Source organism: Festucalex cinctus, chromosome 3, assembly GCF_051991245.1.
Source record: "Festucalex cinctus isolate MCC-2025b chromosome 3, RoL_Fcin_1.0, whole genome shotgun sequence".
Lineage (NCBI taxonomy): Eukaryota > Metazoa > Chordata > Actinopteri > Syngnathiformes > Syngnathidae > Festucalex > Festucalex cinctus.
In genome coordinates this window covers 9459794-9520741 of record NC_135413.1, presented here as the reverse complement: position 1 = coordinate 9520741, position 60948 = coordinate 9459794, and the positions used below count along the sequence as shown (strand labels likewise).

The following is a 60948-nucleotide window of genomic DNA, read 5'->3' as shown; positions in this document are numbered from 1 at the left end:
TGGATCCTTTGTCTTGAAATGTAAACCACAATCTTCCCACCTGAGCGAAGGTCTGCGCTCTCCTATCGAATCCTGTTATCAGCCATGTTGTTTTGGCTTCACCGCCGGTGTGTTTGAGGCTCTCCGTGTTTACTGCGATGCCAATCTAAGCATCAGCACGACCGCAGCTTGAAGTGCTGTTGTCTCTGACAGTTTGTTTCTTTTGGAGATGTATCAGACAGGGAGGTCTCTCTACATTTGCTCTAAAGTGACCTTGAAGGCAACTCGTAAGGGGATACCCTTATAAAGGGGGAATGAGGTCGTAGCCTTTAACATGCCTGACTTAAGGAGTTACAGGCACGGGGAAAGTGATGCCAGTGGTGGTTCTTACAGCTCGTCCTTATTTGGAGCCCCAAATTTAAGACGAACCATGTATTACACCAAGGATGGACGTCATATACGCAATGAAAATATAAACGCAACACTTTTGTTTTTGTTTCCATTTGTTATAAGATGAACTCAAAGAGCTAAATCTTCTTCCACATACACAATATCACATTTTCTCTCGAATATTGCTCACAAATTAGTCTAAATCTGTGATCATGAGCACTTCTCCTTTTCCGAGATAATCCATTCCACCTCACAGGTGTCCCATATCAAGATGCTGATTAGACACCATGATGAGTGCACAGGTGTGCCTTCGAGTGCCCACAATAAAAGGCCACTATGAAAGGTGCAGTTTTGTTTTGTTTTATTGGGTCTGGGGTACTCAGAATCCTAACCAGATGTATGACAAAAATCTCATTTAAAATATGGATTCAAAAATGTGCAAAAGTACTTTAATATACTTTCATAATTTACCAATGCATGCATAAAATATCATTATCCTAACGGAACATCGAACAGATGGAAGCAAACAACAAAATAACGACATAACCTGACCCCCCCAAAAAAAAAAAGGTTAAAAGGGTGCTCTTGCATAAAAATTACCATTCAAGGACGACACATAACTGTTGAACAAGAAACCAATATTAAGTGCAATAATAATACTAATAATAATAATAATAATAATAATAATAATAATAATAATAATAATAATAATAATAAATTATATATTTTTTTAAAATCCCCAATTTTTTTTTAAATATTAACCAATGGGCCACTCAGAGTCCTTAGACAGAACAATGTGTGACTGCAGTTGATAGGCTATCTGATCAAGGCCATCAACTTGGAGAGAAATGCGCCTTCAAAAATGGGGAGCAATGCAGCACCGCAAATCAGTACTCATTAGACACAAATATCAGAAAAGTTTGAAAAGTTCTTAAAGTTTGAATTAGCTCGAGGGCACTTCAATCAGAGACTGTCAATGGACTGCATTTCCTTGATTGAGCATGAGGGTAATTAAAAAACAACAACTTTTAATTACTTTCAATATAATAGCCTGACATATTTCTAAATGGTCTTAATTCCAGTTTGGTGTAATGATGAGGCGGTGGATGACTGGTTAGCACATCCGCCTCCCAGTTCTGAGGACTTGGGTTCGAGTCCAGGCTCCGGCCTTCCTGGGTGGAGTTTGCATGTTCTCCCCATGCCTGCGTGGGTCTTCTCCGGGTACTCCGGTCTCCTCCCACATTCCAAAGACATGCATGGCAGGTTAATTGGGTGCTCCGAATTGCCCCTCGGTGTGCTTGTGTGTGTGGATGGTTGTTTGTCTCTGTGTGCCCTGCGATTGGCTGACGACCAGTCCAGGGTGTCCCCCGCCTACTGCCCAGAGCCAGCTATGATAGGCTCCAGCACCCCCCGTGACCCTTGTGAGGAATAACTTCACCCCGGAGCTGCAGCTGCGTACAGAAAATGGATGGATGGATGGATGGATGGATGGATGGATGGATGGATGGATGGATGGATGGATGGATGGAATGATGACTCAGCTGCAACCATAGTTGTCGTCATGCTTACCATTTCTTTAAAAAGCATACAAAAATGTCATTTCCATTTTGACCTATATTAAAAGTAATAGTTGAATAAAACAAAATGAAGCCAAAACAAACAGGAGGGTTTAGAACCCTTTTTTTTCTTTTTTCTTTTTTTTTAGAAAATATAAAAATACAAAGATTTCTCTTCCATTATTCAGGCCAAGGGCTTTACACTTCGAGTGTTAGCCGTTTCTGATTTTCACTGTCCACTTTTCTTTGAGCAATAAACTTGGAACAGGCCATTTTTGTGCAATGTCGGCCCATTCGACTGACAAAATGTCAAAATGCGAAGTGCTTCAAGAACAAAAGTGAAAGTTAAAAATTGCACTTGCAGTAATGAACTGCGAATGACCTAGTAAAAAGCTGTGTAGTGGACGTATTCCCCTCTGTTGCTAGTTCAAGTCATTGGGGGTAAGTTGAGTCTTCACGATAGTGTCTCGGCCAGAACACTGCTTGAAGGTAAGAACTTAACATGCATGTTTCTGAATGTGGGGGGAAGTACCTATAGAGATAACCCACGGGAAGAAGATGCACACAGGAAGCCCCCAGCCCAGAATATTTTGAACCCAAACCTCAAAACTGTTGGGCTGATGTGTGTATTAGTAATTGATGGCAACACAACAGCAGGAACTCATCAACAGCTGTTAAAATGACACATAATAGACATTTTGGGCCAATGGTACCGTGACTCATCCATTGCAGGCCATTTAGTTTTCTCAATGTCAAAGACAGCCGAAGAGAGTTTTATGTTCCTCCGCATCAGTAACTTTTCTTTTTCGCTCTCTTTCTGCAATGTGCTTATTTTAGCACAATGTTGGCCCGCTCAAGTAAGAACACTTCACCCCGGAGCTGCAGCCGCGTGACTCACTGCCGCATAGGTCAAAAAAAGCGTCTTTTTTTTCGCCGTTTGTTCCGCTAATTGCAGGAAGTGACACACGCGACTGACGCTGACTCCAGCGAAATGAGCGAGGGTAAGCACATGGCATGTTTAAACCCCCAACTTCGAAAAGTTCATCAACACTATTTTTAATAGTAATAAAGCATGCCTGGCTGAAGATTACACTAACAAACGCTATCTGCGGTGCAACGCAGCGATGGTGCGAGTCTAAATTTAGCCGCAACACTCTCAGTGGCCTCGGCCCCGTGACCCTTCCTGGGGGCAATCAACCCGCGTCTGGATAAACTTCCCTCAAATCTGTTCACAACAGAGCAAATGACGATTTTAATTGGCATGCTTTGTTTTGTTTTTTTCTTTTAACTGACAGAAAAAGGCAGACCTCAGTTAAGATTAAATCGCAAAAGAGCCACCAGCATTGAGGTCAGTGATTTGTAAAAACATCCTATAACTGCACGGTTCCTTCTTTGAAAAAAAAAAAAAAAAAAGTTACACAATAGCCTTGTGTATTAAAGTATTCCGTTTTAATATTATGTGTAGTTGTCAATACAAGGCTCGTGGTTGGCATTGCTTCTGACTAATCTTGCTGCTGTTCAAATTCACATCTACGTAATATATATATATATATATATATATATATATATATATATATATATATATATATATATATATATATATATATATATAATATAATGGAGAGTTGCCACAAACTTTGGTGATGTTATAAATATGGAACTATATACATAGAAATCCTGTATTTGGATTTCTTTGTAGCTCATATGCTGCTGCTGTCAATTTTATTGATGTAAAGCTGGAATTATCCAAACACTGGCATTTTGGCAATGTCCTATTTCCTTCTTCAGTTCTATATTAGAATTCACTATCTGGTAGCATTCACAATCAATGTTCACCATTTCAAGCACGGAGATCAATCACATTTGGGTGTTTAAAGATCAATTTGTGGCAAAGTTGTGACAAATCAATAGGCCAGCCTTCCCATCTCACCTTTGACCCTCATCTTCCTCCATTATCTTCCTCAGATCATTCCCGAAACTCAACAGGATTACTGATGTGACGCAAAACCAATAATCGTTGAAGACTGAGTAGAAAATGATGCTGATTAAAGTGGCCGTTTAACTCACCCATCTTGTGACACATGAAGTTGTTACATTAATATACTGTACTGGTAAGCAGTGAATATTTTTTATGTTTGAAATTACAAAAATATATCATACTGTTTGTTTACAAAAGGGAAAATTTGATCTTTGTGGCTAGTTTAAAATGTGGTACAAATTGAATGCCATATGGAAATCGATCTTTCTTTCTTTTTTTTTGGTGGGTTTCAGGCTGTACTTGTGTTAAGGGGAAACATGAGGTGTATCAGATCTATATATGTATTTCTATGTATTCAGCAGTGTTTAATACGGCGATAAAACAATGAGAGCTTGTCGACAGAAAACTCAACCCTAATTCATCAAGACAGTGTGGTTCAAAAGATTTTCTGTGTGCGCGCTTATGTTTGTACATGTTTTAGGTTACTGGATGTCTGTCAAATGATTCAGCCGTGCTCCAAGCTCACACAGCCAATTTGGCCATCAACATGTTCATTAAAAGTATGAGTTCTGACATCGACACACGCTGGATGAAGCATACCTGCAGGCATTTTTTTTTTCTTTTCATGTGTGTGCAGCCCACCGTGTATGAGGACCCTCAGGGAGAAATAATTTAGGATTGCCTTTCACTCACACAAGTTAACCCCTCTCATACACACGATGGAAATGCTCTAAAACACACTAAAGCATTTCAGTAACGTGCATGAGTGCTTTTCAGTAGTGTGTGTGTGAGGGTGTTTCAGAAGCATGGATGTGAGCATTTCAGTAATATGTAAGATTTTAGGGGGTGCTTTGTGAGAGAGAGAGAGAGCGAGAGAGAGAGTGTGAGAGAGAGAGAGAGAGAGAGAGAGAGAGAGAGAGAGAGAGAGAGAGAGAGAGAGAGAGGCAGAGAGAGCATTTCCAGTGATGAAGTGAGCGAATTTCAGTGGTGTGTATGAAAGCATTTCAGTAAGGTGTATGAGAGTGTTTCAGAAGTGCATATGGCAAGTAGTATGTGTGAGTGTTTCAGTTGCATAAAGATGAGCATTTCAGTATGTTTGACGGTGTTTTAGTGATGTGTGAGAGAGCAATTCCAGTCATGTAAATCAGAGCATTTCATTTGTGTGTGTGAAAGATCATTCCAGTAGTGAGTGTGAGAGCATTTCAGTGGTATTTATGAAAGTATTGCTTTAGTGTGTATGAAAATGATTCAGCAGTATGTACAGTATGAGAGCATTTCAGTAATGTGTGAGGTACAATTTCAGTTGTGTGTGAGAGATTTTCAGTAGTGTGTATGACAAGCCTGAATGAATGAAGCAACCCTGAATGATGTCCTGAGGGCCCCTCACAGCCATGAGTCACACGGGGGCGAATTAGCAGCGAGTGGCAGACAACACAAGGCTGACTGTTAGCAGATGTGAAATGAGGAAACGCAGGTTAGCTGGTTGTTTTCATGCTCACGCTCATGCCCTCGGGGCTGCTTCTCTTATCTCGCTATCTTTTGAACACACAGAGGACAGCCCAGCCCACTTGCAGTGTTGGGATGATGTTTGCCTTTGTTTTACTGTAAGTTATTGTCCAATGGCTTCCATTGGGCATTTAAGGTCAACAACCAGTCAGACTCTCTCATATTCTGCAGCGTGCTCAACCTTCTATTGTTTTTTTTTAACCCACTCTAGAAATAGAAAAAAAAAGAAATATATAACTTCAAGTCTTTTGGTCCCACTTATAAAAGTTTAGTTTAGTTTATTCATTTTTTCCTTTCGGACACATTACAGTTTACATCAATCACATCACATCATTTGCAACATTGACATCCGAAAGAAGGGCTGACGGGTAGAAGCCGAAGCTTATTCGAGACCCCTCCCCATCGACCCATGGGAATAGCAAAAAGGAAACGTTTGCTTCCATTGTTTTAAAGGGGTTAGCGTTAAAGCGTTAAGGGTGGTACAAGCATTTATATGATCAAGAGTCATGTAATATTTCCTGCATACAGTATTTAATTTATTTGAATTCATTTATCTCAGTAAACAAATTGATTTATTTTTAAATAAATGTAACATTTAACATTTGTGTATTTATTTTCCTGATTAATAGGTTATGATTAGATTAGTTATTAACCAGTCTGTTCTGAAGTCTGCCTTCATGATTTTGTTTATTCTTTTATCTTACTAAACGATTGGCTACTTAATTTACTGTAATACATGTAGCCCTTGAACACAAAAGTGTGCCCAGCCTTCATTTATATAAACAGATGACTAATGCATTGTTTTTCCTCCTTGCAAATTAATAATAAAACAAATAAAAATGACATGAAAAGCAAACGCTGTTAAAAGAATTAATTTGAGCACATCCAATTGCAGTGACGTCTTCCTTAGGGACCTGCAGTAAAATATCTGAGCGTTGCTTATAATATATGGGGTGACGTATTCAAAAGCACTTACTGTCCTCAATTCATTCTTCCATTTTCGAATTCCCAGTCTGAGGCGATTTCAAGTTTGCAAATGCATTTCCAGATCTTATTATTAACAGGCCCAAACAGAAATGACGGAAGCTTGATGGGACAAATAAACAGACAGCAAAACAATGGAAGCAAACGTTTCCTTTTCACTATACCATCCCATAAAGAGTGCATGTAAACGTGACCTATTTGTTTTTTTTTGTTTTTTTTCTAGAAATGATCATTTCAGTTCCCATCATGGTTTAGAGGGCAGCTGTATGTTGAGTGCGCTTTACAATGGCGATGCACGTGACGACTTGCTGCTGGTCGGGGGGCTGTGGGGGCAAAGGATGTGCCATTTAAACAGTTATGGCTGTGCAGGGATACACAAAGTCCACTAATTGTTCCTCCTATGTTCTGCCTTCTCGGTTCACGTTGACGCCCATAAACACAAGCACAAGGCGGACAAAAGGCTGAAATGTCGACATTTTATGCTTGTTTAAAAGTATGACATGAAAAAGCTATTCCCAAGGCAACTTTGTTCAATAGCGTAAAAGCTACATAGGTGATGGATGAGACTTTTATTTTTTTCTATTGGTTACTTTGATTGATGAAGCAAGCATCACAAGTGACACTTTGACGATCTGTCCACGAAAGTGAACTATGTCCGGATGAAAATCTTTTTTTTTTTTTTTTGACAAGGAGCTCGTATAACAACATTTTGTAACACACATGTGGAACAACAATATGGAACACAAATCTCACAAATCATACCCAATGTTGTCCGCATAGGAAATGCAAATACAGGGGTATGAGTTTAGTGTGTTCTGTGACCATGCTCATAACTCATAACGCTTGTATCTCTAATCTTCTTTCCTTATAGAGAAATTCATTTTTTTATTCAAATTCATTTCAATATATTGAAATGAATGGAAATGCCATTAATCCATTCCAACCTAAAAAAAATAAATAAAAACAATAAAAAAATAAAAAAATAATGATATATAATGGTACGCTTTTGCATCAATTCAATAGATTTTTTTTCCCTCAGTGTGTGCACCTTGTAACCAGGGGGCAGTATAATACAGAGCTGCTGATATACTGTACGTAGAGCAGTAGAGGCATTCTCAACTCCTCAGCTCATAATAATATTAGTTGTTCCTCACAGAGGATCAAGAATACATGCCTGTGAAGACTGTTATATTATTAGTAGTAGTGAGGAGCCAGATGAGGTGGCTGAGGTATCTTTTCAGGATGCCTTCTAGTCACCTCACTTGGGAGGAGGAGGAGGCCAGGAATCAACTCCCCACCCCCCGGGACCTTCTCTACCCCTTCTTCCAGTAGAGCTCTGTCTCATGTCGTGAATCACAAAAATATGCTCAGACTAATATGATGAATGCTGAAAAACAAAATGGAAATACAGTGTGACACAAGTTATGTCACAAAACATTTGTGTGTGTGTGTGTGGGGGGGGGGGGGGGGCGTTATGCGTGGGTGTGCACACATGTATGTGTGTGTGTTTGATTCGTGTTACCGTAACTGTCAGCACAACTCAATTACGAGCAGCAGTGTCAATCTCGCGCCTGGACAACAGGAAGCGTGTGTGTTTGTTTTAAACGACAGGATCTCCTAACACGGCGTATCTGTGTTTACTGCATCTGCGTCTTCTGTCATCACTAACCTCAACACACGCGCACACCCATACAAAAAAAAAAAAAAAAAAAAAAAAAAAAAAGGTTCATTAGCACAAGTCTATTTTCTTCTGTTGCACTCTTACACTTCATACGCTTCTTACAAACACCCCGACACCCTTTGCTTGTCACTTGGCTTGTTATAACCAATAAAAGTCCAGTGTTATCCCTAAATTACAAGATGGAGATTGATATTTTAGCTTCTTGTGCTAGCTGGCTAGCTGCCACAGGACATTTTATGGACCAAATTTTTTGATTTGGTTCTTCTGTGATGTGTATTTTAAGTCTATTCCATTTGTACGTTAGGCAATACAGCACTGAGTGAAACACAGTCCTAAGTTGTGTTCTCTTGCTAACTAGCAAGCTGACCATCTTTTTGTGATCAAAGCTCTTCGATATTGGATTTTTATGACGGCTGTCATCAAACTAAGTTCATGTGTTTGTAACGTTGGACAAGAAGAAAAAGTGAGTGAAGATAAACTGCTCTGATAGCCACACAGGTTACCTAGCTAGCTGCTAGCTGGTAGGCATATTGACCTACTTTTTTGTGAAGAAAATTCTCCGGGCCTCTTCGGGAACTACAAAAAGCCAAGTTTCTTAACCTTTATGCCAACCCGCCTTTACCTTTGTGCAGTAATGAAGAGATGAAAAGATGCTTCATTTTTAACACAGGAAAGGAAAGGGCAGTTTAAAATTAATTTGACTCCAATTTTCCTGACATCATCTCACAATATAGTAAATTGCTGATGTAAGTCAAGTGTGTTGCTTATGCTTTCAAATCTTTTTCTGTCTCACTCAATTTTATTCATCACGTTTTTGTATTTTAGAATATTTTGTGTTTACACCTGTTTTTTTGTTTTTTTTTCTCTTTTCTCTATGGTTTTAAACATGTACGTATAGGCAGGTAAATTGAGTTGACTGCTGTTTTTGCTTGCTCTTTTGTTGCTTTTATTCAATGTTTTGTTTTGGTGGTATATTTATGTGAATTGCACTTTTTTTCACGAGTGTAATTATAACAGTTCATATATTTATACGCTCATAATAATGTTTAAATTGCTACTGTACTAAAGGACTGAATTGTATGTGCTGCACAGGCGCAATGTTGAAACATCACGTTGCAATCCAACACACAAGTTGGTCATTTGCCAAAGTGCATCCTTGAAAAAATTTTCAATTCAAGAGCGGCGTAGTAGTAACGTTAGAAGGCGCAGCTAATAGTACAAGTACTGACGGAATTTCCTCCTGTTAGTTCCTGTAGTCAGTACTTCAAAATATAGGCAAGCTTGCACAGGACATTGTTGTAGTACTTGCACACCTACCAGTGGGAATTAAAAATAAATAAATTCCGCGTGAAAAAAACCTGAAGACTGTATTCTTGATGAGTGTATGTTTGCTGGTGTACTTTTTAAAAATTTATTAATAAAAATATTTAAAGTTGTTTTTTACAGTCTATACCCTGTGACTCTTTAGCATCTTCATGTAGTGATAATTGGGTTGCCGTAATAACGGACGAATAAATAAACCGGTACTAAGAGAAGCTGTAATTCCCTCAATAACCTCTAGGGGAACCCACATTTAATTTTGCTTATAGTTCAGGAGCAAAATAATGGCCAAAAATCCTATATCAAGTATTCATAATCTGAAGTTACTACAATATTTAATTATAGAGTCCTTTGCTTTAGCAAGATAATTAATAATCCACTCAGAAACACAGGTGATTGAAACGGGATGGAATTTTTTTCACGCATCCAGTTTCAATCACAGCCTAACCTAACTCTCAAATGGAAATAAAAATGCAAATAAGGTGAAAAGAAAGCATGCAACCTAATGAAACTAAGATAAAAAGTCATTTAAAAGGTGAATGGGACAAAAATGGAAGCATTTGACTTGTCACCCCTTTAAGTTTGGATCAAAACGTTGTGCCAGTGGTGTTGTCACATTGGCGATAGTCCAATTAAGTTGGGGCGGGCCTTTGAGGTTACACTGAAAATACATATTTTCAGAACCTCCTCAGAGGTGCTTCTAAAAACGCAGGCCGAGCAGGGCCGTGACATCACTGTTATCTATCTGATTGGCTGACAGAAGACCTGTCTTCTTTGTTCGTGTCCTGCGTGGAATGGAAATGAAGACGCAAAGAGACGCACCAGTGAAAGTGTGTGACTCATACGCACTTGTTTACTGTTGCCAGCGACTCCTTTCAGGAAGCAGCAGAAACATTAGTCACTTGAGCAAGGGTGAACTTGAGTGAGAAAAAATCCCAACCTACATCTTCATCTATCCATCCATCACTTTGATTTTGTAATCATGTGATGGGCGCTTAGCCTGCGACTTCATGGAAGATACGGGAACCATGGGTGGGATGTCTGGCGGACACAATAAGGTCATCTCCTATCTCGAGCTGTCATCAGTGGCGGTAGAGATGGCACTCAAGGCAACGTATTTGTGATATCCAGCACGCCCCCCACCAACCCCCCCAAAAACAACCTCACTTCTTATCAGGACTAGCGGAAAGACAAGCAGTAGCATAAACAGCTTTGGGAAGTTGATAGTACTTAAAGTGTGTTTTTTATTCAGTTGTGCCCCATATATTATGCAATGTATGTATTAAATGGAGATAAAATGGGAAGATGTGAGTACTTCATAGTGTTTATTCGGCATTTGGGGCAAGAATATTGTGCCCCAGAAATTCCACCTAAAATGTTATGAAATAATTCGTCAGTAATAAAACATTAAAATAGTGTTTTTATTATTATTGTTGCAAACCTAATTGCACCCACAAAGTATGTGCTTTGTATCATTAACCTAACAGGAAAACACATCGGCAGACTTTCCGCGCATGCAGCAATAACCTTGATTGTTTCCTTTATTTCTGGTGTTTTTTTGGGGGAAAAAAAGTAAAATGCATGTAGCCTATAGTATTTATTTATACAAAGTACACAATATGATATAACATGTGTGGATGCGAATGAAGCCTAAACATCGAATATGGTTAACTTTGGTAGGTGTTGTAGACATCTTGTTTAAAACAAATGACATTGTAAGAGGTTTAATATTTCTTCAGGTGCTTTCCTGCCATAGGACTCCTCCACTCATCCAAACCAGAAAGAAGTGCTTCGTCATATTTTGCCAAACGCGGAAGTCCGTTGACTATAGTCGCTATTAGTTGTAAACCATGTTTGTTTTTTATTTTTATTTTATTCCATATTTTGAAGTAAGCATTATTGTGCCCCAAAAATTCCACTAATCAATTTATGCAGTCTAATATGGGGCAAGAAATATTGTGCCCTAAAAATTCCATTAAGCATGTACTGTATGTCCGGAAGTTGTGAGTCCTATAAGGTGTTTTTATTCTTTCTTAATTTGGGGCAAAAAATACTGTACCTTATAAAGATTACTTGACTTGACTTGACTTGACTTGACTTGACTTGACTTGACTTGACTTCTAGAGATTGGCGAGTAGTAGTATCAGTATCGGGTGGTATTCAGGCACTGGTAATCATCACAACGCCCTCTTGGGGTCACTTTATGATCAGAAACTAGAAATTAGAAGAAAATTGCCATTTAATTTCATGCAATTTTATGGAAACAATTAAAGGTCTTTCTTTAAAATTATTATTTTTGTAAATTTATGCATCAAAAAGAGTGGGACTTGGTAACGGTATCAGTTACTACTCAAGAGTTGAGTCGTCATACTGGTATCGGTCTGAATAAAAGTGGTATCGAACATCTCTACCCACCCCACACATACTGTCATATCATTCAGAATGTTAGGAGTCCTTAGAGTGCTGATTTTTTTTAATTTGGGGCAATGATTTTGTGCCCCACATAATATACAATATTATAACTGTATTATAACTGTAAACCATGACAATACTGTTTCTTTGGGTTTTGTTTTGGGAGGTATGCATTATTATGCTCCACAAATTCCACAAACATGCATTCAGAGTACTAATTCTTTTTTTCTTTTGTAATTTGGGGCAAAAATTATAGTTCCCCACATATTCCACCTTATATGTATTCATACAAAATGGAAAATTGTGAGTGCTTGGAATGCTTATTTATCATTTGGAGTTGTAATAATTTGGAGCACAACTTATTGTGTTCCAGTAAATCCATCCATCAAGTATGTACAGTATTTATTACATCAGTTGGGAAATTGTTGTTTTCAAAAATGATTTTTATGTGATGATGGGGACTGCTGTTTATTTATTTACATATTTACTGCAATGTGGCTTTCCGACAAAGGATTAAGAAGGCTGAAATAAGAAGTAATGGGGGGGGGCGAGAGAAGTGGAGGGAGGGGTGAGGAGGAGGCGGTGGTGGAGGAGGAGGAGGAGGAGGGGGAGGGATGAGGGAGCCGAGGAAGAAGTACTTGGAGGAGAGGAGACGCATCCTCATGCGCAGTGGTGGAAGCAACATCTCCCAGTGAGCGTCGGACTATTCTTGTACTTTTGGTCTCTTTTATCTCGCTCTGATTATCAGTGCTTATTTTTATGTGTGATTTACGATACGTGGATCGTGATGTGGATTTACAAGCTACTGCTGACTCTCTCCGTGCTGTCCTACTCAGGTAACTTTGACCATGGCTTGCTTTTTCTTGCATGCTGTGACGCAGGACTAAGTGAACTAACTCAATTATCCTCCAACCTGCCACGAACACTTTCGTTGCAAGTACCCAGTTAGATTTATTTATTATGAATTAAATTGCTATAGTCCTCCCTTAGCAAATGCTCCCGAGTAAGAGGAACGTCACGTGAGTGTAAGTACGTTAAATGCGTCTCTATGGACACACAAGAAGGCACTTGAGTGTGTGTTACAGCGGCGTAACCTAACTTCTGACTCCTCATGACCGCTTTTTGTCATTGATTTGCTTGCGTCATCATCACTGTGTTTGCGTGCGCTCGTGGGGGTGCGCGCGTGTATGTGTGTGCGTATAAGGCTCAGTTTAAGTGATATACGACTGTGCATAACACGAGCCTTTATATGTAAGTAATTAATTAGGGCTGTGAGTCATTGTGGGTTACCTTGTGTCACTCAGCAGAATGACACATATACGATCAGTTGTCATAGTAAAAACTTTCAAAAGCAAGCAACATTTTATGACTTTTAAAAATGTTTGTGTTATTATTGTCATCATTCATTTTAATCGTTAACCTAACTGCTTAATCTTCTTTTAATCATTTTTGCCTAATCATTTTTCTTGTTTTCTTTGTTAGTCAGTTCCAGCCTTCCTAGCAAAACACCAAAGTTAGCATGTTTTTTTTGTTTTTTCTTTTTCAAAATAGAAAAAAATTGTAGTCAACACGACTGTACTGTATAAGAACACATTTGCACCCCACATGACTTACAATGATGGGAAAACGCAAACACAAAACAACAACTGTAGCCTACTAACTGTATTGTCGCTCCTTGTTCTTCTGATGGGCTTAGTGGCGACTGGCGAAGGGCAAACCATCCTAATGGTACATTAATGCCACCAACTGATTTTCTTCTTTCACTTAAAGGAAACCAATGTGAATTGATGGTTGCCAGACGTTATGAAGTTTGCTGCTGCCATCTAGTGGAGGGGGTCTGCCCTAAAATAATCAGCCAATTATCTATAAAAAAAAAAAAAAAAAAAAAAAAGTCGAGGCACTCGTATCTCAGGGAACCACTGTATCTTGATGTAGTGCATTGTTACCCAAAATATATTCAATCAAGGTACACATTTCTCACTCGAAAAATTTCACAAAAATGTCAAATAAACAACTCTGGAAGAAAATAATAATACATTGCAAAATGATTAGTTCATGCCAACAGATGTTCATTGAGGTACAAAGAAACTTGTTTTTTTTAGTCAGTTTCTGTAAATGTCTCTATCATTGTGACATAAGCACAGCAATCAGTCCATGCTTGATTTGAGGTAGTCTTTTTTTTTTTTTTTTTTTTTTTTTTTTAATTGTTTAATCTAGCAATGTATTTCAATTAAACTGGTCTCCTCCCGGGCGGCACGGTGATCGAGTGGTTAGCACGTCCGCCTCCCAGTTTTGAGGACTCCGGTTCGAGTCCAGGCTCCGGCCTTCCGGGGTGGAGTTTGCATGTTCTCCCCGTGCCCGCGTGGGTCTTCTCCGGGTACTCCGGTCTCTATAGGTGTGCTTGTTAGTGGTTAGATGGTTGTCTCTATTTGCCCTGCGACTGGCAGCCCGAAGACAGTTGGAATAGTCTCCAGCACTCCCGCGACACTTGTGAGGTATACACACTCATGAGGATGGATGGATGGATGGATGGATGGATGGATGGATGGATGGATGCAGGGCTCTACACTAACTTTTCCACTACTAGCACTGGTACGAATAACATTTTTAGTTGGTCGCACACCACAGGATTTGGTCGCACTATTTTTTTGTGGATGTGCAGCATGACCTTTGGCAAACGCAACTCGATATAGCTGCAAAATATTTCATTGGAACACTAGGTTAGCCTGCAACAGCAGTGGCTATCAAAACAAGTCAATTTCGTAAAACGTAACTCATGTGAACATTATTTTGTTTAGCTCAGTAAAAGTCAGTACTTTTTTTTTTTTTTTCCTTCACCTGCTCCTCGGCCGATGTTCCCCTGCTCCTTTCATCTGTATCGTTTGATTTGTCAACTTCGGCTGATCCTCCTTTACCACCATCATTCTCCTCCTCATTCTCATTTGTTTTAGAAAATAATCAGCAAGAGACCGCTTAATTTTTTTCACTGCCGCTTTTCCATAAGCCCCGCATGGCAAGCTACCACACCACACCCGCCTCCATTGCTTTTCCGTTACAGGAGGCGGGAAGGGGACGGGATCGCTTGAACTCTCCAAGACAAACTTGCATTCCCCAATGTGTGCGGATGTGCCATAACATTTCACGAGTGGCAAGTCACCCCAACACTGAACCATATTTACAATTTCATATGGACAACCATGGATGAAATATTGCAATTCACGAATGGCTCGCGAGTCGCGAAGCTATTATAATCACATTGCAGCGGGTCATGTTTCACTCAAATACTTTTGGATTGTAGCGACAAGAGCGGCACGGTGGCGCGCTCTACTGCTACGGGAGAGCCAGAGAAGGACCCGATGACTTTCGAATGTACATTTTAAACATAGTGCAGAGGGAGCATTAATGCGCTCGCGCTGTGCGAGTTGTATTTTTCTTCACCAGCACACACTTGAAAGTTGCCCGCATTTGCGAGTGAAATGTCTGTCGAGCCCTGGGCTGGATGGATGGATGGATGATTGGATGGATGGATGGATGGATGGATGATTGGATGGATGTCCTTCAATTCAATTCTTCAATTCATGTGAAACTTTAATTCAGTTCTTCAATTCAAGTGAAAATGCAGTTTGGGAACAACCTTACCAAAATATGGAAAAATAAATAAATAAATCATTCCACATACAGTATGGGGTATATGCCACGGAAGAGGCGGGACTGTTTTTGCACATCAGCTTTGGTTCCGCCTCGGTTTGCGACATATGGACTGCATCCTAATACTTGTACTTCCGACTTTGTGCCCCTCGGTTGCACGTACGCAACCCGGACCGGAATAAAAGCTCATGTGCTAAATCACGGAATTCGGAAGTCCCGCCTCTTCCGTGACATATACCCCCCCCATACTATACTGTAACATGTTATGTGACATTTGGATGTGTCCTATCCACTTATGGTTCTGCTGCCTTGTCATGATGCATTCATGGTCAATTTTGGACACTGGCTGACCAAATGTTGTTGTAAAATTGAGTTGCCTCATATTAGCACCAGCTTACAATATGATGCACACCACTGCATTGTACAACTACAATATTACACTGATGCCAACTGAATACAACCAAAATTGAGCAATAGTCGTTCAAATATTGATGTTGATTCTCATTTATTGTACTTAATGCTATGACTAATTCATAATGTACATGATTTGTTTGTATCAGAGGAGAGAAGAAATGCACTGCAAGATTATCAGAGGACTGATGGTGTGCGGCTGGTAGTCACATCCCCCAGCCCCTCCCACCTGACTAAAAGCAGGAAGGTCACCATGGCCAAGTGTGCTCGAACCTGCAGCCGCAACAAAAAACTCCCTTTCACCTGCAGGTAATGTCTGTATTAAATATCAAGACTTCTTGTTTTTTTGTGCATTTGTTCTTAAGACATAAAAAAAAGAAAAGAAAAAAAGAAAAAAAATGCATTTACTCATGATAGTACAACACGTTCCAACCAAATTTTGATGAAGTGGCTTTGAGGCTGAATTTTAAGACTTTCAGGAGATTTAGATGATGTTTTCTCATGAGTCATTAAACTCCAACAAACAGCCAAACTCCACCCACATGCAATGAAAAAGGGCACAAATTATTTGTTACCAACTGAGAAAAAAACATCCACAAAAAAATAAAAAAATAAAATACTATTTGAAGGTACACTGGAAATTTCCAATTGACCCTAAAATAGCCCCTTCATACCAAAATGACAGACTGCCTGTGTCTTTCTGTGTACAGTTTATTGCGACTGATTTCCGAGTTTTACAGAGTCACCATTGTTGCAATGCACCATACACATATAATGATGAAAACTGCAACCTGCTGTCCTACTTTAGTGTCATCTCTATGTCTAGAATACTTTATTTAAATGTGGTAGTAATTAGAAAACACATTTTTACAAAATCTATTCTTTGAAGAGCCCTCAGAATGTCCAAAATGACCCTAAAGTGGCCGCTTTATAGCAAAATGAAAACCGTCTTGTGTATTTTCGTGCATGGCTTCTTGAGATGTTTTTTTTTTTTTTTTTTTTTTTTTTTTTAAATCTACTCATGATAAACAATCCCACCAAATGTCATGTTTCTAAGTGGCTAGCTTTGGGGGGCAAATTGATTTGCAACAGTACCGTTACATTTCACACACCTGCAAGACAGACTGAAAATAATTTGGCCTATGCTTAGTAATAATAAAACAATTTCAAGGGTGCCTTGAGTGAGTGCCTTCAGTTCTTCTCAGGTATTCACTCATGTTTCTCTCAAGTTAAGCGGGCTACTCTTAATTGTGTTGCATGATACAACAATGGTGATAATGGAGTGGAATGTTGCCTGTATGCTTCACTGTTCCTCTTTTTTCTCCTCTCACTACCTCATTTGTTTTTGTGTCTAGAGCGTTCCTCTATGATCACCAAAACAGGAAATGCCAGTGGCTGTCTTTTGACCGCAACTCGCCCGTCGCCCAGACGCAACACGACTTAAACGTCCAGCTATATCAGAAGAAAGGTGATTATCTCGTGCAATGTGTCAACATCATTTGCTATTGTTGGTTGAAATTGACGAAAAAAACAACAACTCAGAGGTATTTTTAGTCTTGTTAAGATGTCTTCCCTTGAGAGGTAAACAAGGGAAGGGCAAGGACCAATGTCGTTGTTTATTGTGTCGCAGCACATTAAGCTTCATTTTGTGTCATTACACGACCTTTTTTTGTGTAAACTGTGGAAACTCCTCCCGCCCCACAAAAAACTGAGTATGCCCAAACACATGTGGAAAGTCTTCACGCAAACACATTAGTCTCATTAAAGCAAGACCGTAAATATTCACTCTTTTTTTTTTTTTTTTTCCCAGACTATATTCGTGAGTGCATCACGGGTAGCGGTGAGAGCTACAGGGGTCGAAGGTCGGTGACAGTCAGTGGGATCCTGTGCCAGGCCTGGGCCTCCCCTATTCCTCATGAACACAAGTAAGAACCATATACTGTATATTTATATAGTTGTTTGTTTTGGCGTGTTAGTGACGCAATTAGTTAGTAGCTGTAGGCTATATGCGGTGCAAGCTCGTGTACATGATATAAGAGCGTAAGAGCTCCCGGGGTGCAATCCTTCATCAAAAAGCGCTCACATCACTTCTTGCTACAGGGTTTCTGTTTACCCACATGTGTGTGTGAACAGGATTGCATCTAGCATCCTAGGGTGAAGCAGAAGGTACCGCATCCCAGATAAGGCACATTTTTCTAGTTGGATGTCCTGTAAAAATAAAACAAGTACTTGAGATGTTCTATGTTATGATGAAACTCTTTAAAACCCTACTGAGTCATCAGGAGGGATTCTATGTGTGCATTCATTGTCAAAGCCAAGTTGCAGTGGAGGGAAAATACCTAAAATGACAAAACCAGGTACAAACGAGTCATCAATGAGTGTGTTGCATCTCGTCGTCCGACAAGTGGTTGCTATAGAAATCACATTTGACAATTGTCACCACTAGGATACAGAAGATAATGACTTTCTTGACTTTCTTGCACTTTCATGAGATTGTCGCGTTGGCATTTTCAGCTCAATAAGATTTTAACTGAGTCATGATTTCTCCCAAAATCGAAGCAAATGGCTTGAAAATTGTCACTGCAGATATCAGGACAAAACAAATGAAAAGTATAGCAATTTCCGAGTGCACATTCATCTGGCATGTTACCACGTATTTTTATGCCACTGTGCACGCTAGTTTGTTACACGGCAGTCATAACCTCAAAATCTCATATTCTGTAGTAAACCCAGTTTATATATTAACCAAGTGTATTGAAATGATGTAACAGAACACAGAAATGTTGTTTAATTTGCGGTAAAATCGACCTGCATACCTCACAATGACTCAATGCATGCTATTTTTCCTAGCTAGCCAATCAGCAAAGACTTTCTACTGACCTATCCAGATGGCATGTGGATACGTTTCTCTAAAGGCTGAGCTACGTTACCAGTTTAGAGATGGTCTTTCCGTCATCACTTGGAAAAAAACTGTTTGGCTCACCATGCGGCCCTCTAGAGGCCCGGGCAATGTGCGGTCCTGATGGAGAATTTATGAGTCACCATCATCATTGTCAATTGTTTACATTTCTTCCCGCTGCGACCTCATGGAACGCTATATTGTTTCGTTTGTATTCTCTTCAGTGGTGGGAAGTAACCAAATGCAAATTACTGTAATGTGGTTCTGTGGTTAAGTAGAAATGTTTCACGTATCTGTGCTTTACTTGAGCATTTATTTTTTCTGGCAACTTTTTACTTTTGCCCTCTACATTTGAAAACGAATACTTGTATCTCTATTTCCAATAACAAGATAGTTCAGCCTTGGCTCTATTGAAGGTTCGATTGATGTTGGCGGCTCTGAAAGTGTTTTTTTTTTTTTTTTTTTTGTGCCAGTCTAAAAAGCACCATCTTCTTGCTTTTGAAAATGTGCCTAATCTGAAGAAACAGACAAGTAAAGTTTATTTTTCTCTTGCTATTAATTTAGTCAGTTATTGCTCGTGTCTATATACAGTATTTTATTTTTTTACCCATGTCATTTTGGAAATGTATGTTATTTAGTGGGCTTCATGTGTTTTGTGTTGAATAATTTTAACAGCACTGTTTATGTAACATGACTCAATGACTGTGTACATGCTAGATGGATGAATGCTAAATGTTTGTGCTTTTGAGTTTAGGGGTGGCGTGGCTCAGGGGTAGAGTGTGGCTGTCTCCCATTCTTGAGGTTGTGGTTCAATGCCCGGCCACTGTGACCAGGTCGAAGTGGGCTTAAGCCAGATACTTAGTCCTTAAGTGCTTCTGATGCTGCGTTGTCAGTAGGTGAATGAGTAGTCAAAATGTAAAGTTCTTTGAGGACCTTCCGCTCACGATGACAGGCCGCTGTGACCTTGAGTGTGTTCGGTTTTGTTTGTTTTTCTTTTCCCAAAGTTCCCTCTCCACACGCTACCTGCAAACAGCTTGCAGATGTTCTCTGCACATGTGGTGCGTGTTTGCGTAACGGCTTCTCTGCTCCCGACAGATTCATGTCCAAGCGCTTCGGCAAGAAGGACCTGAGGGAGAACTACTGTCGAAACCCGGATAACTCCACCGTCGGACCGTGGTGCTTCACCACCGACCCGCGCCACAGACATCAGGAGTGTGGAATACCACAATGCTCCCAGGGTAGGCCACATGCAAAATCACACATTGCGGAGTTTGGGAGAGAGAGAACCTGTGAGGTCCAGCACAATATATGACAGTGTTTGGATTTGAAAGCCCTAATTTGAAAACCTAATCCTGTTTTGAAACCCCTCTGTAATCCCTTTAAACTCAATTTTTTTAACTTTTACCATGGTTTTAAACTATATTTTTGAATGCTAACCCTTGTTTGAAACCCTAATCCAAGCTTGAAAACCCCAATTTGAAACACTTACACTTTGTTTGATACATTAATTAAGCAAGTCTTAAACCCTCATTTGAACCTATAACCCCATCTTGAAACCCTACTTTTTTTCTAATCATTGTTTTAAATAATATTTTGAAAAGCTAATCCTTGTTTGAAACTCAAATCCAATCTTAAAACAGTAATGTAAACCCTAATTTATCTTAAAACCCTAGTTTTAAATCTTAAACATGACTTGAAGTTGTAATTCCATTTTAAAACCATAATCCTGGCTTGACTCTCTAACTTGAAAACATAACCTTGGCATGAATCTCTAATTTGAAACTCCTATTAGACCCCCTAATCATGGCTTGAAACCCTAACTTGAAACCCTCATTTCAAACGTTAACCCTTGTTTAAAATGCTAATGCAAGCTTGAAGCACGAATTAACAACACTAACTTGGTTTGAAACCTGACTTGTATGTCTAATTTGGAAACCCCAATACTGTGTTGAAACCCTAATTTGAAACTCTAACCAAGTTTTCATCAATCTTTTTGGATGTTGATTAATGTGAAGGGCTACCAGTTAGATATACACTTATAATGTCATTATATTTTTCATCCATCCATTGTCTGAAAATTAAAAAATAATTATATTCATTACTATGATTTTTCACAATAATTAAGAAACAGATAAATAATACACAATGCTTTTCCTTCTATACATCTCTGCCAATGTTTACATTTTAAAATGATCACTTTGGCAGCATGCCTAGGAAATCACGATGTTCCATCACTGTTGAGCTATAGTACAGTCCTGCCGTGCTACTGAGTTGGTGCTTACCCATGGGCACCACATTTAACCATTGTTTGGAACCCTAACCCTGGCTTGAAAACCTACTTTGATGGCAAACATGACTACCATGTGACCGGCAATGAAAACAAGTTTGACACCCCTGTTTAATGGGAAACATGCTCTCTTCAAAGGCACACAATTTACTTGTGAAAGTAACACACGCACGCCACAGACATCTGCCTCTAATCTGCACGCGCTGTGTTGTTGACATTCGACAGCATGTAGCAGTCAGTGTGTAACAAATAGGAGCTTTGCGTACATGGAAGGAATCGGCACCTTCATGGCTCTCTCACTTAATAAATGATTCAAAATGAGTGTGTGTATATATACAGTCAAATCTATGCCATAGAAACAAGAGGTGTTTTATTACAAAATGGTGCGTAATCTAGAAAATACTGTGGTGATCTAATATGTATGCAATTCAATGTTATTTAGTTTTCCTAGAGACCATAAATCGAAAAACTTTGAATTTTAAGCCAGACGGATAAGCCAGCAGATGAGGTAAAAGAGGTTAAAAAAAAAAAGGAAACAAAAAGATATCTGTAAAATATGTATATAAAAATAGTTAATTTTAAAAATGAAATAATTCCTTATCCGTGTATTTTTTTTATTATTTACTATTCAATGTTGATTTTAAGTATGCATATGTGTGACGGTTGTATAGTGGAGTGCTTACATTGTAATGGGGAGGACTACAGAGGACCCATGGACCACACTGAAAGTGGAAAGGAATGCCAACGCTGGGACCTGGAGGAGCCACACAAGCACCTGTACCACCCTGACAGGTAACAAACACTAGCATGAACACACACTTATTGTTAAATAAGATGAGTGGGAGTCTTAGATTCTCCCAAAGTCTCCAATAATGACAGAGAAATCTTTCCACTAGAGGGGGTCTGAACAGTCACTAAATACTGGACCACCAATAGAACTGTCCATCCATCCATTTTCTTGACCGCTTATTCCTCACAAGGGTCGCGGGGGCTGCTGGCGCCTATCTCAGCTGGCTCTGGGCAGTAGGCGGGGGACACCCTGGACTGGTTGCCAGCCAATCGCAGGGCACCAATAGAACTGTTTTTTTATATTTACTGATGATGTGACTGTTGACAAAAGCAGCAAGATTTTTTTTTTAAATGGTTTGGGAAATCGGGCAAATGCTGAAGAACTCACTGGACAGCGCTTCACAGTGCAGATAGACAATGACCTGAAACAAAATGTGAAAACAACCAAAGAGTTTTTGAAGATAAAGAATTGGAAAGTTACACAATGGCCAAGTCAGTCACTTGATCTGAATCGCCAGTGATGAAATCCAGAGTCTGTTGATGTTGTTGATGCTTTCCAAGTTTCAGGCTGTAATTGACTGCAAAGGATTTGCAACAAAGGATTAAAAGTTTGCTTTTGGTTCTGTTGCAATTCCTACACCGTTTCACCAGATTTGGATGTGGATACCCTCAAATTAAGGCTGAAAATCCATTTTGTTAACCCCAAAATATAAGAGTGTTAATGTCCCAATGTTTATGGACCTGACTCTTCATGGTGTAAGCATTTCCAAATCTGACTACACCTGTGAGGAACTCTCAGGGTCTTTGAAACTCTCCACTAATGCCAGAGAAAGATTTTCATTATCATGGTTTGAGTAGTCACTAAAACGCATGCTTAAATTGGTCAGCTTGATTGGCTTGCAGTCTGGACACTGAGATGTGAATGTCTCCAGCTCTGACTACGCCTGAAAGAGAGTCACCGAGTTTTTGAAAGTCTCCAATAAAACCATAAAATAAAACAAGTGAAATGAGGTGTCTGAATAATTACCAGATATACAGTTAAGTCAGTTTAAGTCTCCCACCCTCCAATAATTTCAAATATAACTCTTTTTTTTTTTTTTTTTTTTTTTTGCAAGAGGGCTCTGAGTTATCACTAAATATATCAACAAGTGCTAAGTTAGCAATACTTTAATCAGAAAATGTAGCTTAGATCAAATAAAAAAAAAAGTGTGTGGAAAAGTTGTAATTCTTTATCTAAAAGGCCTTTTATGAAGACACCCGGGCACTGTTTCAATTTGTGAACACAAATGCCTTAAGGTTATGTGCTTATGACGTACTAAGTGATTTAGAAGTCAGCCAGTGTGCTTACATCTCCCTGTTGAGACACGCTTTGTGTTTTTAGCAGTGATTTGCTGGGAAAACTTTTCATTCTAATTGCTCTAAATTCCTGGTAAGCCCGGCACAGATTTTTAATCTTAAACTTTTTCTTACGTTTTCCCCCCTGATTTTGTGTTATGCTGTGTGTGGTGTGGAGGAGGCAGGAGGAACAAAATTCAGACAAGTGAGTAATATCCAGGCAGGAACTTAATCATGTTTTTTTTTTTTTTTTTTCAAAGACTAACAAACCGTAAAAACACAGACAAAAGAGAAAAACAAATGAAATCATGTTTGTGTAAACCAGGTCATACATTGAGTGCACTAAAGCTAGCAGCAGGTCCCGCAGTCCGTGTGATTAATTGATTGATTAAGAAACGTGACTGAAAGTGATCCCACTGTATGTTTCATGGGAAAACTTCCACGCAAGCAAGACATTTGATATTAGTGCTTTCTCTCACTCTTACTTTTTCAATCATTCTTTGACACAGTGTTTTCTCTCAAGTCCAATGATGTCATGCTGTTACTGATGCATGTTTCCCATTAGGTATCCCGACAAGGGCCTCGATGATAACTACTGCAGGAATCCAGACGGCCGCCACAGGCCCTGGTGCTTCACCACGGACCCCAACACGAGCTGGGAGTACTGCAACGTCAAAGTTTGTGGTAATGCAATGTACACTTCACTTGTGTTTTAAGTACAATACATTTGATCTTAATCTTACAGAACTGCATATTTTTAAAGGTTGATTACAGCATTTTGTTTAAATTTAACTTATATTTGCAATTAATTTTAAATAAACCATTACAGTTGTTAATGTTCAAACTGGACATAATGTTACAGTGATTTACAATATCCCGACTAACATATGCCTCAATTTTTTATTATGTCTTTTAATGTTCCTCTTTATGGTGGTACTTGGTGTAAAAAGATTGAGATCACTGCACTGGAAGTAATCTATCTGCTTTTCATTGTGTGTGAGTGTTTGTTTTTAGTGTGATTTATAATTGGGCTAAATGGTAAATCAGGATTTGTTTATTATTATTATTCCAATGAATGAATCACCTTAGGGGGCATCAACATCCCTGAAAGCTCACTCATATTTTCAGTTTGTGTATCCTGGTGAAAATGTATGCAATTTTCACTCTGAAAACAGTTGGGCCATGGTTGATCAACCAACTTTGTCAATTTGACCCAACTTTCTGAGAAAAAATGTATCAGTTTGTACAAACGGTTGGATTAAAAAACAAAACATTTTGTATTAAAAAAAAAAAAAAAGTTTCTGAAACTAATGGGCCATTTTGTATACACAGTTGAATTTAACAAACAAACAAACAAACAAACAAAATTGGGCCGACTTGGCTCAATTTGACCCTACTTTCCGACTTTTTTTTTTTTTTGGGGGGGAATCATTTTGTATATTAAAACAATATATAAAATATCCCAAGAAATTGTGTTGTTTTGTACACAACAACTCAGAAAGTTTGGTCAAATTGACCAAATTGACCCAAATTAATTTTTTTTGACCCAACTGTTTTTAGAATGTAGTGGTCATGAACAGATCAAAGCTCATTTGTTAGTCTGGAGGGTTGGAATAAACTTTCACTTCCAGTTTGATCAACTGACATAAAATTGGGTAGATGTGTCTATCATGGCAGAATGCATGAAAAAGGACCCATTCTCAAAACTGAACTGGAAAGCGGCAATTTCGGTTTGAAGCACCCATTTTAGACAAAACTCCATTGTTCACACTTGGACAACCAACTCCCACTCGGAAATCAGGAATTTACCTAAATGATCCCTGGTTGTAAGTCGGTGTCCTAGCCAGATAGGTAACGGAAAATTGTGTATTGCCATCAAATGTGGAATTTGATTTTTGTGTATTCACCATGAAAGAGGGTAGGGTACGCGAGGGCCTTTTAGTTTGCTGCTTTAGCTGCAATGGAGATGTTATTGCGAGATGATAGAACACAATTACAAGGCCTAATATGACAGAGAGCATCAGCATTGTGGAAATACCAACGTGTCAAGCAACACCGTGGAGAACATCCAAGTTAAGAAATCCCTCTTAGCTGGTGACGTGCCTCAAATGTCAACAAATAAATCAAAACGCACACACGTGTCTCTTTTTGTTATGTCTTCACTAGTTTGAATCCACTGCTCTACCAGCCTGACATTTATTGTTGTATGTATGCTCATATCGCTTGCAACTTTAACTCCCTGTTAAAATGCACACACGCTATTTACTACATTACACCTCTGTGCAGTGAGAAAAAAAGCAGTTTGAGTGACAAACTAGCCTAGCTGTAATGCATATTGTACTTACGGTGCAACTTACTCAGTAACATAAATCATATAAATGCATCATCACCCTGACGTTCAGTATACCAGTGGTTCTCACACTTTTTACACCAAGTATCACCACAAAAGAGCACTTGCAGGCTTTCCAAGTACAATCAGAATAACAAGCTTTAAAAATACAGTTGTGTTGTAGGCCTCATAAAAACAAGGCAGGGGCTTTACTCCTAAAAACTTTATTTAATTTTATTGTAAGCAACAGTAACATTTTGCACAGTTTCAATATTAGTGCTGTATCTACAGAAACTGTACCATAAAAATGATTCAATTAAAGTCTATTGCACATAAAAGTTACATGAAAACAATCTAACAACCCGCTACATGTTTGAAAACACACTGTTCTAAAAGAGAAAATTCATGTGTATTGTCCTTAAAAGTTAAATCCAAGTTAAATACAAGTGAACTACACTTAACAAATATACCGTATTTGTTTGAAAAACAAGTTTAAGCTGCTATAACAATTGGCACAGCTTGAACATGTAATTCAGCGATACTTAAGAATCATTCAACAAATTCAAAACAAATTTAGTAGTCATGGAAAATAGTGACAATCAAATATAAATACAATTTATACTAAGAAGGGATTTGGTGGAGGAAAAAAATGCTTTGAGTATCTGTACAAAATAAAAGTGAAGTAAAATTACCCACATGACAGTAAGAAACACGAAGACACACTTGATTTGCTTTAGAGGGCTACAAAAAATGATGTGGAAGGCTGGACCTTGCTAACCTTACTCTCGCAAGATGAATTCTCGTGGTACTTGTGAGTTCAAGACATCTTGTACCGCTCCCATTGATTTCCGCCGACCAATCACAGAGCGACATTGTTTTTGGGGGCGGGATATTCAACAGTGACGAAACCATGAATCCGGAGCTATCAAACAAACCTAACATGGACAAATGGACGCTGCAATTAATTCTGTTCTCGCAGAATGAGTCACCGTTTCCTTGTTGAATGTTGAACAGCGAGAGGCACTTCGTGCAGGTTTCATGTCATTCCATGTGGGGGTGGGGCAGGGGAGGGGCTTTCCTAATGTGGGCTAAAGCATGCTTAGCACACATACCTGCCCTAGCAGAGTAAAAGTCACCCAGATGTTTACCGTCCAGGTTAGGGACCATCCACAATTCACATTTACAGAGTGACCTGGGTCAATGATGACTTGACTGGTAATTTGAGCCTTTGTAACACGCAACTTCCAGACGGTCCCTAACTTTAACTGCCACGGGCCGGCTGAATATGTCCTCTTTATCGAGCCAAACTTTCAACTTCACTTTCGGCTGGACACAAATGTTTGGCGAGACCCCGTCACTGCACTGCTTTTGAAGAAGTGCTTCTTCGCTTATAAGGCGTAATTCGAGCTTTGATGTCCGCCGTGGGACGCAATAATTCCTCTTGAGTCTCTTTGTAGTCATTTGCTGCCATGTTATTCTTTGTGTGTTTACTGCACGCGATACATCACAGTGATCATGTGACTGGCCGATACTGTACTTAATGCAAAAGTATTCATAAAAAGTAGTATAAAATCATAATCGCTCAACATCAATTGACAGTTTTATCAGGGAAATGTTGAAATTAATCATTTCGCAGAATAGCTGGTTAGTTTTTAATAAATCTTGTGTTGCTTTAATCAGCAGTGAGTCCTCTGTGAACTGAGTCTAGAGTGCAGTCATCAGCCTGCTTGGCACCACATTTACTAGGATGGCACTCGTCCATGTTAACCCACTATAGTGATTCAGTGGCCCTCGCCCCTTTAACCCCCTCATGCCACCCCCCTTAACCTCTCATGTCTCTCCCCTCCTCGCTTCCCCATAAAAAAATAAAAACTCATCTCCCGCCTCCTTACAGTCCCTGATATGGACGTTTGTTGGAAACAGAGCAAGTTTACGACCCAGTGAGTCTTAATGAAAACAAGGCAGCAAGAGTGAGGGAGCACAGTGTTCTTTTCGCTCAACATTTGAAATAACTTTTTTTTTTTTTTTTTTTTTTTTTTTTACAAATAAAAGTTGTTTTGAATTCATTCTTTAAAGGCCCTGTAATGTCATTAAGAAATTAATTAATTGGGGGGAATTTTACATATAGTGCAGGCCAAAAGTTTAGACACACCTCAATCAATTTGTCAATTGCTTTATTTTCATGATTATTTACATTGTATATTCTCACTGAATTCATCAAAACTAAGAATAAACACCAAACTTTTGGCTTGTACTGTACTTGGAGAAATCAGCTGGATCATTTATAATTCACACCAATGACACAAGCTAGTGTGCATGCTTCAGCCTGATGGTGGCAGTAGCGTGACACATATTGAGTTGATTATATCAAGAAGAAGCAGACAGAATTTTTTATTTTTTTTTTAATAACCAGTGTGCACACCTTGACCACCTGGTACCACATATAGGTATACAGGGTTGGTCACTCCTTGGTAAGCTGCAATAATAATCATTCTTCACAGAGGATAAAGAATATATGCCCCTGAGAATTGTTATATTACACTGGGGAACAATTTAGAAAAAAAACTGTTGAGTTAGAGTTTAAAACTAACATTGGCATGCTGATTCAAAACTGTAGTATTTTTATTTAATTTTTTTATAGAACGTCTGGGTTTTTTTTGTTTTTTTTTCTTCTCAGCTTTTCCTCCAGCTAAGCAAACTTCCACTGATTTAAGTTCTATTTCGTTATATGCTGGGGGGTTTTTTGTTTGTTTTTTTGTTTGCAAAACTTGTACCTATTCAATCTTAGTGTTACTACACATTTACTTCACGTTTTAAGAAAACTATATCTCCAAAACTTGACATGACTGAAAAAAAGTGAGATCAGTTTTGGATTCTGCACCCAAAAATTAGTTAAAAACAGCTGTCAGACGTAACTCAACAAAGATTATATTTCCCCAGTGTTATCTGTCAATTTGTGTTTCTCCGTGGTTTGCGTTCAAATATCCGTTACATTCAGGGAGAGCAGAATACGTGGAGGTATGTCACATTTTCGTCACGCTTTGATGTGCAGTTGATCGGAAAATTCATGGGCAGTAAACCCGATTTTCGTGATCTTAATAGAAGAGAATGTGTATCTCCTGGGATAGGGAAAATCCACAGATAAACTGCAGTTTTGTTTCAATGCACAGGTTAAAGCTGCGGAAAATGTTATGGCTTATAATTCCAATTTTATGATGCATACTAAATGACATATGTATTAACTATATTATAATGTTAAATCAGCGCTTATAGTGCAACGTTCGGTGATCGTGATAGTGCGAAACAGCTGCATTTGCTCTTTTGCTAAAAAGTGTGAGTGCCGGGGATTTTATGATGTCGGTGCAGGTGCAGAATAGCATACAGATCAGCACACAAAATGGCAGGAATATTATCTGGGGTGGGGAGGGGTGTCGGGGTGGGACCATTTTGGTGAATTATTGGAGTCATTTCATAATTTGTCTGCACACTTTGCCGCACCCTGGGAACGTTCTCTCCTCTTTAATTCTCACGCTCTCCCTCATTTTATCTCTCCATCTTGCCTTCAGATAAGCTTTTTTCTTTTTCTTTTTTTTTTTTTGCCAAGCGTGTCATTGCTTTTCTGTGCAAATTGCAGTCCAATTAGTCCAACAAATTGCTTTTTTTTAATGATCTCTTTGGTGTCCTATATGGCAACATATGATTTTAATTTTGTTTGTGACTTATTGGATTGATTTTTATTTTTTACATTTATCTTTATTTTTTATTGTACAGTATGTAGCATTTTATCACATAAAGAAACAACTCACGCATCACAAAATTTTGGAGCCTGCCTGCTACTTTTAAAGAATTGAAATCATAATTGAAAGGAAATGGAATTACATTTTAAATTAAGAAAAAAAAAGGTGATTTTCATTGTATGTAGAATTAAACAAATAGTATAATTAAAACTAAATTGAACTCAGAAAATAATAAAAAATAAAATGATTTATATGTAAAATATTACTTAAAGTACTGTGAATAAAAAAATGAAATAGGTGAAAGGATTTTAAAATGATCTAATTATTTTAAATATTTGTGGAGAAAAAAATCAGAAAAATAAAGAAATAATTACATTTTAAATATCTGTAAATAAGTACAGCACAGCTATATATTAAGTATTGAAGTACTGTAATAATAGAATGTGTATTCTGATTCTTGAAGATTGGTGAAATTAAAAATATAGAATAATAAAAACATACACATTAACACATTTTAATAAATTATATATATATTGGATATGAATAGAATCTATATAAAATAGTCTCTTATTTTCAACAATCTGTGCAATTAAATTATGATTAAATATTAAAATATGTTCAAACTGAAAAGAAAACAACTTAATCTATATTTAAATTAGCTGATCTGACTACTGAAGATCTAAAAGATAAAATACACACACATTTTTTTTTTTAACAAAATCAGATTACCAAAGGTCTTAGTACAGAGTTAATCATTAACAAATAAAATAAAATAAAATAAATGAAATAGGGTGTACTCTTGAGTTACCTCACCTTGAAAGAATAATTTCTGTCTAGCTTTCCCTCCCTTCCTTCATGCTGTGTTTTGCCTCTGCAGAATCGCCTCCCAAAAGAACCGCGGTGGAAACCAGTGAGTGTTACCAGGACAAAGGAGAAGCTTACAGGGGGACGGTGGACATGACCCCCACCGGCCTCACCTGCCAACGCTGGGACTCGCAGTACCCCCACAACCACTCTTTCATCCCGCAAGCCTACCCTTGCAAGTGAGTCATCCGTCCACGCATCCAACCATCCATCCATCCATCCATCCATCCATCCATCCATCCATTGCTCACTCACTCAATCACCATGATACATACAGTGAATCCAAAAAAAGTCTTCATAACCGTGCTCAAATCGCAGTTTTTATGATATTAAACATACACCAAGATTTCAAATCTTTTGTCACCACTGATGTGACTTAGAGCATGTAAACCTCAATCTTCTTTTTAGGGGAGAAGTAAAAAAGAACAACTGAGATGATGTGGTTGCACAAGTGTGCACACCCTCTTCTCTTCCAAGTGGGGATGTGGCTGTTTCAGAATTAACCAACCATTCAAACTCACGTTGAATGGAACCACAGACCTGCCACAATTTTAAGTGCCTCTGATGAACCTATAATAAAGTTCTCTTGTCCTTTTTTTTGCTTACTTCTTTACTTTAGTAATTAATTATGTTTACAGATACTCAGTTACATAGTTACAAGTGCAGCTACTTAGTTACAATTGTTCAGTTACATTTAGCTTGTTACAGGCAGAGTCATGTAGTTACAGTTACATATACCATTACGTAATTAGTTAAAGGGTTACAGTTTGTCTCTGAGTTCCATTTATAATTACTTAGTTACAGTTACATACTAGTCAATTATAGTTACATTCTTTGTAACAAACTGGGAATTTGTAAATCTTCAGAATTTGCAAATTACATTTAATCCCAAATTTAATTTGAGTCAGCACACACCTGCTAGCATTTAAAGTTGCCTCTGATTACCCAAATAAAGTTCAGATGTTCTAGTTATCTAGTAGGCTTTTTCTGATCACTAGCCATGGTCCACAGAGATCTTCTGCAGCATCAGAGGGATGTCGTTGTTCAAATGCATCAGTCAGGATAAGGTAAAAAAAAGAATTTCCAAATTTCTATTAGATGCACCATGGAATACAGATAATATGCATTACAATGACATTTTTAAGAACTAGATATCCCTCCAAAATTGATGAAAAGAATGGAACAAAAGTAGTCATGGAGGTTGCCATAAGGCCGACAGCAACATCGAAGCAGTTGTGGGAGTTTCTGGCAAGTAGTGGCTATTTAGCGCACGTGACAGCAATCTCCTATTTGCAAGATGGAAGGTTGTTAGCAGTTGTGCAACCACATCATATTAGTTGTTTATTCTTCTTCTTCCCATCTCAAAAACATTTTTTCCAGTAGAGTTGTACAGGGCCACATTTTCTAGGTGTGCCTTACCTTTATTATATCACAAAAACCTCGCATAGAAACAGGGGTGTGCAGACATTTTATAGCCACTGTACATTTCTTGTTGCTTTCCAGGGATTTGAGAGAAAACTACTGCCGGAATCCAGATGGCCAAGAATTCCCATGGTGCTTTACGACAGACCCGAGAGTCCGCACCATGTTGTGCACCAACATCCCTCTGTGCGGCTCCCAAAACAAGCCCGGTGAGAGACTGGCTTTGCACTCCAAAATAGTAGCGGCTGGATTCCTTTTCTCACAATAAGAGTTGTGCTTTACCCGACTTGCAGTGCAAACCACACACACTCGATTATAGATGTATTTTCACCCCGTCCCTGTGGAGAACTATAGGACTGTGGGAAGGCCTCGCCACCACGCCTCACACAAACAAAAGCCTGATGGTGCGGACGGATTAGAGCTGTCTGGTATGATTCTTGTGGACCTAAAATACGACGTGAGGCCACAAAATACTCGTACTCCCATGAGATCTTGCACAGTAGATGCACCATCTGAAACTACTACAGTATAGATATTCCATTATTGTTGTGTACTACAATGACGATGAAGGTTACTTTTGAGGTAGTTTGCTGTAGGATCTGGATTGAAGCATTATTGGATGTGAGAGTCAAAACATTACACCCAGTGTTAGGTGCGGGTTGTGACATGCGTCAATGTGACCCATAATGTATTGTATAATCATCCAAGCATATTTTAGTTCAATATTTTCCTTTTCTTTTCCTGGATTTTGTAATGCATTAAGAAGATAAGTGGATTCACAAAGCCTGCAATATAAGTGAAATGAGACCATCCAAAACACATGACGCACTCTCCTGATTTCTGTTTGACCGTTGTGAACAGGAATTAGGAATTTCAAAGTGAATTCACATTTTCATACCAGTATTTCAGGCTTATTGAGCTTCAACCGCTTTCTTTTTCCGTTCAATTCAGACTGCTACGAAGGTTTCGGAGAGAAATACCAAGGGGAACAGTCGAGGACGAGATCCAACCTGCCTTGCTCTCCCTGGAGGGAGCACAGCAACAGGTTAGCCTTCTGCATCCAACCATTTTCTATAGACCAGCGGTGTCAAACTCATATTAGCTCAGGGGCTGCATGGAGGATATATATATATATATATATATATATATATATATATATATATATATATATATATATATATATATATATATATATATATATATATATATATATATATATATATATATATATATATTATATATATTGCTATATATATTACTATATTACTAAGTGGGCCGAATCAGTAAAGTAATGGTATATAACTTAAAAACAATTGCCGTCAATTATACGCAGATTTTTGCGATTTTTGGGGCAGCCCTAAATTACAGAGCTCAACTGTAATCTAGTGTTTAAAAAAAATAACACGAATGCAAATGCGGCAACACTTTGCCTGTATGAGTTCCGGACGTGTTAAATCTACCTGTTTTGCATATATATACACCGTATTTTCCCCACTATAACCCCGGGTTTTCACTGGATGCGGTTGCGGTGCGGTTGCGGTGCGGTCCGGCGACGCAAGCAATTAGATTCCATTCATTCGAATGGTGCAGTTTACACCGCTTGCGGGTGCGTTGCGTGTCGACTGCGGAAGGCCTGCGGCGTGCCGCAAGCCTTCCGCAAGGATAGCCTATTTTCTATTTTTGCCGGACGCCGCAGCGGTAGGCCTCCGGCAAATGGCAAGCTAGCACAAAACACATCGAGCGGGACAGGAAGACCGAGGCAGTTTCAAAATAAATTTCCGGTTACCTTTCAGAATAAAACACTCGCCAGCTCCTATTTCGCAAGTTTTTCATCAAAACGTGACGTGGGCGTCGCCGGGCCATGTGCTCATTCACGGTTTAGACACCAGCGAACATGGACGAGGAGAGGTTTATATTGGAGGTGGAAAACCACAAAATAATATATGACACGGCACATCCTTTTTATAAGGACTGTAATGTATTGTGAGTTTGATGTTCGCGATTGCTTGTTGTGCCCGTCTCGCTTGCCGTACTGAGCGGCAGCCGGACGCGGAAGACAGAAATAAAGAGTGGACCCGCACTGACCCGACTCTCGTTATTAATATACTTTACAAGGACAACCAAAAAAAGGATGCTGCATGGAATCTCATAGCAGAAGAAGAAGAAAATGTTAAATCAAAAGAAGTCCACCTCTCGTTGTGAAATGCGCGGTCCCGCGAGACACGTTGGGAAGTGGGCGGCGACGGTGCTGCCGGACCGCAGCTGTGCGGAGCCGGTGTGGATTGACAAAAAAATTGACCCGTCCGGAGCACGCAGTCAAGACGCACCGCACCGCAACCGCACCGCAACCGCATCCAGTGAAAACCCGGGGTAAGGCGCACCTCATTATAAGGCACACCTTCAATGAATGACATATTGTAACACTTTTTTCCACATATAAGGCGCACCGCATTACAAGGCGCACCTCATTATAAGGCGCACCTTCAATGAATGACATATTTTAAATAAAATCCATATATAAGGCGCTACAGTAGAGGCTGTGGTTACGTTATGCATCCATTAGATGGTGCTGCGCTAAAGGGAATGTCAACAAAACAGTCAGTTAGGTCAGTCAAATTTTATTAATAGATTACAAACCAGCTTTCTGACAACTCCATTCACTCCCAAAATGAATAAACAGCTGTTTTATTATTTTCTCTGAGGTAAAGAATTAGTATTAGCTAGCGATCCAAGATGGCGGGATCGTCCGCGCATGCGCCTCACCGATTGTGCAGGGTCACCAATAGCGTCTTGACAGCGAGACCTGTTGCGGCTCAATATTAATCCATATATAAGGCGCACTGGATTATCAGGCGCATGGTCAGCTTTTGAAAAAATTGAAGGCTTTTAGGTGCGCCTTATAGTGCGGAAAATACGGTAGTTCCCACAATGCATTGTGTGGCACAGTTAATGAAATTATAAGGACGTTAATCCCTGTCATATGTATTTGTGTTACCAGTAATTGAATTTGTGTTATATTTAACATGTTTATGTTGGTCTATGAAAAAAAATAAAAAAAAATAAAAAAAAAATATATATATATATATATTAAACAAACCATAACTTTAAGTTGTGTGTAAAATAATAACTTCCAGGGCGATTTCATGTACAAGTTACATTACTCATCTGAGGACTGCTTGTTAAATTACAAATTTATATATTTGATTGTGGCTGGCTGATTAATTGATCCGACATTACAATTTTTTTTTTCGTTGCAAAGTCATCTCGCGGGCCGGATTAAACCCCTTTGCGGGCCAGATCCGGCCCATGGGTCGTATGTTTGACACCACTGCTATAGACTCTTACACCATTTTGTCACAAATACAGTTTTCTTGGTAGCAAGAGATAGAGCAATCTCTGATTGCACCACTTGTAAAAGAACCCTTCCAATCATATGGCCAAGGAAGAGCGATTGCAGGCAAAATTGCTTGAATGATAATTTGAGCCTTATTCTCTACCACCAGAGTTTGAATGTGTGAAGTGTCAGTTGAAAAGAAAATGTTATGTGAGATAAATTGCTCTGACGCAAGATGTAACACAAGACATAATTTACATTTTAACAGCTAAGTTGATTCAAAAAGAAAAAAAAAGCTTAGTTGATTCAAAACTAGATGTGGTAGAAATTCTGTCATAGTTATCATGATCATTGAGGGATTGGTTAATTAAATGACTTTCCCTGTTATTTAATATATATGTATATGTATATATTATGTATATATATAAATGGCACAGAAGGTGATATGGATCGTGAGCTGTTAGCAGTTAGAAGTTGCGTTAGCTCGCAGGCTAGCCATGATGAATTGCTAAATTACTTCAAGACAACCCCAGAAAATGTTTTATACATAATCTACCTGTGAGAAATTGTCTTACACAAACCCGATGATGGTTTGGTTCCCATTTTGTCCCTTGAGAAGTTGCTGCTCCCACTTCTCTGCAAAATTTACGACATCCACTCCATTTAACCTCATTTCCCACAGGTTCCGCTGGATTATTATTATTTTTTCTTGAATAAAATTCCCAAGACTTTTGGAGTATATCTGGCAGCACAACCCCAAACACAGTACATTTGTGTTATCTTTTTTTTTTTTTTCCAGCAGTAGTCAGTCCCTTTCTGACACCCATAAGTATCCTGCCGCTGAAGATACAACCATAATGGAAAGGTCTATAGCACTAACATGTTTGTCCTACACAGACATCAGCAGTCAGTCTAGCAGCTAACAACACTGATCATCAAAAAAAGGCAGCGACCCAGGAAAAAAGGCACAAAAATCCTGGCTTTAACAAACTGCCTAAAATTAGTTGGCCCTCAATCTTATTTCTTCATTGTGAGCAATTGTAAGCTTCCAACTTTTTGTGGTAACAGTTTGGCAGGATGTCTCTGGGACCTTACCAAGTCTTAAATTTGATTTTCCAAAAAATGACGGCCTTAATTATCATGAAAATTGACACTTTTTAAACATTCAGCCACCATTCAGAGGTCTTATAAATGACATAGATGCTGTAAACAGTAATGCTATATGTTCTTGGAAAGACTATAAGGAATTTTCTGAATGTGATAGTTAATCTGCAATTGCTAGAAAAATAAAATGCTTATTGCATTTGATCCCTATCGCTGCTTACTTTGAATGGTTATCAGTCAATCAGAGGTCACATATAAACCAACAGCCTTTCAGACACTCATTCAAACCTATGCACAACTTAGAGTAGGGGTCTAAACCTTTGACCTGATCCCCTCCGCTGCGGCAACACTTCAAAGCCATTCCGACGCACCATATGGCTCCCGCCCAGAGGGGTTCAAAGGTCACGTTTTAGGGAGTCAACCAGAGAATTGGATGTTAGGCTTGCGTTTGAGGTACACCAAACGTAGCCCAAGTGGTCATTTGTTAAAGCTCGCTGTTGTCTTCCTGTATGGACGAGCGTGGAGGAATTTTAGCGTGAGGCATAATCATGTGTCAACGAGTGTAGGTGGCTGTTTATGTGAGTAATTCCTCTGCGCATCACCTCCTTATCTTGTCCCACAGGACAGAGAGCCTACACAGCTGTGGACTTCCACTAGCCAGATCCTATCTGCGTGCATTTGTTCAGCTTTTACTAGAAACTCAATCGCCAGGAAGTCTGTCTTTATTACACTTTTTTTTTTTTTTTAGAGCCCAAGCAAAAGGGTGCAAAGGTATTCTTGAGATTGTTTTGCTTCTTTATCTTTATTATTCCCAGGCCAAATAAATGGGCGTTTTGACGGCTTTTCCATTCTTGAAAACTCGTCAAATTTTTACAAGCGTATTTGAGAATTCAGCCCTTGAAGACCATTTCCCTTAGCAAAATGAACATTGGTGGACCTGACTAACATGAATAAGCTCACAAAAAAGTCTGAAAACATAAGGCACGTCTGCTATTTTGATCAATTCAGGGTCGTTTTACCCAATTGTAGAGGTCCCTCAAAAGTAAAACTTATGGAGATTGTGTCTGACTGCTACCAAATTTGAATTACATTTAACAGAGAGAAAACATTAAAAAGTGTTTTGGTCATTACGTGAAGTTAGTTGACTCATCATAAATCACGCATACTCTATTAACTCCTCAAGGTCTGAACTTAACAAAACATTTCACTTGGTAAGCACGTCTATCATGGGTAGACCCACAAAAACGTCTCAAAAACAAAGATGTAGTTTGCCATGTTGGTTTGAAGCAGCTATTTTATGGTCATGTTGGCCATTTCCTGGAGCCCTTCAAAGATTTAGTCTGACTGCACCAAATTTCAAACATTAATTGAATTAGTTTTGTTTCTGAGCTCACTATTGATTTCTTATGGAGTCCTTTTGTGTTTTAGTGGCGAGAGGGGAGTGACAGTTGCAGGCCTTGAGGGGAACTACTGCAGAAACCCTGATAAGGACAAGCATGGACCGTGGTGTTACACCAACAATTCTGTCATACGCTGGGACTACTGCAACGTCAAACCATGTGAGTGGGGGCTCCATTAACAAATTTGTTGCATATTATGCAGCCTAAATGCTAGCATATTAGCATACATTTCAAATAAGATTGGCCCACCATTGAGCGGTTCTTTTAGTTGACTGATGCTCTGTGACTTAAAATCTAGCTTCTAACTAAGAAGGTTACAATGGCTAGAAATGAACTTTGTGTTGCTTAGTTCAATGAAATATTTAAATGCTGAAAATTACAATTCTCTGTAGAGATGACATTACCTTGCAGGTTAGTCATTATTATCTGCAAAGTAAATATGTACTCAAAAACAACCTAAACAAAGCACTTTATATATATATATATATATATATATATATATATATATATGAGAATATTTAAATAAGTGAACTTGTTTTCTTTTGGCATCATGAAATGTTAATTTTCGTTTGTATTGTGATTTTGCCCCCACTTGTGAGGTTTTTTTTGTTTTGTTTAGTTTTTTTGTTTTTTTTTTTATAAATATTTTGTTGAATAACAATCTGTAAGGTAACAATATCAAGGAAGTACGAGATCTTCGTATTTGAATGGGAACCAATGCTGCATTCAGGGAAGGTTTGAAGTCGGACTTTTTCTGTCTTCATACCATTAAGTATGCACGGGAACGCCCCTTTGAACTCGGCAATCCGAGTTACGAGGTCAGGGGGGGAAAAAAAAGGACCCAGACTTCACCGACGAATCCCGTAGAGACATAATTTACATGATTCTGAAGATATTTATTAGGGGTGTTAAAAAAAATCGATTCGGCAATATATCGCGATATTAAATCGCGCAATTCTCGAATCGATTCAATAGGCGGCTGAATCGATTTTTAAACTTCCATTTTTAATGTAAAAAATATTCAACAAAACGTCTTACTTCGGGTTTGGGTTCATACCTTAAGCATGGAAGAATGTTAAATTAATGGAACATTAAACCTTAATATTTTATTTCAATGCTGTTCAAACATGAAACAGATTACAAACTGTATAAGTTTCAGATAAATAAAGAATACATTTTCATACAAATCTTACACTGGACAAGTTTACTGATTAGTATTTTCTAAATTTGAAGTAAAAAAAAAAATAAAAAATTGCAACAATCGACTTATAAATTCGTATCGGGATTAATCGAATCGAATCGTGACCTGTGAATCGTGATACGAATCGAATCGTCAGGTACTAGGCAATTCACACCCCTAATATTTATTATGACATTAATGTAGTTATTTGGAAAAAGTAACGTCACGTAACCCAACGTGATTTAGAACAACAAACAACTTATCAGAATCAGCCATCTTTGTTGTTTACATTTGCCGCAAACACTTTGAGTTCGGAAATGTGAAAATCCAAGTGGGATATATCCGACTTTCCAGCTTCCTTGAATGCAGCATACAGCTTGTTGGTGGTAGAATTACAAAGTAATTTGAAGTGTCACGGTATACTTACATACATGGAATACAAACCAATGATACAAATTTGCTGTTGAGTGGAAAATCCATACACATATGTTCCTGTTCTCCAGACTAATTGGACATGACAAATTGAGGGTCGCTGTTGGTCGTGGCATTTGACCCGTAGTAAATGCAACTGTCTTGTGCATCAGGGGGGTCTTTCCCCTCCTCTCCTATCTGTATCCGTTAATCCTGGCTGACCCCCTTGTTTGTCTCCTGTGCTGTGTGCAGGCGATGCTTCCCAGAACACCATTCCAGTAGGTGAGTATCTCAGGCAGCTCATCGGTCTTGCCTTTGGCTGATTTGGATTTAATGACAGAGCAGAAAAGCGGTTATCTTTTTTATGTGCACTTGTGGCAGTGTGCAACATCAATGTGTGTGTATGCGCGTGCAAGGTGTGAGTGAATAAGTATAGCATAACATTTAACCTGTTCTTCTGAGCATAACACCGCAGAAGATGAGCCGATACGGCTTTAATCTATAGCTTCATTTTTTTAACCCATTAATGTCATGCGTCAATGCATTGCCTCAATTAATGACCTCATTAACATAGCATCTGTTTTATGTGTAATTTTCAGAGTGGTTCATTAACCCATTCATTTGGAAACACATTATCACTGAGAGATATTGACTAGGGAATGCATGCATACATACATACACAGACAATGCTGCCTTGACAGGCAATTGACCCGACTTGGGAGTTTTGAGATACAAGCCATTATTTAGGCAATTTTTTGGCTTTGACTTGTATGTACAAATTTGAGGTATGAGCTGTGTATGGGCGGCAAACTCAACTCATATCACAACAAGCAGCAGTTTGGTAGAAAGTGAACAGTTCTTTTTAAATGAAGTTCAAAGTCGTTTTTGTGTTTTTTGCCACTCCCAGTTTAAATCTACGGTCACACTAAAACATAAAGCTAAGAGAGTTACAGACATGAATATATTTTTTTTAAGTCTTTGACCGGCAAAAACGTTTAATAATCACGATATATGCCGCCATAAACATTAAGTGACATCAACTACTTTTTTTTTTTTTTTTGTATACATCAGTGGTCAGTGCAATGTCCAAGTGCAGCGTAACCGGATCAATGAGTTGTGAAATCAAAAACACCCACTAACTATGGCCAGCAGATGGCAGCGGTAGCTGCTCGGGCCCTAACTAAAGCTGCGAATTACAATGAAACATGACGCAATCTGATGAAATAGAACCGTTTCAAGGCTGACGTGAATGATCAAAGCCTTTGTAACATTAAACCTAATTTGACAGAGCGTCACTAAACAAAAAATATTAGTATCAAAGTCACTGTTGTGGAAAAAATGTATCTTTTCTTTTCAATTTTCGCTCAATGTCACTCAAATGACCTATTTTCAAATGGTGATTAATAAAGAACCGAATAAGATAGAAACATACTTTTTTCTAATGAAAGAATGGAATGTGATCTTTCATGTGGTACCCATGTTTATGTAGCAAAAAAACACAATATTCTGTTTGCTTCAAAAAATTAGTTAAATGCTTGAAATCCGCTGTCATTGGGGGTTGTTTTTTAATAACGTGTGGCAGTAAAAGAGTTAAATGACATAATTTTGCCTGCTGCTGTCTTAATGCTAACTACAATATCTTGATAGTCACAGTGTTATAACCTTTTAAAGGTGGATTCAATGATGTTCTCAAAAAGTGGAAGCCAAACATCTGTTTGTCACGTTTAAAAAACTGAGCATGCGGAAGACCATCCTACCAGCTCTCCTGCTCGTCTCAGGGAAACGCCTCTCAAATGTCGCTAACATCCGAGCTCATCATCATCTTCATCAGACTCTGCAGCCAGCCTCGCTTCATACGGATGTCCTCTTGCGGCTCTCAACTATTTTCAAAGTACGCGGTCAGTTCGGTGGAGCTACAACAATGAATGGCTGAATCCGAAGCTCACTACATGAAGATAGCTACATGCTACAAACACTCTAAGTGTGCATGTGCGGCTAAGGACGAGCACGTACGACGTCGTTACGCATATTGATTGACAGGATCAAGAAACAATCGTTAAGATGATCCACCCGGAAGACGCAGCCACAAAATATCCTTGAACCCACCTTTAAGCAATAGCTTTTTAATACAAACAGTGGAGTGACACAATATAGCGATGCAATGGACAGACGCCGCTATTTGCGGGATAGGGACTGGCCTGACAGAATAGTGAAAATCTGTGGACTATTGACCCTCATTATAGCTGCCATGTTTTGTTTTGGGGTTTTTTTTTTACATTAAAAAATTCAAATGAGAGTTTCTGCAAAAAAAAATGGGGATAAAAAAAACAACAACATGTAGCATGGTCCAATCGTGTGTTAAAAATAGTTTTTTTTTTTGCTAGACTATCTTTTCTTTTGTTTTTCGTGGACCTTTTAGTTTGGACTCAGCCCACCGTCAGTTAGAAGTTCCTAAAGAATTATGTTTGGTTTTTTTTCTTTCAAATCTCAACCCCAGCCTTAAACAGTCCAGCTCATAAATGCATTGAAATGTAAGGTCCACCTGTGTTTGTGTTTGACCGCTCGTGCAGGTGAGGTGTCCTCCGTGGGCTGTTTCGTCCATAAGAGGCCCCGAATCGTCGGAGGAGGTCCGCTGAGCGTGTCAGCCGGCAGCTGGATGGTCAGCATACAAAAAGGGTACGGCGGAGTCTTTAATATTCCGCATGTTTTTCCACGCTCCTGAAGGGCACGCAGCCTTACGGCAACTGATTAAACATCATCATTAATATTCCACACGGGTGCTTTAGAAACATCATTTGATGCCACTGTAAATATCACAGGCATTAATCTGCCGGGTATCCTTTGATAAGACTAATTGATTTAATTGATTGTTTTGGGTGCCCTTTGCAGTTCGGTGCACTGGTGTGGGGGTTCGCTCGTACGAGAGGAATGGGTGCTCACTGACAGACAATGCTTCTCCTCGTGGTACCTTTGCCATTGATTGACTTTTGATGTTTTTTTTGGGTTTTTTTTTGTATTTTGTATTTTTACTGATCTAACTCTTCCAACTCAGTGTTCCCGACCTGAATGAGTATCGGGTGTGGCTGGGCGTGTCCAGTATCGCAGGAGATTCGTCTGATTGGGCCACGAAACAGGAAGTGCGCATAGCACAGGTGATATGTGGCCCCGAAGGTTCCAGTTTGGCCCTGCTAAGGCTCTCCAAGTGAGTGACACTAGTCTTACTGTATGTATGTATGCACAAAATGCTGACTTTGCTTTTTCTATTTTGTTGTAGGCCTGCATTCCCCGCTGACAACGTGCACACCATTCAGCTGCCGGTGGACGGCTGCTCCATCCCTGAAGGAACTATTTGTAAAATGTATGGATGGGGAGAGACCAAAGGTATTTCTATATTATATACTCTGAGTACTCTATCCAGTGTTTGGAATAAATTGTAGTAGTCGGATATAATAATGGCCACTTGAGAAAATCATATCTCACACCAATTTTGGCAAAGAAAAACAGCAACAACAACAAACAACCAAAAAAACAACAACAACTAGTGTCTAAGATTTAAATATGTATTTATTTTTTAATGTACAATTAAAAACAACATTGGACAATTTTAAAAAGTATTTCAGTATTTAAAATAAGGGTTCATTATTATTATTATTATTATTATTATTATTATTATTATTATAACTACAATTCCCATTATCATTCTGATTAATATTGTTTTTAAACAATATATTAAACAAAACTGAAAATATTGGTACATTAGGGTTACATTAGTTTTAATAGTTTTTATTTGACTAATATAAAAAATATATAATTATTCAAAAAGTAATTTTCAAATCATTCTGAAAAATAATATATATAATAATAATAATGTGTAATATATTATTTTAATGTTTAATTGTAACCCTGTTAATTTTTTAATGATTCATTGCAATCATTTATAAAATATATAATTATATATTAAATACCTTTTCATCTGAAAATAATAATACAATAAATAAGTAAACATGCTGAATAAAACAGAGCAAAATGTATTACAATATAAAAGTAGTTTTTTGTTATTTCTGCTTAATATTTTTTTTTGGTAAAAATAGAATATGTTGCATACAGTACATCTTATTAATGAATAGGTTTAAGACATAACATATACATATTAATTTTAACATTTATTTAATTAAAAAGATTTAACAGTTATAGTTTTACATTTCTTTATGAATTCATTTAAAAATAATTATATCATTTTTTTACAAGCGAGTCAATAAAAAATGAACATATTTTTAAATGAATTGTATCATTAAAAAAAAATAAAAAATCTCTCGTTGAAAATAAACATTAAGGCAAGATAAGGCAAGGCAAATCGGGGCTGACTTCACTTCTGTAGGCAGCTTATTCCATTTGTGTGCAGCATAACAGCAGCTTCACCATGTTTACTTTGAACCACTAATTGACCCAAGTCTGCAGATCCCAGAGCCCTACTGGGTTTATATTCAATCAACATTTCTTGAATATACTCAAGAATAAAACCATTCAGCAATTTATCGACCAGTAGCAAAATTTTGAAATCTGTTCTACAGCATGTTAATTCATCACCTTAGCTGGCTTGCATACATTGTTCTTCTGTGCTTATGCTTCTGTTACCAGTCGACTTACCAGCGTGTATTGCTCTTTTGACTCCTTCAGGTACAGGCCACGACGACGTCCTGAAGGCCGTCAACCTTCCCGTGGTGAGCAACGAACGGTGCCGAGAGCTGCACCGGGGCAGCCTGCACATCACCAACAGCAAAATCTGCGCAGGAGGCCGCAGGAACGAGGGCGTGTGCGAGGTAAAGACCCACTTTCATACCCGCCCACCTCTTTGGAATCCAATAATTGTTCCCCGCGTGAATCGAAGCAAATCCTCCCGCTCTTGCATCCTCGCTTTTCTTTTAAAGATCTAAATCTCGAGCAAATTTGTGGACTTAGTGTGGGGAGCTTGATGTAAAGTGGAGCAGCTGTGCGTTGCGCTACATTTCATCAGCAACTCAGAGCCCTGAGCTTTTGGGGTTTCGGGTGTTTTTGAAGAACGGCGCTTGTATCTTCAGCAAGCACAAATACACATTTCCCTTGCTATCTATCTATCTATCTATCTATCTATCTATCTATCTATCTATCTATCTATCTATCTATCTATCTATCTATCTATCTATCTATCTATCTATCTATCTATCTATCGTGATAGGCGGAACATTTAAATACTCTTTAGCTAGATGGCACAAGGTTGAAAGACAAAATAATTTTGCCATCATGTATGTTTTTGTGACATATTTGCTTTTCGTAAGATTTTCTTAAAGGGATACTTTACTGATTTAGCCATTTTTGGCAGTCAAGCATTAATATTTTGCCTATAATAAATTTGATATTTTCATTATTTTTCATGTACAATTAGTACCTTTAAAAACACATTTTGCAACTTGCTGGCGACTGAAAATGACATCACAGGGGCTCAGGTAACCAATCGCAACTCAGCTTGTGAATGTCACATAACCAAACCTAGAAAACAGGTGAGCTGTGATTGGTTACCTGAGCCCTTGTGATGTCATTTTCAGTCGACGGCAAGTTACAAAATGTGTTTTTAAAGGTACTATTTGTACGTGAAAAATAATGAAAGTATCAAATTAATTATAGACAAAGTATTACCTTTTTATTGCTATAATGGGCAAAATAAGTGAAGTATCCCTTTAATGCAAAATATGTGCCTTGGCTCAATAAAGCTCAGAAAACACACTTGACTTAATTCATCCACCCCCACAGAGGGATTACGGCGGCCCTTTGGTGTGTCAGGACGGTGAGATCAAGGTCGTGGTCGGCGTGAGCGTCCACGGCCGAGGCTGCGCCCGCGCCAACCGGCCCGCCATCTTTATCAACGTGCCCTTCTACACACAATGGATCTACAAAGTCTTCAGGCATTACCCCGAGTTGGAGCTCGAATAACCGGCGGCCAGGTTGTTATGCCGACAAAACTACTCAGGAGGACTCCTCGGCTTGTAGGTTGTATGCAGATGACAGGATTTCTTCTTAATGGTGGATGAGGAAGTCAAATGGAAGATTTAAACACATCAGGAACAGATGCCACACTCGCTCTGACAGCAAACGATGGTAATTATCATGGAAAAAAAAAAAAGCCCATCTGCTATTCAGGTGCTTAGTAGGAAATAAAAGCAGCTAATAGTAACAAGATGGCACCCAAACCGAACATAACATTTTACACGATGGTCGCTAAAACATTTGTTGGCGACTCTAATTTTGCAAACTTTGCTGCTAAAGAACATTTCTTCATATTTCTGTTAAAAAGTTTATGGATGATATACGCAGGAGTGCTAGAGTCACTGGAAAAAAAAACCCTGTAAGATCCAAGGTAAACTAGCTGCGAAATTCAGTTGTAACTTTACAGAAAATAATAATAATAATAATAATAATAATAATAATAATAATAATAATAATAATAATAATATTCTAAGTAAAAAAAATTGTAGATTTACTATGATAGCAATGTAATGGGAAAATATGACCTGTAAAATGTCTCACTCTTGAAAATAAAAAATGTTACTAGAGAATGATGTAGTGTTACAAGATAACTCATGAGAAACAAGTTTTAATTTATCCTGTGAGAAAAGAAATCTGAATGTTGCAAGAAGAAAAATGCAAAATTACAAAAATAAATCGGTAATATGTATTATGTGAAGTAAAAGAAAATAAAAGTGGAAATTTTCCTGAGGGAATGATGTGATAAATTGAAAAAAAAAAAAGAAGTAATGTTTAACTAACTATTTTATTTTCGTTGATGAAAAGACTTTTCTGTCATAATATTACTACTTATTTTTGTAACCATATCATTTTAGTCTTGTAACTTTACAATATTTTTTCATACCCTAATAGGCTTAATTCAAAACGGCAACGTGAGACGTCTTCAGGACTTCTTTAAGCAAAAACTTCATAAACATGAAAACTGAAGTAGCAAAGTTTGCAAAACTATATGTTATATTATTGATTCTTTATTCCTTTGAAAAGTTGAATCAGATTTATCGGCCAAATATATAAAAACACACAAGGAATTTGTCTTCACAGTCACAACCTGTCTGATAAATACGAAAAATAACAATGACAAACAGAGGGAGACAGAACGGGATGTCTGGCGGTTTGCGAGTTAGTGCCCCAAGATTCTTAGATGGAAAAAAATACAAATGAGGAAGGAGGGAGGAGAAAAATACAAGACATCATCTGTACTCCTTTAAATGGGAGTATGGTAGGGGGAAAAACAACAAACTTGGAACAAGTGAAATAAGATTCTAACAATCAATCAACCATAGGAAACTAACCAATTGTTGGGATTCTATTTTCTTGGCCACTTGTTACTAGGCAGAGATCAGAAAAGGGCTGACATAATTAAATGTTAATTAGCACACAAATCCCAACTCTGTCTTGAATATGAAACACGGATTTGAAAGAAATGATACGCACCCCACCTTGTGCTGGATAAGATGGGTCACAGCCTCTCACGCAACATCCACACTGGTACTGTAAGGAACTAAAGATGTGTTACATGTGTGAATACTTCGGATTCCTGGCATTACTTGAAACTTTTGAACACCAAAGTGTGTCGGCTCGACGGCGCCCCCTGCAGAGCGCATTTGTCGGGGAACGCTCGTCCTTTTCTGTACATAGTATTTAATGAGTGTGTTTGTGGCACTCCATGTTGGGTCTTACAGACCTATGAATGTCCGAGACAGTATTCAGCCATTCGTTCACGTTGTTTTCAGTTAAGTCTCTCTCTCTCTCTCTCTCTCTCTCTCTCTCTCTCTCTCTCTCTCTCTCTCTCTCTCTCTCTCTCTCTCTCTCTCTCTCTCTCTCTCTCTCTCTCTCTCTCTCTCTCTCTCTTTCTCTCTCTCTATCTCTCTCTCTCGGTATATGGTGAGAAAAAAAATACCTATAAACCTCACGTTCATTCAATGTCACTGACTGATGTCTATGTATAAATATTGTATATTGTGTATTAAGTTTGTTCTTGGTGTTTTATTTTGTGTATGACAGTTTAACTTAGGGAGTTCAGTACCGTTTTATGAATTTGGTGTCTTTAAGTTTTGCAATTAGGGATGAGCACTTCCAAATGTTCCTTAAAAAGTCATAAATTTGAGTTTAAAAAATAAAATGAAAAAAAAATCTATACTTAAAATAATGACATAATGCAGGCTACAAAATCACTGAAATGTCAAAAGTGATAACTGATGCATTTACAGTAAATAGGAATAAACAGAGGACTGTGCCATCATAATATAAAATGAAAAAATGTCTATATATTCAAGTCATATTTATTAAGATTGCACTTTGAAAATGGTTCTTTAAATTCTCTTACTGATCACATTTAAGTGAAAGTGGTGTCTTAAATTTGATTGAAGCGGTCTTTAAAAAAAAAAAAAAAAAAAATCAGTGGGAAAATTTTTGGACTTAAAACGATTTATCTTATTTTTGCAGTGAGGTGAAAATGTTGTGAATTTCAAAGAGGAAATTCAAATTTTCATAGAAAATTATGACATGTCATCAGAATTTTACAACAGAACAAAAAGAGAAATTTGTATTGTTTCTTGAACAAAAAAACAAAAGGTGCATGAGAAAAATAAGTCATGTGTTAAGGAAAAGTCCTAAATTTAATTGAAAAGGTCCACATCTTTTTTGCAGTATATAAGTCAAATTTACTACTGTGATACTTTTATGAGGAAGTCATATTGTTTGTAGTGGAAAAAGATACAATATTACGAACAATTTTCAAGCCTTGAAAAAATTATACATTTTCTGTTGTGTTGCAATTTCTTGTTCAGAGAAAAATGTTTTTCTTTGAAAAAACTAATCGAGTGTTAATTACAGGGCTTGCTTTTTTCAGAAACATTTTCAGAGAAAAAAAAATATTTGAAAAAGTAATCAAGTGTTAATTACAGGTCGCAAAATTAATTAGAAATGTGTTTTTTTAAGGCGAAAAATACACAAATAAAGCTGAGTTTAAGCATTTAAAAAAATCATAAAATAATAATTATTATTTTATTATTGTTATTATTTTTAATATGGACTTTAAAACTCTTTCCTTTTTAAGTTTCCTTTCTGTCTTAAATAATGTTTTAAAATTAAAACAAACTTTCTGAGTGTTTTCTTAATGTATGGGAATGTTCTCAACTCCTGTTTCCGCGCCAGTGTCTGTGATGAAGCTCGACTTCCCCAGCGTACGTCATGTCGTACAATAGAATTTGTAATGGTCAATTTTTCCTTATGCTCATCCGGACTTGCAAAACTTAGAAACCACTGATGGAGGAGAATGCCTTTAGTTGGTGTCCACTTTCTGTACAGTACTGTTGTTTTTCTGTATAAACCAAACATCTAACACTCCCCTACCCAATATACTACATGTATAACCCTACTTTTTATGTTTCTGTGAGTTATCCTATCATATGTGCCACCTATTAAATGTTTTTGTCATCTAATTCGTTCCCTTCATTGACTTTTGAGTGACAAGTGAAAGTGCAAGGCGGCTGTCATATTCTCCCCTTGCTGCAGATGGCGCCATAGTAGCAGAGTTCTTTCTCAAAGTCACATGCACGTTTGACAAGTGTTATTTTTCGCCTTTTAAGCTTTTTTTCCCGATATATATATATATATATATATATATATACACACACACACACACACATGACGTCATCAGGGTTTGAAAAAATGAGCGAGGTGGACTTGTCCTTTGATATCCTACCTTCACGTGTGTGTGGGTGTGTGTGTGTGTGTGTGTGTGGGTGTGTGTGTGTGTGTGTGTGTGTGTGTGTGTGTGTGTGTGTGTGTGTGTGTGTGCGCGCGTATGCGTGCGCCTAGATGTGTAGCCTTTATGTGTGTGTGCGTGAAGGTGATGGTCGAGGGGGGCATATTAAATGTCAGAATCAATTGATGCTGTATTAAATAAAATATTGCAGCCTGCAACAAAACGCACGTGAACATGACACGATGCTGACACAAACACACGCACGCATGCGTGCGAGCACGTGAGTCTGTTTGCTTATAATATAGCCTATAAATATATGGAGAAAAAATAGCAAGACTGTCATGTTTTCTTCAATTTCGTATTCATTTTAATGTCAAGTGGGACTAAAAGTGTAGAATTGAAGCAAAAGAAAAAGCATGGCATAAAAGCGTTATTTTTGGCAGTACAAAGCAGTACATAGCGATTTATGTAGGATTTTATATATATATATATATATATATATATATATATATAAGGTTTTTGCCAAGAAAACCTTTGGAAAATATCTTAATCAGCTCCTAAATTCAATTTTTAATTAGCTGTTTTTGTTGTGATTAATATATTGATCAAACATATCTACATTTATTTGTATTCGTGAACAAAAGTTCAGAATTCCAGCTTTTATTTTTATTTTCTAGATGTGCTAATCAACTCAGGACAGAGCACCTTTTGTTTAAACCCACCCACTTTCTAGTTGCTCAGGTGTTGCCTTTCCGATTAATCGCTTAAACATAGTGCTTGTGTTTCACCTGTGAAAACTAGCTGCATTTGCTATTAAGCAACCATGAAGACCAGAGAATGGGAGAAAAGCAAACCATTCTGAAACAGAAAGAGGAGGGAAAATTGATCAGATTTATTGCACAAACATTTGGCATAGCCAATACAGCAATTTCAAATGTCTTGAAAAAGAAATTACTGGTGTACTAAGTAACAGACATTGAATAATTTGACCAAGATTATCAACAACAGTTGATGATAGAAATATTGTGAGAGCTTGGAAGAAACACCCAAAGACAAAAAAAAACAATGATAAACAGTAGACTGTACATGATCAAAATTTTTGGGGCTGATCACGATCACCAATCAGCAAGTTAAAAAAAAAAAAATAATCCGATCATTGATCTGATCATAAAATAAGACAATTTGACAATTTAAATTATTGTTTATTTACTACATATATCTTATTTTGGGTATCAACATAAATATACTCAAATCTTTTGATGATCTTTGCCATGCCCAACTGACAGAGATGCACAGGTCAAAACATCAATGGCCTCTAGAAGGCATTCAAGAACTGGCCAGGCATGAAGTGAATGTTCAGTCAAGTGAAACAAAAACTTAAGACAGGAATAATGGCTTCAACAACTCACTGTAATTAAATTCCTATTTTGTAATTCAATTACTTTACGGCATCAAGTGAATAGTACCAATGCTACAGCAAACATTCCTGACACTGAAATGAAATCACACTAGTGCAAATTAAAGTGTCTATCCCTGTGTAGCTCATTTAGACCGGTATCGCCACAGTATGTGTGTCCGGGGAGGACGTAGCCTGGATCCAAATATGCTAGCAAACGCTGAAACGCAGAGTTTTCCACGATTTTAAATGGGAGATCGGCCAGCCTGATGAACTCCATAAGTTTCCACATGGCAACTCTTACATTGTTACTGTCACGTTAGGACGGGTGCTGTCTAATGTTATTTGCCTTAGCGTCCGTTTAGCCGTTTGCTTGGATCCAAGCTGCATTTCTTGAACTTTGCATGCTCGTCCTCGTGTTCCTTACACAGGTGTCTAATTAAATTTGTCGTGTTGAAGGCTTTTGTGGACTGTCACCCACGAGATACTGCAGTGTTGCACAGCTTGCAAATAGCTCGACTTTTATCCGTCTCCGACAGCACCGCCGACATGTTTTTCGCTGCGCTCGCTAAGCTAATTGACCGTCGCATACGCACTACGTCATAAGACGTGACAGGAAGTGAATACATAAATACATCAAGTAAATAATACACTCATAGTTTTTGGATTCAAGCATGTAAGATGTCAGCACAAAACCTCCACAGAGTAAACACTAAACAGGATTGTGTAGGCTGTGTAATTTGCGGAGCCAATCAATGACATAATTGATCAATCGGCCAAATTATGACATTACAGGCGATCAGAGATCAGTCATAAAATGCCAACCCGAAAATCGGCGATCTTAATTTTAATCAAGCCGATTAGATTGGCGTAGTCTAATATATATTAGGGATGTCTCGATATCAGAAATTTAGTAGTCGATGCCAATGCCATTGAAATTCCACAATTCTCACTGCCATTTCGATACCACGGTAAAAATAGAAAGTAAGCAATAAATTCCACGTACTTCAACATACACTCCTTTCTTAGAAGTGAACAAACCGATACAGCGTCCATAAACAGAACAATTGGCATGTGGCTTTAAAGCATTCAAATAAAATACTGTGCATTAAAGTATTAAACAATACTGAAGGCAGGTGAGGTCTTCTCCGGGTACTCCGGTCTCCTCCCACAAGACATGCATGGCAGGTTAATCGGGCGCTCCGAATTGTCCCTATTTGTGCCTGTGAGTGTGGATGGTTGTTCGTCTCTGTGTGTCCTCCGATTGGCTGGCAACCAGTCCAGGGTGTCCCCCGCCTACTGCCCAGAGCCAGCTATGATAGGCTCCAGCACCCCCCGTGACCCTTGTGAGGAATAACTTCACCCTGCAGCTGCGTACAGAAAATGGATGGATGGATGGATGGATGGATGGATGGATGGATGGATGGATGGATGGATGGAATGATGACTCAGCTGCAACCATAGTTGTCGTCATGCTTACCATTTCTTTAAAAAGCATACAAAAATGTCATTTCCATTTTGACCTATATTAAAAGTAATAGTTGAATAAAACAAAATGAGGCCAAAACAAACAGGAGGGTTTAGAACACTTTTTTTTTTCTTTTTTCTTTTTTTCTTTTTTTTTTAGAAAATATATAAATACAAAGATTTCTCTTCCATTATTCAGGCCAAGGGCTTTACACTTCGAGTGTTAGCCGTTTCTGATTTTCACTGTCCACTTTTCTTTGAGCAATAAACTTGGAACAGGCCATTTTTGTGCAATGTCGGCCCATTCGACTGACAAAATGTCAAAATGCGAAGTGCTTCAAGAACAAAAGTGAAAGTTAAAAATTGCACTTGCAGTAATGAACTGCGAATGACCTAGTAAAAAGCTGTGTAGTGGACGTATTCCCCTCTGTTGCCAGCTGAGATAGGTGCCAGCACCCCCCGTGACCCTTGTGTGGAATAACTTCAACCCGGAGCTGTCATTAGACGTTGCGTGGGTTGCCAGATAACCGCTCATTTACACCCCCAAAACAACACAAAAGACGTGGCCAGATCTGCCGGTTATTGTAGAAAAGGCAGTACCGTCACATTTTCAGAATCTTTGCGACTTGGTACCGAAGTATTGGTAATATATATATATATATATATATATATATATATATATATATATATATATATATATATATATATATATATATATATATATATGTGTATATATGTATATATATATATATATATATATATATATATATATATGTATATGTGTATATATGTATATATATATATATATATATATATATATATATATATATATATATATATATATAGAGAGAGAGAGAGAGAGAGAGAGAGAGAGAGGGGGGGGGTTGGGGTTGTGGCATGTTCCTGTAGGAATGGATGGGAAGGGAGAACATGCAGTCATGGAAAGGATGGACACATACACACACACACACACACACACCCTGGGTTTACATTTCAAATGGGGACATCTCATTGACATAATGCATTTCTTTGACCCTTCCCCTTACATTGACCTGACCATCACAACTGACTGCCTTACCCTAACCCATACCCCAACCAAAACAAAATTCAAACTTAAACTCTAAAACCAAGTCTTGACCCTCAAAAAGAGGTTTGGACTAATGGTGCACCAAAATATCCCCACAAGGACACGTGGACCCCACAACGGTAGTAAAAACCCAGAAAATGGTCCCCGTGATGTGGTATAAATCCGTGCGTGCACGCACTTACACGGCCCGACTTCACTCCGTGCACCATGAGATCTATGGCGTGCATGAGTCCAAATGATCCAGAGAACATGGCGGGTGTCAGGTCTGCTCATGCTGCCGTGAAAGCACGTGAATCTCCTCTGACGTACACTGCAGATGTGTGTGTGTGTGTGTGTGTGTGTGTGTGTCTGTGTCTATGAATGGGAGAATTAGAGAGCAGACCAAGAAAATCTCCGTTACACATGAACCCCTCAGCCTCTAACCTGCTTCCCTATTCCTTATCGCATATATACAGTGGTTTATATATATTAAAAAAATAAATAAAAATGTAGATCACACAGGTTTTAATTGACAGGTTTGTATTAAAAAAAAAAAAAAAACTCATTTTTTTCCCCCCCCCCACAGTTAATGTGATATAATAACCTGTACCATTCAATTGAATTTTTTGGTAGAATTGAATCATTTCAAGAGGTGAAATACAAACAGCTGATAATTGGGATTAGTGATTGCACAAATATCTTTTTAAAATGAGATGTGGCTGTGTTCAGAATCAACCGATCACTTTCAATGCAGGAAATGTCACACCAAGTGCAGCATACACTTGCCGCCGTCTGTTTAATTAAAACCCCTTAGCATTTTCCAAACATTTTTTGCTCCATGTCACTTTAACCCAAACTATTTAACCCGAGCCCGACAGTTAGTTACAGGAAATGCAAAATAGTTACAGTTACCTACAGTTACTCACTTAGTTACGTCGTTACACTAAGTTACTCGGTGCGGTCCTTCATTATTTGGCTCCCATTTAACTTGAGTTGAAATGTGATCGCAAAAACCGGGTGTGCACATTTATGCAACCATATTTTTTCAGTTGTCATGTCTTAACGCTACCAAATAATTTATGTTTTTTTTTTTTTTTTTTTTTTTTTTTTCAGTGGGGGCATGGCCATAGTGAGGCTGCACATGCCAGAAATCCCCAACGATTGATTTAATGCATCAGTGAGAGATGGAAAATTTGAGCGAGAGACACTTGAAACGCTTTCACAAGAAATTAGACTGCTGTTAAAAGGTGGCCGACTTTGGTTACAAGTTAACAGCAACTTTCCTAATCTTGTTAACACACTTTTGAAACTTCATTTGTCTTCTTCGGTCCACTTTCTCGCTCCTCTTTAAACCAAGGCTTATTGAGCGCAAGTCTGGACAATAAGATTGGTGGTTAGGATCTTTCTCATAGCGCCAGTGCATCCTGTAAGTCGATACATTCGCATGTAGTTTCAATCTAATTTATCATGGCTTCTCGAGTGACCTTTTTTTTTAGTTTTTGTTGACTTCACTTCAGCTGTCCTGTTGACCTTAAAGGAAAAAGTGTGCTCCACTCTGTCAACAATATCAGCTCCATCGCATTACAATCCTTCTCAAGGGACTTGACTTCATTTTCTCGCTGCTTTTAAAGTGTATTTGCTGACTATTGTCCCCCGCTGTTAAGTTCCAATCCCAGCCACAAAATAAGATTTTATTGACGTTAACGTGACTCACAAACTCGAGGAGTTTGAGCCACACGATAATAAGAAAAAGAAAGAAAGTGCAATGTTCATCAAAAATAAAGTGTTTGAACACACTTCAGGACTGCCACACATTGACTCCTATCAAGTGTGAGCCAAACCCAAACCAAACAAAAGCAACATATCACCTTTTAGATATGTTGTAATATTTCAAATAAACATGCTTGCTTACGTTATATTAATAAACAGTTTTAATTCTATTTTTAATTATTTTTCATTTCTGTTTTTACTTATTTTGAGTATAAAAGTAAAATCGTATGGATTTGAAGAAACATTTGTTCGTAAACCAGCAACAAAAGTTGAAGCAAATGAAAAATTAATACAAAATTTGACAAAAAAAACATGAACACCGAAATAAAAACAAACACACCCAAACGTACAATACGCTCAAATGTATTATAACATAAGTGTGTTTAAATGTACTTGCAAATACGTTTGAATGAATTTTAATACATTTCAACGTACTTAGCAAGTACTGTACATTCAAACAAGTTTGCCAGTCAAAAATGCAAATACATTTGCATGTAGTTGCTAATATGTTTAAACATATTTGTAAGTACGCTTAACGTGTTTGCAAGTACGTTCGAACATATTTCAGTAGGTTTGAATGAGTTTGGCGTACAATATGCAAATGCGATCGCATGTATTTACACATACATTTGCACAAATTTTAATACATTCAAACATATTTGTAAGTAAAGCCCAATTCACACTGACTGCGGAACGGCTGCGGTGCGTTTTCCGTACGGCGGCCGTACGGACGCCGCAAGGATAGAACGCATTCCAGTCTACGTGTCAATTCACACCAGCTTCGGTGCGGTGCGTCTGCGGTGCGGAACGACTGCGGCGATGCGGAAGGTTTCCGCAAGCGTTCTATTTCTTCCGGACGCCGCATGCGGATTTTCATTAAGCTGAAGAAATTACACGAGCCGGACAGGAAATCGAGCGTCTCGCATTAATGTAAATCCGGTATATTTCAAAATAAAACAGTTTGCAAACTCGTTTTTTGGGGCGGAAAGCTTGCTAGCTGCATAGCATGACATCTGTCGGACATTTAAGACAAAAAATGAGCTCAGAATAAATTAAACACGACAAAATGACACTATTTAAACACAAAATGTACTTACCCATGGAGAATAGCCATGGTAGAAGTCCCAGAAAAGCATATCGATGTGACAACAGGCAAGCATGGCTATTGTTTACAAATAGGACTATACACGGTTGTTATCGGGTGAACTCAACTCTCCAGCGTGAACCCCACGTGATCTTGTGGTCTGTCGGGAGTAGATTTCCGGACACGCAACGCACGCGGTGTGAATTGCAGTCCTTGCGGCATCCGTACGGCCGCCGTACGGAAAACGCACCGCAGCCGTTCCACAGTCAGTGTGAATTGGGCTTAAGTCTGAACGAGTTTCCACGCACTTCCAAATATGTTTGAACATATTTATAAATACGTTCGAAAGAGTTTGCCTGTAAAAAATGCAAATGCACAAAGTTCACATATTCTTGAAAATATGTTCACATGTATTTAAATACGTTTGTGAACATATATGAATATAGTTTTGCTATTATGATCCAAGTTTGCCAGTCATAAATGTTTTTTCCACATTGGCATTTCCACACTCCTGTAATTATTTTACTAAACACATTGTTTAAAACATTTACTACATATATATTTTTTCTTTACTGTATTTTCTTATACTTACGTATATAAGTTGATTTTTTTTTTTTTTTTTTTTTTTCCCCAACAATTTTGGTCATTGTGCTGAGTGCTCCAAACAGAGGTTCCAGGTGTAGCGAACACTCAGCCAGCCTCCAGCTCCCACTCCCTGGGTGACGTTGTCTCTGGCTGGCTGCATTGCACAGGTGTATTTATCGTCTTTTGCATGAGCCGTAAGAGTACACCAGTGGGCTGGAAAAGAGACGACAAGAAAATCACGTTCAATTTCAGGTTGGAACAACAAATGACTTCAATGTGGCATGCAGAGGTGGCGCAATAAGATCGCCCATTCACCAGATAATGAATAAATAACTAAAGCCGCTACCCAAACTCATAAACTATTCTCCACAGAAGGTGGATTAAATAAATACTTTATAAATAAAATATTATATTTTCTGTTGGCGTTTCAAGTGCTTTCAAAGGGGAAGAAACCTGCTGTTGTTTGCTGTTGCTGCAAGCTGCAATACTAAATGACCTGCAGTTTTTCAACAATAAATGATCTGTAGTGGAAGGAAAACTATTTTTCAGCAAATAAATAAATAAATAAAAACCCTCTATAGTGGAATTTTTTTTAACCTTATATGAAATACTCCTACCCTATTTCAATGGACTGTCATTGAAACAACTTATTAAAAAGTCACAGTTACACTGAATGTAAGACTTTGGCCGTAAATATTGAACACGTTTAATATTTAGGATTGTCGACCCCGACTCGTTTTGGGCCCTATTATCTGGACAAATCCACTCTTAACACACCTCTGACAATCTTGTTGGACAATCAATCTTTTGACATGAGAGTCAGGCATTTGACATCCTTGGTCAGGAAGGGGTCAAATCGGGTCAAAGAAACCCCAAAATTGTGCTGAAGAGATGTCAAAACACGTGATTAGTGATCAGTCGATTAATCAATTCAACGTTTAGTTACCAAGTGAGAAAAGAGTAAAAATCAGAAAAACCTTTCATTTTTACAATAACAACTCAAATTCCATGGGCTCCAAATGCGATTTCTCATTTTTATTTTTGCATGACATGCCATGAAAGGAATTAATTGTAAATAATCATGTTATAGTCACACTTGCTTAAATGAAACTGTCAGCTGACTTTTATTATCTGTCTCTCCAGCACCAAAGTCACCCAATCACATTTTCATGAGCAGAAAACAACGATGTAAGGCAGAGAATTGTCCCAAACATCTTTGCCGGATGAAATATTTAACTTTTAGTTGATTTGTATTTATCCCATTCCATAAGTGCCACTCCACTATCAGAGGTGCCAAGACTGTTAAACGTTATCAGAGGTGATGATGTTACAAGCAGCTGTAAATAAAGCTGTTACATGAATCAGCTGTGCATAAAATCAATTGATACTTCTCCTCCAAATGCAATAGTCATAGATTCTTGTCTGATCATTACCGAGATATTTGGAAAATTTACGAACAAAACAACACATTTAATGTCCTCCACAAGAAAGTGGCCCCTCGAAATATCTTTCTGTCAATGACATTGTAAGCATTGCAACGGTAAAAATGTGAGATGAGCTTTTTTGTTTTCTTTCTAAAGCATTTCTATAAATTATCACCCACACTCTCTCAGTCCCTCTAGAAATGCCAGTGTTATCTGTTTGCATTGTGAGGAGAAAATGAAGAGTGTCATTCCAGAATTGTAGGACATTTTCTATTGTAATTTTAACCTCATATAATCATTGGTTTGAGTGTGGGAAATAAGAAAGTCGACCTTGTTGCTCTCTCTCTTTGTCTCTCATTCTGTATTATCACTTTACTGTGAGATACAGCAAGATGTCTGTGATGATGATAGCAGCTTGTCCATGTGTGTATGTAGGAGCTTGCCAAAAGAAAAATAAACACTTCCAAGACCAGCCATCGCAACTTGGAAAATGTAACTGTAGCTTTCGCGATAAATTATGTCTAAATATTATTTTCAATAGAAGCTCATGAGCAGCCCCTAAAATGGCTTGTCACTTGATGACCAAATATGAAACCAGTTTTGAATAAGCTTTAGTGTATGATTTTGTCGATATGCCTTGCCATGTAAAATGTTAAAATATTTTGTTTTTACCACAAACATCTAGCGGAAACAAATCAGGCTAATTGCTCTAACATGGCTAAAGTAAGTCATCTCTTTTATTTATTTATTTTTTTAAATGGTTTCGGTCATGGAGTGTGTTGCTCAAACCAACACAAAGACGTTACTAGAAAAATACTTTAATATTGCCGGTTATCTTTTATTATATAGCTAATTGTGTAGCTGACTCATTCGCATAGCAGCGAGCTCAGCTAGCATGTATTCTTAAGCAAAACCTCTAACATTATAGCATTGATCTACAACCCTGTGAGTGTACTGACAGTAATGCTAAAATTAAATTACCGTATTTTCTGCACTATAAGGCGCACCTTCAATGAATGGCCTTTATGAAAATGTTTTTCCATAATATAAGGCGCAACCGCATTATAAGGCGCATAGAGTATAAGCTACTGCAGTGGCTGGGGTTGCATTAAGAGTACAATAGATCAGGGGTGGCGAGATCCGGTCCTCGAGGGCTGTAGTCCTGCAGGTTTGGATATTTCCCTTCTTCAACACAGCTGATTCATGATCAGCTCATCAGCAAGCTCTGCGGAAGCCTGATAACGAGCCTGTTAATTGGAATCAGCTGCACTTCGAGTAGGAAAATCTATAAAACCTGCAGGACTCCGGCCCTCGAGGACCGCAGTTTGACACCCCTGCAATAGATGGAGCAGTGCTAAAGGGAATCTGAACAAAACAGATGAGTCAGTTAATATTTATGAGCGGTAATTGAATACAAACCGGCATTCTGACAACTTTGTTCAATCCCAAAACAAGTTACCGTTAGTGCAGTCACAATATAGTTCCGTATTAACAATATAATAATAACTCAATATTGGTCAAACATTACTATCCATATCTACAATATTTCCCAGCCTTGTTCAGGTGTGGTACTACCGTTCTAACTGCTGTTACTTAGGTGACGCCCCCTGACTATGGTAGCCGTACTTAATCAATATTGAGCCACATATAAGGCGCACCTGATTATAAGGCGCACTGTCGGTTTTTGAGAAAATTAAAGGTTTTTAGGTGCGCCTTATAGTGCAGAAAATGCAGTAGTAATCAACTACAAGTGTAACTTCATTTAATCATAAAGGATTGATTCAGCAATATTTTTGAAAGACATTTAGGTGCTGTATCAGTAACTGGGTCTCACCAAACACAGCAAAATATATACTATGAAAGTGAAAAAATAAAAATGGCGCCTAAATTGCCTTCCATATTGTTGTGATATGATTGATTGAGATAAAAATAGTTTACTATTGTAATATTACCCTTAAAGTTTTGTAGAAGATATATATCACCATTCGGTCGACAAAAGCAGAGAAATAATGAAAGAAAATCTTTCCGGTGAGATGAGGCAGGCAGACAAAATTGAAAAAGCAGAGTGAGATAAAGTCAATTAGAGTGGCAAAGATTAAAGGTGCTCAATATTTTTTACAATGTCTGTGTGCACTCACATAAATTAGCCCGGATTTCATTCAAGGAGGCTCGCGCGCTTTTCAGTATAGCGGATTATTTTCCAATTCTGAAGACGTTGATGAGATCCAATTTTGTTTTGTATTCATTTTGGAAATCGACACATTTTGCCTCCACTGTGTCGATTGATTTTGTTGCCGAAAAGCCATTGGCACAGTGATTGTACAAATATGAACACACAAGCGTGCTTTTCTGTCGTATCGGGATTGATCACTTGTTGGTATCAAGATTTTTTTTCACGTTTACTTTCATAGTTTATGGACATTACCTGCAAACGTGAACCAAAAAAATGAATAGGTAAAAAAATAAAATCAATGGAATTGCCAATCTGACCCCCCAAATAACTCAGTTTTTGTAATGTGTTGTCTTCAATAATAAAATAGCAATCTATAACTTTGCACTTTATAAAAATAGACAGTAATAGCATATTGCGTGCAAGAATGAAAAGAGTTTCTGACCCACTTCTTACTTCAATTCAATGGACATTATGATGCTCCTTCTGGTATCTCAGCCACCCACCAAGGGGCAGTCCTTGAATAATGTTATTGTCTGTCTACCTGTATGTTGCTAAAAGTGTTACAATGCTATTTGACAGCCTGTCTGTGGCATTTTGCATTGTTTGTTAGCAATAAGCTTAAGGCATGTATGGGTAGATCTCCCTGGCTATTGGTTATCATTTTCTTTTACTGTCAGACCTCCTTGGTCAAAACTGCCCCAGGCCACATGACTGTACCTCGGAATGGAAGTTTAGCACAGGCCCTCATAAAGATTCAAGAATGAGTGGATGCCCGCAGGCTATGCTGGTTCTTGAAGGGACCACAGCTCCGAGAGTCTCCATGGAGAGGGCAATAAACTGTTCATAAAGTATGAGTCCTTGAGGCTGGAACTGGACTGTACATTGGGATTCTCGGTGCTGACAGGAGCCTTCAAGGCCACAAGGTATTCGAAAAATTTTGAACGTCCCAAGACCAGAACTCTTGTTTGATATGGCTGGTTTATTTGTCTTTGGGCTTACTGGACCCTGGTAAGTATAGAATTTAAGTAAATGTACAGCAGTTTTAGAGAAAAATGATGTGTGGCCACAATGAAGTCTTCTTTGCAAAACTGAGTGTGAAATTAAAAGTAGTTAGGAAAAGACTCTTTGGAAAAATAGTTTTCCAAAAAGTCTTTTCCTGACTACTTTTACATTTAGTATTAATTACACATAAACACAAACTTTTGAATAGCCATCCATCCATCCATCCATCCATCCATCCATCCATCCATCCATCCAT

At 38.2% G+C, this 60948-nt stretch overlaps 1 protein-coding gene across 2 annotated transcripts; it reads left to right on the top strand.

Annotated features, from left to right (window-relative positions):
• The first annotated feature begins 3899 nt into the window (after positions 1-3899).
• hgfb (hepatocyte growth factor b) lies at positions 3900-48451 on the top strand. Of its 2 annotated transcripts, none has more exons than XM_077515713.1 (18): positions 3900-4036; positions 16015-16174; positions 17221-17333; positions 17676-17790; positions 19860-20002; positions 21723-21843; positions 23741-23859; positions 30119-30284; positions 31609-31736; positions 32479-32572; positions 37394-37524; positions 39209-39238; positions 41527-41632; positions 41846-41920; positions 42009-42158; positions 42231-42337; positions 43634-43776; positions 44744-48451. In XM_077515713.1, the coding sequence occupies exons 2-18, from the start codon at positions 16119-16121 to the stop codon at positions 44921-44923; spliced, it is 1977 nt and encodes a 658-aa protein (XP_077371839.1). In that variant the 5' UTR covers positions 3900-4036; positions 16015-16118; the 3' UTR covers positions 44924-48451. The 2 variants fall into 2 exon arrangements, with proteins under 2 accessions (XP_077371839.1, XP_077371838.1); XM_077515712.1 differs by lacking the exon at positions 3900-4036 and adding an exon at positions 12477-12642.
• Positions 48452-60948: the final 12497 nt, after the last annotated feature.

Coding starts and splice junctions, on each gene's coding strand:
- hgfb (XM_077515712.1), top strand. CDS start 12,594: ATGTGGATTTACAAGCTACTGCTGACTCTCTCCGTGCTGTCCTACTCA. Junction 21,844..23,740: donor CACCTGTACCACCCTGACAG/GTAACAAACACT, acceptor GTTTCCCATTAG/GTATCCCGACAAGGGCCTCG. Junction 41,633..41,845: donor ATGGTCAGCATACAAAAAGG/GTACGGCGGAGT, acceptor TGCCCTTTGCAG/TTCGGTGCACTGGTGTGGGG.